This window comes from Triticum dicoccoides, chromosome 2B (assembly GCF_002162155.2).
Source record: "Triticum dicoccoides isolate Atlit2015 ecotype Zavitan chromosome 2B, WEW_v2.0, whole genome shotgun sequence".
NCBI classification, from domain to species: Eukaryota; Viridiplantae; Streptophyta; class Magnoliopsida; order Poales; family Poaceae; genus Triticum; species Triticum dicoccoides.
The window spans coordinates 592,294,896-592,366,984 of record NC_041383.1 but is presented as its reverse complement, the minus strand read 5'-3'; the positions used below and the strand labels follow the sequence as shown (position 1 = coordinate 592,366,984).

General features: G+C 44.3%; 2 long non-coding RNA genes across 6 annotated transcripts; both read left to right on the top strand.

Annotated features, from left to right (window-relative positions):
• Window positions 1-42,157: 42,157 nt before the first annotated feature.
• Window positions 42,158-47,943, top strand: LOC119365062. 5 transcript variants are annotated; one of them, XR_005175303.1, is made up of 12 exons: window positions 42,158-42,259; window positions 42,389-42,586; window positions 42,668-43,124; window positions 44,389-44,579; window positions 45,427-45,511; window positions 45,594-45,705; window positions 45,801-45,860; window positions 45,969-46,036; window positions 46,119-46,517; window positions 46,639-46,743; window positions 46,946-47,048; window positions 47,794-47,941. It is a non-coding gene; the product is annotated as an uncharacterized LOC119365062 (long non-coding RNA). The 5 variants fall into 5 exon arrangements; XR_005175301.1 differs by having other exon boundaries at window positions 44,389-45,015; window positions 46,119-46,743; window positions 47,794-47,943; XR_005175302.1 differs by having other exon boundaries at window positions 44,389-44,545; window positions 46,119-46,743; window positions 47,794-47,940.
• An 81-nt stretch (window positions 47,944-48,024) lies between these two features.
• On the top strand, window positions 48,025-50,728 carry LOC119365064. Its single transcript, XR_005175305.1, has 3 exons — window positions 48,025-48,570; window positions 48,724-48,821; window positions 50,668-50,728. It is a non-coding gene; the product is annotated as an uncharacterized LOC119365064 (long non-coding RNA).
• Window positions 50,729-72,089: the final 21,361 nt, after the last annotated feature.

The following is a 72,089-nucleotide window of genomic DNA, read 5'->3' as shown; positions in this document are numbered from 1 at the left end:
CTACATGTTCATGCAAAAAGCAATATGACAAAAGTAATGTGTGTCATATGAACGGAACGGTCGAAAGTTGCATGGCAATGTATCTCGGAATGGCTACGTAAATGCCATGATAGGTAGGTATGGTGGCTGTTTTGAGGAAGGTGTATGGTGGGTGTATGGTACCGGCGAAAGTTGCGCGGCACAAGAGAGGCTAGCAATAATGGAAGGGTGAAAGGGTGCGTATAATCCATGGACTCAACATTAATCAAAAGAACTCATGCAATTGTTGCAAAAATTTAGAAGTCATCAAAAACCAAAGCACTATGCGCATGCTCCTAGGGGGATAGATTGGTAGGAAAATACCATCGCTCGTCCCCGACCGCCACTCATAAGGAAGACAATCAATAAATAAAATTGTGATCCGACTTCATCACAAGGCGGTTCACCATACGTGCATGCTACAGGAATCACAAACTTCAACACAAGCATTCTTTAAATTCATTATCACCCAACTAGCATCACTTTAATATCACTACCTCCATATCTCAAAACAATTATCAATCATCAAACTTATCTTAGTATTCAACGCACTCAAAAGAAAGTTTCACATATCTTGAATATCAAGTATATTAATATTAAGCAAATTACCATGCTATTAACGACTCTCAAAATAATATAAGTGAAGCATGAGAGTACATCTATTTCTTCAAAATAAAACCACCATTGTGCTCTAAAAGATATAAGTGAAGCACTAGAGCAAATGACAAACTACTCCGAAAGATATAAGTGAAGATCAATAAGTAGTCGAATAATTATGCAACTATGTGAAGACTCTCCCATTTAATAATTTCAGATCTTGATACTTTATTCAAACAGCAAGCAAAGCTAAAGAAAACTACATTGCAATGATAGCACAACTCATGTGAATAAGCAAAAACTTAGGCTCAACCGATACTAACCGATAGTTGTTGAAGAAGAAAGGTGGGATGCCTACTGGGGCATCCCCAAGCTTAGATTCTTGAGACTTCTTGAAATATTATCTTGGGGTGCCTTGGGAATCCCCAATCTTGAACTTTTGTGTCTCCTTAATTCCTCTAATATCATGGTTTCTCTTCTTTTTATCAAAAGCTTCATTCACAACAAACTCAACAAGAACTCGTGAGATCGGTTAGTATAAACCAATGCAGAACCTTGTCATTTTCTACTGTAACAAATCACTAACATTATTATTCAACATTGAATACTAAATGTCTCTTCATATTTAATACTGCTATCCTCAAATAGAATCATTAAACAAGCAAACATACGCAAACAATGCAAACATAACAGCAATCTGCCAAAACAGTACAGTCTGTAAAGAATGCAAGAGTAACAATACTTCCCTGACTCCAAAAATTATTAACTAAAACTCCCACTGTAATAAATCTATCAGAGCTCAAAATTCAAAAAGATTCAACGTTATACCATTCTCTGACTTTTCTAGGGAATTTTTGCAACAGCGGTAAACTTTCTGTTTTCAAACAGCAACATGTATACAAGGAAAATAAGCATGGCAAAGGCTATCCTTGACTTTTTTATTGAAACTAAAGATGAAGAACATTATTCTAACTAAAAGCAAGCAAAAACTAACAAAAGAAAATGACTCTCCAAGCAAAACACATATCATGTGGCGAATAAAAATATAGCTCCAAGTAAAGTTACCGATGAACGAGGACGAAAGAGGGGATGCCTTTCGGGGCATCCCCAAGCTTAGTTGCTTGGTTGTCCTTGAATATTACCTTGGGGTGCCTTGGGCATCCCCAAGCTTAAGCTCTAGCCACTCCTTATTCCATAGTCCACCGAATCCTTACCCAAAACTTGAAAACTTCAACCACACAAAACTCAAAACAAAACTCGTAAGCTCCGTTAGTATAAGAAAATAAATCACCACTTAGGTACTGTAATGAACTCATTATAAATTCATATTGGTGTTAAACCTACTGTATTCCAACTTCTCTATGGTTCATACCACTTAATACTAGCCATAGATGCATCAAAATAAGCAAACAACATAATGAAAACAGAATCTGTCACAAACAGAACAATCTGTAGTAATCTGTATCAAACGTATACCTATGGAACCCCAAAAATTATGAAATAAATTTCTGGACCTGAGAAATTTGTCTATTAATCATCTTCAAAAAGAATCAACCTAAAATCACTCTTCAGTAAAAAATGGCAGCTAATCTCGTGAGCGCTAAAGTTTTTGTTTTTCACAGCAAGATCATATAAACTTCACCCAAGTCTTCCCAAAGGTTCTACTTGGCACTTTATTGAAAAAAAAGCTATAAAACATGATTACTACAGTAGCATAATCATGTGGACACACAAAAACAGTAACGATAAATGTTGGGTTGTCTCCCAACAAGCGCTTTTCTTTAATGCCTTTCTAGCTAGGCATGATGATGGCATTGATGCTCACATAAAAGATAAGAATTGAAACATAACGGGAGAATCATGAAGCATATGACTAGCACATTTAAGCCTAACTCACTTCCTATGCATAGGGATTTTGTGAGCAAACAACTTATGGGAACAATAATCAACTAGCATAGGAAGGTAAAACAAGCATAACTTCAAAATTTTAAGCACATAGAGAGGAGACTTGATATTATTGCAATTCCTACAAGCATATGTTCCTCCCTCATAATAATTTTCAGTAGCATCATGAATGAATTCAACAATATAACCAGCACCTAAAGCGAATTCAACAATATAACCAGCACCTAAAGCATTCTTTTCATGATATACTAGCATAGAAAATTTACTACTCTCCACATAAGCAAAATTCTTCTCATGAATAGTGGGAGTATCATAAGAGACTTGAACACTAAAAATTGTTTCCACATTAAAAGAGTAATGTTCAGAAAAAGGGTAATCATAATCATGACAAGTTTTATAAATATAATCATCACTACTTTTTATACCATAAGTTTCATCACAATAATCATCATAAGTAGCAACTTTGTTCTCATCATAATCGATTGAAACCTCTTCCAAGATAGTGGAATCATTACTAAGTAAAGTCATGACCTCTCCAAATCCACATTCATAAATATTATAAGATTCAACATCCTCCAAAATTGTGGGATCACTACTTCCTAAAGATGACACTCTTCCAAACCCACTTTCATCAATATAATCATCATAGGTAGAAGGCATGCTATCATCATAACAACTTTGCATATCGAAACTTGAGAGGCTAAAAATATCATCATTATTAAACATAGCATCCCCAAGCTTGGGAAAAACACTAATTGCAGCAAATATATTCTCAAATATGTCATCCTCATTAAACATAGCTTCCCCAAGCTTGGGCCTTTTCATATCATAAGCATAATCACTCTCATCATTAATAGTATGGATAGCACCAATAGTATAGCAATTGTCATATTCCAAGCAAGTACCAAAAAGATTTTCAAGATCATAAGAAGTATCATTATCTTCCCAATCATAATCATCACAACAAGCAATAGGCATAACGAGATCATCATCAAGTGCATCATCTTCCACAATTATTTTTGATTCATTTTCATGAGGCACAACAATAATAGGAGCAACTTTATTTGGGAGAGATACCTTTTTACCTCTCTTCCTTTTTCTTTTCTTCTTCTTCACCACATCATGTGTGGGTTCAATCCTCTTTTTGGAGCTCCTTATTAATGAGATTGGTTGAATAGAAGGCTCCTCCTCGTTACCTGATTCATCATAAGAAATAATAGGAGGATATTGGGAAGTCTCTTCCCTTTCATTAGTATTCTCTTCATCTTCTATTTCTTTTATTTTCTTTATGTAATTGGCAATATAAGGATTTTCAATGCAATTCACCGCACAATACATATAAATTTCCTCTAGAACAAAACCAAGAAGTTTATAACGGGCAGAATCTGGGAGATAGTTGGTTATACGTTTCATTTCTTCATAGCCCATAAGCAAACTAAGTTCATTATAATGTGCAAGGGAAATCAAGTCATCACAATTTTTGGACACGATTAGATCATGAAACAATTTGCATCGGATAGCTAAATGACCACTTTGATTGCAAAGTCCACAAGTACGACCAAGATAATTTAAATCTTCAACACAAACATCTAGCCTTTCTTGCAACAATTTAGTTTCTAAGTACTTATGCCTCTTGCAATATCTATCTTCCCTATTTGGTGTGTACTTGCAAACCCAATGCACTCCATAAAAATTGACATGTTTATAGGAGGCATTTTCATCATGACTAGTGCAATCATCATTAGTACTATGGATATTCAAGGAGTTCATACTAGCAACATTGCAATCATGCTCATCATTCAAAGATTTAGTGCCAAACATTTTAATGCATTCTTCTTTTAACACTTTGGCACAATTTTCCTTTCCATCATACTCATGAAAGATATTAAAAAGATGAAGCGTATGAGACAAACTCAATTCCATTTTTTTGTAGTTTTCTTTTATAAACTAAACTAGTGCTAAAACAAGAAACAAAAAGATTCAATTGCAAGATCTAAAGATATACCTTCAAGCGCTAACCTCCTCGGCAACGGCGCCAGAAACTGCTTGATGTCTACTACACAACCTTCTTCTTGTAGACATTGTTGGGCCTGCAAGTGCACAGGTTTGTAGGACAGTAGCAAATTTCCCTCAAGTGGATGACCTAAGGTTTATCAATCCGTAGGAGGTAGGATGAAGATGGTCTCTCTCAAAAAACCCTGCAACCAAATAAAAAAGAGTCTCTTGTGTCCCCAACACACCCAATACAATGGTAAATTGTATAGGTGCACTAGTTCGGCGAAGAGATGGTGATACAAGTGCCAAATAGATGGTAGATATAGGTTTTTGTAATCTGAAATAATAAAAACAGCAAGGTAGCGAGCGATAAAAGTGAGCGTAAACGGTATTGCAATGGTGGGAAACAAGGCCTAGGGTTCATACTTTCACTAGTGCAAGTTCTCTCAACAATAATAACATAGATAGATCATATAACAAGCCCTCAACATGCAACAAAGAGTCGCTCCAAAGCCACTAATAGCGGAGAACAAACATAGAGATTATGGTAGGGTACAAAACCACCTCAAAGTTATTCTTTCGGATCGATCTATAAAAGAGTTCGTACTAGAATAACACCTTAAGACACAAATCAACCAATACCCTAATGTCACCTAGATACTCCATTGTCACCTCAAGTATCTGTGGGCATGATTATATGATATGTGTCACACAATCTCAGATTCATCCAACCAACATAAAAGTACTTCAAAGAGTGCCCCAAAGTTTCTACCGGAGAGTCAAGAACGTGTGCCAACCCCTATGCATAGGTTCCCAATGTCACGAAACACGCAAGTTGATCACCAAGACATACATCAAGTGTTCTCATAAAAGACTCAATCTGGTAAGATAACTTCAAAGGGGAAACTCAATTCATCACAAGAGAGTAGAGGGGGAGAAACATCATAAGATCCAACTACAATAGCAAAGCTCGGGATACATCAAGATTGCGCCATAGAGGGAACACGAGAGAGAACACGAGAGAGAGAGAGATATCAAACACATAGCTACTGGTACATACCCTCAGCCCCGAGGGTGAACTACTCCCTCCTCGTCATGGATAGCGTCCGGATGATGAAGATGGCCACCGGTGAAGGATCCCCCCTCCGGCAGGGTGCTGGGAAGGGCTCCCGAGAGGTTTTTGGTGGCTACAGAGGCTTGCTGCGGCGGAACTTCCGATCTATCTTCTGTTCTGGAAGTTTTAGGGTATGTAGGTATATATGGGTGCAAGGGGTACGTCGATGGACCTCCGGGGAGCTCACGAGGCAGGGGGCGCCCTAGGGGGGTGGGCGCGCCCCCCACCCTCGTGGGCAGCCCGGGACTCCCCTGACGTGCACTCCAAGTCTATCAGGTTGCTTTCCTTCCAAAAATAACTTCTCCAGTTGATTTCATTCCGTTTTGACTCCGTCTGATATTCCTTTTCCTCGATACACTGAAATAGGCATAAAATAGCAAATCTGGGCTGGGCCTCCGATTAATAGGTTAGTCCCAAAAATAATATAAAAGTGGAAAATAAAGCCCAATATTGCCTAAAACAGTAGATAAAGTAGCATGGAGCAATCAAAAATTATAGATACGTTGGAGACGTATCAGTTCCTAATAAAGCACTCTTTCAGTTCCGCCCAAGTGTTAATAGAATTTGGGGGGCAGGTTTTTCAACCAAGTGCGAGCCGGCCCCTCCAACTTGATAGCAAAATACTTGGCGCATACTGCATCACTAACGTCCAACATATCCATGTCCAGCTTGTAGCTTTCAATCTAAGCCTCTAGAGGGACATCCACCATGTAGTTGGGGACCTTACGGGGACCCTTGAAATCCTTAGGCATGCGCTCAGTACATAAAGCCGGTACTAAACACAGCACTCCAATGCTTTTGGCACTTAACCCGACTCCTACCGAAGCTGAAGGAACCACAGGGGCAGCACATAAGCCCCCTGGTTTGCTGCCTCTGCCTCTCGACGGGCCCTCGCACCGTCCGCAATCGATTGAGCATCAGTCCTTGGATGAAGAGGTGGGCTATCATGGGGCGTGTGAAAGGATTGAGAAGACGTGTCTAGAGGGGGGTGATTAGACCCTCAACATGTAAAGGTAGCAGTTTTCATGATTTTCAAGTTGAGGTTGAAGATTAGCACAATTTTATACATTCCCAACACAATTCAAGCAAGCATGGCGAGTATAGGCAGCGTAAATAGTAAAGCATGATAGTTGCAAGAAAGTAAAGGGATGGGATTGGAATGTGCAAACACAATGAATACACAGAGATTTTTGGCGTGGTTCTGATAGGTGGTGCTATCGTACGTCCATGTTGATTGAGACTTCAACCCACGAAGGGTAACGGTTGCGCGACTCCACGGAGGGCTCCACCCATGAAGGGTCCATGAAGAAGTAACCTTGTCTATCCCACCATGGCCATCTCCCATGAAGAACTTGCCTCACTTGGGTAGATCTTCACAAAGTAGGCGATCTCCTTGCCCTTACAAACTCCTTGGTTCAACTCCACAATCTTGACAGAGGCTCCCAAGTGACACCTAACCAATCTAGGAGACACCACTCTCCAAAAGGTAATAGATGGTGTGTTGATGATGAACTCCTTGCTCTTGTGCTTCAAATGATAGTCTCCCCAACACTCCACTCTCTCTCACACAGATTTGGCTATGGTGTAAAGATGATTTGAGTGGAAAGCAACTTGGGGAAGGCTAGAGATCAATATTCTTGTGGTTGGATTGGAATGTCTCGGTCTCAACACATGAGTAGGTGGTTCTCTCTCAGAAAATGAGTAGTGGAAGTGTAGGCACGTTCTAATGGCTCTCTACAAATGGAGAAGGGGTGGAGGGGTATATATAGCCTCCACATAAATTCTAACCGTTACACACTTTTGACCCAACTCGGTCAGACCGAATAGAGAAACTCAGTGAGACCAATTTAGTTCAAAATGTGAACATTAGGAATCTTGGTGGGAGCAATGAGATCAACTCGGTGGGACAGATGTGCTAGGGCTAGGGCAAAACCTCGTCTCAGTGAGACCGATCGCATGAACTCGGTGGGACCAATGTCAGCAATTGATCAAACAGAGAGCTGGTCAGGCAGACTCAGTGTGACCGATTGCACATTTCAGTCAGACCAAAATAATTGCAATAGGCAACAAAGAGTTTGCAAGGCCATCTCGGTGAGACCGAGATCCATATCAGTGTGACCGGATTGATTAGGGTTTCTGGCAATGGCTATGTCAAATGAACTCGGTGGCGCCGATAGATCAAATCGGTGGGGCTGAGTTTGAATTTAGGTTTTGGACATAAGTGGAAATGAGAAAGTGGTTGAGGGTTTTGGAGCAATATCACTAAGAACTTGAGCTAGTGGACCATTAAGCAACACCTCATCCCCTCTTAATAGTATTGGATTTCCTATGGACTCAATGTGATCTTGGATCACTAAAATGACAATGAAGAGTCTTGAGCCTTTGCCAATCTTTGTCCTTAGTATTTGGAAGGGGTTCCACATCCTCTTGTCCTTGTCACTCCATTGTTGAACTCATCTGAAATATACTTGATAAAGATATTAGTCCAACAAGAGATATGTTGTCATTGATTACCAAAATCACCCAGGGAGCACTTGTGCTTTCAATCTCCCCCTTTTTGGTAATTGATAACAACATACATCAAAGCCTAAGATAAAGATATGAATAACAACAGGTAAAGCTTTGGAAGGACATGCAACATGCATAGGTTCCCCCTACATGTATGCATTGATGGAACGTAAGAACATGTGAATGCATAAGCATGTCAGATCAAGCAATGAGTTACATGTATCTTGGCTATATGCATCAGAGGAAATGATGTAGATAGAATAGGAATACCTACATGTTTATGAATCCTTCTTACAAACAATATGTGCAGTAGCAAGAGATCATCATGCACATGATTGGGATGCATATACTTACCTTGTGGTCTTGAGCTGGCTTAGGAAGAGATGGGCTTGAGAAAACAAGGTTAGATAACACAAGAACACTCTAAATAAAGCAAGTTCAGGAACCACAAGAGTACCAAGACTGGGATGGCATGTAACGGGTGAGTACTTAGTACTCCATCTGGATATAGACATGTCCCCAAAGATTAAGGATATGTAATGAATTCCAAAGATTTTCTTCCCTTAGATTTGATCTCTTTCTCCCCCTGAATCTGATATTGGAAAATAGGAGAAGATAGGGTAAGAGAAAATCAAGGCAAAGAAAGAAAAGAAAAAAATAGAGAAAGAACCATTTAAGCAAGAAATGGTTCAATCAAACAAGTCTTAACATGTCTTTCCCCTCTTGAAGACATGTGGCTTCTCTCCTCTATCGACAAGCAAGCATCTAGGAGGCTAAGATGTCTTTCTCTCCCATGTGATAAGCTTTGATGTGCTCTCTCTCTCCCCCTTTAATGTAAATTTACAAGAAGGGATCTTCTGGAGTATGAGTCAATTAGGTTTGGTCCTTGAGACACATTACAAAGCAGCATGTAGATTATGATACGGGTAGATGATACATCTCCAACATATCGATCTTTTCTCATGCTTTTCCTCTTGTTTTGGACTCTAATTTGCATGATTTGAATGAAACTAACCCTGGACTGATGCTGTTTTCAGCACAACTACCATGGTGTTGTTTTTGTGCAGAAATAAAAGTTCTTGGGATGGAACGAAACTTTGCAAGGATTTTTTATATCAATAATAAGAATTTTTGGAGCCAAGACCTGCAGGAGAGGGGCACCTAGGTGGGCACAACCCACCAGGGCGCCCCCCCCCCCCTCTCCTGGCGCGCCCAGGTGGGTTGTACCCACCTGGTGGCCCTGCAGACAACCCCCTGATACTATAAAATAACGTATTTTCAGAAGAAGAAAAATCAGGGAGAAAGAATTATCGCGATCCATGAGACGGAGCCACCACCAAGCCCTGTTCTTCCTCGGGAGGGTAGATCTGGAGTCCGTTTGGGGCTCCGGAGAGGGGGGTCTTCATTCTTCATCATCACCAACCCATCTCCATCGCCAATTGCATGATGCTCCCCACCGGGAGTGAGTAATTCCTTCGTAGGCTCGCTGGTCGGTGAGGAGTTGGATGAGATTCATCATGTAATCGAGTTAGTTTTTTTAGGGCATGATCCCTAGTATCCACTATGTTCTTAGATTGATGTTGCTATGACTTTGCTATGCTTAATGCTTGTTACTTTGGGCCCGGGTGCCATGAACTCAGATCTAAACCGTTTATGAATTCATCATTATATCCATGTTTAGATCCGATCTTGCAAGTTACAGTCGCCTACTACGGTTATGATCCGACAACCCTGGAGTGACAATAACTGGGCCCACTCTCGGTGATGAGCGTAGTTTGAGGAGTTCATGTATTCACTATGTGTTAATGCTTTGTTCCGGTTCTCTATTAAAAGGAGGCCTTAATATCCCTTAGTTTCCAATATGGACCCCGCTGCCACGAGAGGGTAGGAAAAAATATGTCATGCAAGTTCCTTTAATAAAGCACGTAGACTATTTACGGAATACATGCCTACATTATATCGATGAACTAGAGATAGTGCCGTATCGCCCTAGGTTATAACTATCACATGATGAATATCATCCAACAAGTCACCGATCCAATGCCTACGAATTTATCTCATATTGTTCTTGCTAAGTTACTACTATTGCTACTGCTATTGTTACTGCTACAACTTACTGCTATCACTGTTACAGTTACCGTTGCTGTTGTCACTACTATCAAAACTATCAAACTACTTAGCTACTGATCACTTTGCTGCAGATAATTAATCTCCAGGTGTGGTTGAATTGACAACTCGGCTGCTAATACCTTCAAATATTCTTTGGCTCCCCTTGTGTCGAATCTATAAATTTGGGTTAAATACTTACCCTCAAAAACTGTTGTGATCCCCTATAATTGTGGGTTATCAAGACCATTTTTGGCGCTATTGCCGGGGAGCATGGCTATATTCGTTGAGTCACTTGGGATTATTATCAATTTATTACTATGAAGAATCTAAAGGATGCTAAGACTAAGATATTTCCCTCAAAGACGAGGGGAGGTAAGGAACTTCCATCTAGTTCTGCTTTAGATTCACCTTCTGTTATGAGTAAAGTTGCAACACCACCACATGCTATTAATTCTGATATGTTGCAAGTTATTGATGATGCTACTTCTACTATGAATGAGGCTTATGATGATGCTAGTACCATGGTCGATAATGATGATGTGCCGCTTGGTGAATTTCTTGATGAACAAATTGCTAGAGTAATACAACATGATGTTGTTGAATCTGATGATGAGCTTGAAACTAAAACTCCTGAAACACTTGCTAGAGCTAGCCCTCCTAGATATGAATTGGCTAAGGTACCGAAAGGCTATGTTATGAGTGAAGAGGCAACTAGAGATATTCTTGCTTGTAAGGATGGAGATGATCTAGAGAAATTATTACACAAGTATAAAGAAAAATCTCTGAATGCTAGAATGAAATGTGATCCTAAGTTTGCTACTTCACCTATTGCTATTGCTGATAAGGATTATGAATTCTCTGTCGACCCAGAGTTAATTATATTGGTTGGATCTGGTCCTTTCCATGGTTATGAAACTGAAACTGTTGTGGCACATCTTACTAAGTTGAATGATATAGCCACCCTTTTTACTCATGATGAGAAAACTCGATACTACTTTATTCTCTAATTATTTCCTTTCTCATTAAAGGGTGATGCTAAAGCTTGGTACAATACTCTTGCTCCTTGTTGTGTGCGTAGTCCCCACGATATGATTTACGACTTCTCTAAAAAATATTTTCCTGCTCATAAGAAACAAGTTGCCTTACAGGAAATATTTAACTTTGTTCAAACTAAAGAAGAGAGTCTCCCACAAGTTTGGGGGAGGCTTCTCCAATTGCTTAATGCTTTTCCTGATCATCCCTTGAGAAAAATGAAATACTTGATATGTTCTATAATGGACTAACCGATGCTTCTAGGGACTTCCTAGATAGTTGTGCTAGTTGTGTTTTCACGGAACGAACTATTGCTCAAGCTGAAGAATTATTGAGTAGCATATTGAAAAATTATGATGATTGGACTATTCCTGAACCACAGCCTAAACCCACTCCGAAGAAGAGGGGTATATTATATCTCAGTCCTGAAGATATGCAAGACGCAAAGAAATCTATGAATGAAAAATGTATTAAGGCCGAGGATGTTAAAATTTTACCACCTATCAAAGAAATACATGGGATTGAAACACCACCACCACCCAAGGTGGTAGAGGTAAAATCTTTAATGAAATTCAATGATAGTGATGAAACTCACAATATGCATCCTAGCCAATGCCTTTATGAGTTTGAAAACTACATTAGAAAACAAGACCACTTCAATGCAAATGTTATGAAACAATTGAAACATAATTCTGATATGATTGCTTGCTTGAGTGACTTGTTATTTAGAATCTCAAATGATGTTAGAGGTGTTGGAAAACATGCTTCTATGGTTCAAACCTAGTTAGAACAAGCTGCTAAATCACAAAGAGAATTACTTGATGAAATGAACCATAATATACATGACTTTGCTGTTAGAGTTGCAACTAGAGGAGGTAAAATGACTCAGGAACCACATTATCCTAAGGGACACCCAAAAAGAATTGAACAAGATTTGCAAAGAAATAAAACTAGTGCACCTAGTCCATCTAAAAAGAAAAAGAAAAATGATAGGACTTTGCATGCTTCTAGTGAACCTGAAATAGACAAACCTCCTGATAATGAAAATGAAACTTCTATCTCTGATGCTGAAACTCAATCTGGTAATGAACATCCACCTAGAGATAATGAAAAAGACAATGATGAGGTTCATGAAGACACTCAACCAAATAATGATAAAGAACCAGATAATGATGTTGAGATAGAACCACCTGTTGATCTTGATAACCCACAACCTAAGAATAAAAGATATGATAAAAGAGACTTTGTTGCTAGAAGACATGGTAAAGAAAGAGAACCGTGGGTTCAAAAACCTATGCCTTTTCCACCCAAGTCAACTAAAAAGAAAGATGATGAAGAATTTGAATGCTTTGCTGAAATGCTAAGGCCAATCTTTTTGCGTACTCGCTTGACTGATATCCTTAAAATGCCTCCTTATGCAAAGTATATGAAAGACATCATCACAAATAAGAGAAAAATACCGGAAGCTGAAATATCCACCATGCTTGCTAACTATACTTTTAAAGATGGAGTACCTAAAAAAATGGAGATCCGGGAATACCAACTATACCTTGCTCGATCAAAAAGAATTATGTGAAAACATCTTTGTGTAATTTAGGAGCTGGAGTTAGTGTTATGCCTTTCTCTTTATATAAAAGACATGACTTGAATAAACTCACACCTACTGAAATATCTTTGCAAATGGCTGACAAATCAACTGACATACCTATCGATATCTGTGAGGATGTGCCCATTGTTGTTGCTAATGTTACTATTTTGACTGACTTTGTTATACTTGAGATGCCCGAGGACGACAACATGTCGATTATCCTTGGTAGACCCTTCTTGAATACTGCATGGGTTGTTATTGATTGCAATAAAAGCAAGGTCACTTTTCATATTAATGGTAATGAGCATATGGTGCACTTTCCTAAGAAACAATTCCAAGTGAATGGTATTAATGTTATTGAAAAATATCCGACAATCACTATTGGAAGTTTTAAAATACCTCTACCTACTGTCAAAAAGACATATGAAATGCTTATTGTTAGGGAAAACCCATTGAGGTAACTTAGTGATTTACGAAAGTTCTTCAGTTTCATGCTAATTGAAAGTGGTTGTTAATAAGACCTGATCAACCTTATTAATCAATCATTTTTGAATGGTATGAAGTTGATGAATTTAGTAAGCACTACCTTCTGCCCTTACCTTTTGTTTCCTGTTTTTACTAGTTGAATAAAATAAAATGTCATGTTTTGTTTGTTTTCTGAATTTCCCGTGCAATAAAAAAATGACCCAAAAATAAAAGTTCTCAGAATGCTCTGGAAACTTGATACGATTTTTTCTACATATTTATGAATTTTTGGTGCAAATAATACCACATGGAGGTGCACCAGGTGGGCACAACCCACCTAGGCGCGCCAGGACCCCAGGCGCGCCATGGTGGGATGTGGTCCCCATGTGGGGCCCCTCACTTATCTCTTTAGCCCACATCATCACTTACCTCCAGAAAAAAAAATCCCCACTACTCTCTCTCTCTCACGTGTTCTTGAGCTCAAACCCGCGGATTTCGATCTCTTAGCTCGAAGCTCCGTTTCCAAAACTGTTTCGGGGGATTGTTGCTTGGTATGTGACTCCACCATTTGTCCAACTAGTTTTTGTTTTAGTGGTTTATACTTTGAATAATTAATTACTCTTGGTACTGATGTAGATTAGCATTCATGTTGAATTCTTAGTGTTCTAAGTAGTTTCAATGCTTGCTATGGCCTCTATGTATCCCTAAGAGTAGTTGCTATCAATTTTGTGAAGTTTTGTTGACAAATTTTTGTCACCTCAAAAAATTTATTTTCAGAAAATTGTACGCGGACACGATGAACCCATTTGGAAGGAGCTCTTCGAGGAGATGATCCTCGGGGGCATCTTCTAATAGCAGTTCTGCTCGCCGGTCTTATGTTGAACCAAGTGAAAGTTCCACGCGTGATGCCGCCACCAAAACATGCTTATGGCCTTGCGATGAATATATGATGTGTGTGGGCATTAAGGAGGAATTTGAGCAATATGTTCACAATGCTGGCCTTGGTCCCTACCTTTCAAATAAGTGTGAACAACGCCAACTTCTCACTGAGTCATTTGTCAAAGGATTCACATTTTTCCCTCGTGAGTCTAGGGTGTCTTTTATGCTTTATGATAATCCATTTACCATCTCACTGGAGAATTTTGCTTACCATCGCAAACTACCATATTTAGGTTCGCTTGATGAACCACCGAGGGCTGAGTACGAGTCTTTCTTGACTAGCTTGTGTTACGGTGAAAATAGGGGAGTGACACAAGGAAGAATAAAGAGAATCCACTTTCCCGCAATTCAGTATTTTGCATTATTTAATGGGAAATGCATAGTAGGCAAGCAAGACTATAGCATACTTTATGCGCCAGACTTGAGCCTCATTCACACCGCTCTCACTAGTGAATGGAACTATAACCTAGGAGCGATTGTTGCACGTAGACTTCAGAATAATACTAACAATGGTTGGTTCTATGGGGCAATTTATTCCACACGTTTGGCACGAGAGCTGGGTGTTTCACCTTTTCCTTTGGACCCTATCCTACCTACGCGGTATTTAGATTTTGGAGCTATAAAAGCCATAAGATCCTCAAAGGAAAAATTCATGACTTCACTTATATTGTTTAACCAAACCTCTATTGTGCACACACATTTTTCTGCGCCTGCTCTTTTTGATTATAACAGCAAGGGGAGATATTTTGTTCTTGAGAGCGAGGCCTGAGCTCATAACGCAGCAGTGGTGGCAGCACGGCGTGCCGAGGCATCCGCACCGAGAGCCTCTATGAGCTTCCACGCATACTTCTACCCTCCAGGCTAATGACCGATTACCAACTTACGCCAAAAGCCTAAGCTTGGGGGAGTACATGTTTCCCAAGGACCTTACATTCATGTCCACATCATTCTATTTGTCGGTGTTCACACTTTTTCATTGTATCATCCATGCATAGATTTATTTTCCTACTTTCTTCTTGTGTGTTTGAAAAACTTTAGAAAAAAACCCAAAAAGAAGTTGGCAATTTACTTTTTATGCATGCTTAGTAATAGAATTAAAAAGAAAATCCAAAAAGATTTATTTGTTCGTCTTTTGCTTGTTGGGGGCTTTCCCGTGTAAATAGTTTTTCTCATTTTTGCTTTTCCCTTTTATTTGCCCGTTCTAGAAAATCAAAAACTCCAAAAATATTTCAGTGTGTTTCTCTGAATTTCTTTTCCTTTTAGTCGAGTTGTACCGAGGATAAGACCACGATGAAAATGTTGAGTGGGTCTCATATGAATAGTGTTTTGAACTAATAAGAGCACATTTTACCCTGTCTTCTCCTATTGAATAAACTGTTTGCAGATTCCAGCTTATTCCACGGCATTCTTGCACTATTATTATTTTCATATCGTTTGGTCGTACAAGCGAAAGGCAATAATGACGACATCCGATGAACTGGCCGTGGCAGGGAGAAACTGGTATGAACTCGACTTGTTCTGTTTCTGTAAATATGTTTAACCTAGTATCCATGATTCAGCCCATTATGATTAAGCATGTTTGCAATGATAATTAGAGATTATAGTTTCTCATGCCATGCATAAGTAGCTGGGAGTTGATAATGATTTATCTTGGATATCAACATAGCGTTAAAATGATTGTGATGTAGTATGATGATACGGTATCCTCCTCTGAATGTTTGAGTGGCTTGACTTGGCACATGTTCATGCATGTAGTTGAATCAAAACCAACATAGCCTCTATGATATTTATGTTCATGGTGTTCATATCCTACTCATGCTAGTGTCCAATGTTACATAGGCATAATGCATGGTTATGATCGTTGTTGCTCTCTAGCTGGCCGCTTCTAATCTATATTGCTAGCCTTCGCCTATACTAAGTGGGAACTCTGCTTGTACATCAAAAACATTGAACCCAAAGTTATTCCAGATGAGTCCACCATACCTACTAATACATCTCCAACGTATCTATAATTTATGAAGTATTCATGCCATGTTTACAATAGTTTTATATGATTTTGGTATGATTTCATTAGAACTAACCCGGACTGGCGTTGTTGTCAGCAGAACTACCATGGTGTTGTTTTTGTGCAGAAATAAAAGTTCTTGGGATGCGTTGAAAATCAACGGAGAATTTTTTGGAAAATATAAAAAATACTGGAACAAAGAGTTGCTAGAGGGGAGTCCCGTGGGCCCCACGAGGGTGGAGGGTGCTCCCCTGTGCCTCGTGGACGCTCCATGGGGCCCCCTGACTTGTTCTCGACGCCAACCTCCCTATAAATACCCAAACCTCTAGAAAATAACCTAGATCGGAAGTTCCGCCGCCGCAAGCCTCTGTAGCCACGAGAAATCAATCTAGGTCCTCTCTGGCACCCTGCCGGAGGGGGCCATCATCACCGGAGACCATGGGGAAGGATCTCGGAGGGGCCATCATCGCCATGAAGGCCAAGGACCAGAGGGGGAACCTCTTCCCATCCAGGGGGGAAGCCATGGAGGAGGAAGCACAAGGGGGAGAACCTCTCCTCCTCTCTCTCGATGGCGCCGGAGTGCCATTGGGAGGGGAATCATCGCCGCGATGATCGTCTTCATCAACATCACCATCACCATCACCATCCTCATCTCTTTTACGCGGTCCACTCTCCCGCATCCCGCTGTAATCCCTACTTGAACATGGTGCTTTATTCCACATATTATGATCCAATGATGTGTTGCCATCCTATGATGTTTTGAGTAGATATATTTTGTCTTTGGGTTGATTAATGATCTAGATTGGTATGAGTTGTATGTTTTATTTTGGTGTTGTCCTATTGTGCCCTTCGTGTCGCGCAAGTGTGAGGGATTCCTGTTGTAGGGTGTTGCAATATATCCACGGTTTACTTATTGTCTGTGTTGCTTGAGTGACAAAAGCATAAACACCGCTAAGTGGGTCGCGGTGTATGGGAATAAAGGGGACTTGATATGTTAATGTTATGGTTGGGTTTTACCTTAATGATCTTTAGTAGTTGCGGATGCTTGCTAGAGTTCCAATCATAAGTGCATATGATCCAAGAACAGAAAGTATGTTAGCTTATGCCTCTCCCTCATATGAAATTGCAATAGTGATTACCGGTTTTGTTAAAAACTGCCTAGGATAATTCCGCACACCGACCCATCATTATTCCACACTCGCTATTTATAATATTTAGTAATATATTCTAACTTTATGATAACAGCACCTACTTCTATATTTTAGCTCTCTGATATCATGCAAAGTTATCCTCTTCATACCCACAATGTAGTTTTATTTCTCGTTTCTAGTTGAAAGCAAACATTCGGCGTACGTAGAGTTGTATCAGTGGCAGATAGGACTTGAGAGAATATTGATCTTACCTTTAGCTCCTTGTGGGTTCGACACTCCATACTTATCACTTCCATCTTTGGGAATCGCTAGGATGATTCCCTGCACTTGGGGATTATCAAGCTCTTTTCTAGCGCCGTTGCCGGGGAGCAATAGCGTGGGGTCGATATTCTTGTGTGTGCTTGTTTGATTTCTTCACTAAGTAGTTTTTGTTTTCCCTTTTAATTTTTCTTAGTTGTGGGTGAAACATACAAAAAATCAAAAAAATGAAAATACAAAAAGATGCATTTGCCTCATTTGCCTAAAAAGTTTTTTCAAAAAGAGAAGTGATTGGAAAGTTATGCATTGAAGAAGTGAGGGTTGACCTTGAGCACTTGTGTTCATGCTCATGGAAACAATGTAGAATTTTTCATGGAAGTTTCTCTGTAAATAATTATCCCCTTGTATATATCCATTGTATTATAAAAATAATGTGCCAAGCTTTGGTTTTAGGATGATTAGATTGCTTGTTTACTATGTGCAGTACAAAAGCATAAACTTTGGCTGTAGCGCGTGAATTTACATTTTTTACTGGAAAGTCAAATGGGTCTGAAACATTTTGCACATTACTTCTGTAAAAATTGTTTAAATTTTCATATTTATTTCAGAATTGTTGGAGTTACAGAAGTATACTAAATTTCCAGATTACTACAGACTATCATGTTTTTGACAGATTCTGTTTTTCGCGTGTTGTTTCCTTATTTTGATGAATCTATGAGTAGTATCAGGGGGGGTATGAACCATAGAGAATTTGTAGTACAGTAGATATTACACCAATATAAATTAAGAATGATTTTGCAACAGTACCTAAAGGTAGTGATTTGCTTTATTATACTAACGGATCTCACCAAGTTTTTGTTAAGTTTTGTGTGGATGAAGTATTCGAAGAACGAGGAGTTACCGATGTCAGAAGAATAAAGAGTGGCAAGAGTTCAAGCTTGGGGATGCCCAAGGCACCACAAGTAAACATTCCAAGGATACTCAAGCATCCAAGCTTGGGGATGCCTCGGTTGGCATCCCATCTTTCTTCTTCAACAATTATCGGTATACCTCGGTTTTTGTTTTCTTCACATGATTTGTGTCCTTTGTGTTTTTTCTTTTTATTTAGGAACCATGCTAGTATGAGATAGCCCTTCAATGATATTATTGAATTCTCTTGTGCTTCACTTAAATCTTTTGAGTATGGTTTTATAGAATGCTTCGTGTGCTTCACTTATATATTTTGAGCTTGGATATTGGTTAGTATATATTAATTGTAGAATGCCCCATGAACTTCACTTATATCTTTTGGAGTATGAATAATACTATCATATAAAGTGGGTTTGGAAGAGTGTCAACTTTAGGAATTAGTGATTCCACTATTTTGGAGGGTGTTGAATCTTAGTGTGATATTTATGAGTCTGGATTTGGAAGAGTGTCAACTTTAGTTAGTAATGATTCCACTTTTTCGTAAGAGATTCCAACTGATTATCAGAACAAAGTTGCTATCTATGATGATTATTGTGATGAAATGTATGCTATAAAATAATAATGTTAACCATGAAACTTGTCATCATGATTTTAATTTTCAATTGGATTATGCCTCACATGACACTTATTTTGTTGAGTTTGCGCCCACTATTCCGAATGAGAAGAATTTTGCTTATGGGGAGAGTAGAAAAATTTCTATGCTTGTAGATCATGAAGAGAATGCTTTATGTGATGGTTATATTGTTTAACTCATTTATGATGCTACTGAAAATCATTATGAGGGGAGAATATATGCTTGTAAGAGTTGCAATAATATCAAGTTTCCTCTCTATGTGCTTAAAGTTTTGAAGTTATGCCTGTTTTGCCTTCCTATGCTAGTTGATTATTGTTCCTATAAATTGTGTGCTCACAAAACCCCTAGGCATAGGAAGGGGTTAGATTTAAATGTGCTAGTCATATTCTTCATGATGCTCTCTTTATGTTTCAATTCTTATCTTTTATGGGAGCATCATTGAAATCATCGTTCCTAGCTAAAAGGCATTAAAGAAAAGTGCTTGTTGGGAGACAACCCAATATTTAACCTTACGGTTTTTGTGAGTTCACATGATTAAGATACTGTATTAATCATGTTTTATAGCTTTTGTGTCAATAAAGTGTCAAGTAAGACCTTTGGGAAGACATGGGTGAAAGTTAATGTGATCTTGCTGTAAAAAACAGAAACTTTGCGCTCACGAGATTAGCGGTCATTTTTTACAGAAGAGCGATTCTGAGTTGATTCTTTTTTCATAAGATTAATAGACAAATTACTCACGTCCAACAATTTATCTCATAATTTTTGAAGTAGCATAAGTATGGTTTCTGTTCAGATCATTACAGATTGTTCTGTTTCTGACAGATTCTGTTTTCGTTGCATAGTTTGCTTATTTTAATGTTTCTATGGCTTATATTTCTCAATATAAATTGTAGAAATGGTATGGTACAGTATGCATTGTGTGAGAACAATTATGAACCTTTTCTTTGACAATACCAAAGTGAATGTTTTGCTCTTTATCATACTAACCTATCTCACAAAGTTCCATTAAGTTTTGTGTGATTGAAGTTTTCAAGCTTTGAGTGAGATATCGATATGAGGAGAATAAGGAGTGGAAACACCCTAATCTTGGGGATGCAAAAGGCACCCCAAGGTAATATTCAAGGAAGAATCAAGCGCCTAAGCTTGGGGATGCCCCGGAAGGCATCCCCTCTTTCGTCTTCAAAACTATCAGTATACCTTACTCGAAGCTATATTTTTATTCATCACATGATATGTGTTTTGCTTGGAGCGTATTTTAAATTTTACTTGCTGTTTGAATAAATCATTGGATATGAAATCTTGAATGAAAAAGAATCCTCCCATGGCTAGTTAATTATTTCACTACTCAGTGTTCTTCAGTTATATCTTTTTGGAGTAGTTTGTCATTTACTCACGTGCTTCACATATATCCTATGAGTAAATGGTTGAATGAATTGAATATCATAAATCTGAATTTATATATGTTTCATATGCTTATAACATGGGGAGTAATGATTTCAAACATAATAAGTATAGGTAGTAAACTTATTGAAAGTTAGCAAATGCAGAATTGGTCACTTGAACAATTCATGAAATAATATTGAAGGAAGAGAGATTTCACATATAAATATACTATCTTGGACATCTTTTGTAACTGTGAGCACTCATTAAAATATGACATTCTAAAAAGTTGATGTTGGACAAGGAAGACAACTTAATGGGTTATGTTTTCCTATATCTGAAACGTTATATTGTCTTGGATCACCCAACATGTTGAGCTTCCCTCTCCCTCTCATGCTAGCCAAATTCTTTGAACCAAGTAGAGATACTACTTGTGCTTCCAAACATCCCTTAAACTAGTTTTTCCATGAGAGTCCACCATACCTACCTATGGATTGAGTAAGATCCTTCAAGTAAGTTGTCGTTGATGCATGCAATCAAAATTGCTCCTTAAATATGCATGATCTATTAGTGCGAAGAAAATAAGCTTTATACGAACTTGTGATAGGGAAGAAATAAAAGCGACGGACTGCATAATAAAGGTCCTTATCACAAGCGGCAATATAAAGTGAAGTTCTTTTGCATTAAGATTTTGTGCATCCAACCATAAAAGCGCATGACAACCTCTACTTCCCTCTGCGAAGGGCATATCTTTTACTTTTATCTTTTACCCTTATACAAGAGTCTTGGTGATCATCACCTTTCCTTTTTACACTTTTTCCTTTGGCAATCACTTTTTGTTGGAGCGATCCGGATATATATATCCACTTGGATGTAGGTTTTCATAAAGTATTATTGTTGACATTACCCTTGAGGTAAAAGGTTGGGAGGCGAAACTATAAGCCCCTATCTTTCTCTGTGTCCGATTGAAGCTTTGAACCCATAAATATCACATGAGTGTTAGCAATTGTGAAAGATTAAATGATAGTTGAGTATGTGGAGTTTGCTGAATCCAAGCTCTTACATGGACCCTTCCTTAAAATAAGATGAATTGCAATTGTTTGATGACTAAGAGCATGGTTTGTTAGTTTTCAAGAAAGTTTATGGTCTATACTTTAACATGTGAATAGCGTGTTACTTGATCATGAGAAGTTTTATGAGTTGAGCTAATATTATGATATATAATGATGCTAGAACAAGTGATTGGAACTATCATCGATCAAACTTATGCACTTGCTAGCATTCACACTTCATAAATTATTTGTTTTATCATTTACCTACTCGAGACGAGCAGGAATTAAGCTTGGGGATGCTGATACGTCTCCAACGTATCTATAATTTATGAAGTATCTATGCCATGTTTACAATAGTTTTATATGATTTTGGTATGTTTTGATTAGAACTAACCCGGACTGACGTTGTTTTCAGCAGAACTACCGTGGTGTTGTTTTTGTGCAGAAATAAAAGTTCTTGGAATGTGCTGAAAATAAACGGAGAATTTTTCTGGAAAATATAAAAAATACTGGAACAAAGAGTTGCTAGAGGGGAGTCCCATGGGCCCCAGGAGGGTGGAGGGCCTGCCCACCCCCCTGGGGTGCGCCCTTGTGCCTCATGGACGCTCCGTGAGGCCCCTGACTTGTCCTCGACACCAACCTCTCCTATAAATACCGAAATCTCCAGAAAATAACCTAGATCAGAAGTTCCACCACCGCAAGCCTCTGTAGCCATGAGAAATCAATCTAGGCCCTCTCTAGCACCCTGCCGGAGGGGTCCATCATCACCAGAGACCATGGGGAAGGATCTCAGAGGGGCCATCATCGCCATGAAGGCCAAGGACTAGAGGGGGAACCTCTTCCCATCCAGGGGGGAGGCCATGGAGGAGGAAGAACAAGGGGGAGAACCTCTCCTCCTCTCTCTCGGTGGTGCCGGAGTGCCATCGGGAGGGGAATCATCGCCGCGGTGATCGTCTTCATCAACATCACCATCACCATTACCATCCTCATCTCTTTTATGCATTCCACTCTTCCGCATCCCACTGTAATCCCTACTTGAACATGGTGCTTTATGCCACATATTATGATCCAATGATGTGTTGCCATCCTACGATGTCTTGAGTAGATATATTTTGTCTTTGGGTTGATTAATGATCTAGATTGGTATGAGTTGTATGTTTCATTTTGGTGTTCTCCTATTGTGCCCTCAGTGTCGCGCAAGCGTGAGGGATTCCCGTTGTAGGGTGTTGCAATATGTCCATGGTTTACTTATTGTTTGCGTTGCTTGAGTAACAGAAGCATAAACATGGATAAGTGGGTCACGGCGTATGGGAATAAAGGGGAATTGATATGTTAATGCTATGGTTGGGTTTTACCTTAATGATCTTTAGTAGTTGCGGATGCTTGCTAGACTTCCAATCATAAGTGCATATGATCCAAGAAGAGAAAGTATGTTAGCTTATGCCTCTCCCTCATATGAAATTGCAATAGTGATCACCAGTTTTGTTAACAATTGCCTAGGATAATTCTGCACATCGACCCATCATTATTCCACACTTGCTATTTATAATATTTAGTAATATATTCTAACTTTATGATAACAACACCTACTTTTATATTTTAGCTCTCTGATATCATGCAAAGTTATCCTCTTCATACCCACAACATAGTTTTATTTCTCGTTTCTAGTTGGAAGCAAACGTTCGGCGTACGTAGAGTCGTATCAGTGGCAGATAGTACTTGAGAGAATATTGATCTTACCTTTAGCTCCTTGTGGGTTCGACACTCCGTACTTATCACTTCCATCTTTGGGAATTGCTATGATGATTCCCTGCACTTGGGGATCATCACCTACCTATATGCGGTATTACCCTGCCGTCCTAAGTAAATTTGCATCTGCCACCTCTAAAAACTTCTAAAAATTATCCTTTTTGTGTGCTTGGATCGTTCATGGAACGACAGGAGGTGGTCGATATCTTCCATGCTAAGCGGGTTATTCTCTGGTCGAGTGGTTATTCCTAGTCCCGAACTCAAAAATGCAAATTATTAAACAAAACTCCCCCGGGACTGATGTTGGTATTTACGGCACCCATTGTTTCAGACCAGACATGGAGTGTGATTGATGGTGGAGGGGGAGTAAACCTTTACTTTTATCGCTTGGGAACCGCCACTAGCGTGCTTAGCATGGAAGATATTGATAACTGATGGTCGCGAAGTGAATAAGAAGGGTGCATGTCTCAAAATATCATTTATATCTGTTTTAAAAATTGAGCTCTGGCACCTGTGCAAATCACTGCTTCCCTCTGCAAGGGACTATCTATTTACTTTTATGTTGTGTCACCACCTTCTAAAACAAGCGCCGGAAACTGAGTAGAGCACAGCTATCCTGATTTATGCATTATGTGTAGCTAATGTTAGGTGCATCATGACTGGACCTTTTCTACCATGAATTACAATGTTTAGTCGCTGCTTGAACTTTGGAGGTGCTCTGCATTTATGTTTTGCGGTCTCACAAAGGGCTAGCGAGATACCACTATTGTCATATTATATCATGGTTGTTTTGACAACGTGTTGTTGTTTGAGATACTTTATTATTGCTCGCTAGCTGATTATGTCATTGATATGAGTCATTATAATCTTTAAATGTTATTGTTGACATGGTTAGTTATAATGTTGGCTGAAAACCTGGGTGTTGTTTAAGCTTATTTATGCAAACAAGAGCAAAATAGTTCGTAAAAGTTTTTCTTTCTCACTTTCAGTTTATCAACTGAATTGCTTGAGGACAAGCAAAGGTTTAAGCTTGGGTGAGTTGATACGTCTCCAACGTATCGACTTTTTCTCACGCTTTTCCTCTTGTTTTGGACTCTAATTTGCATGATTTGAATGAAAATAACCCCGGACCGGCGCTGTTTTCAGCAAAACTACCATGGTGTTGTTTTTGTGCAGAAATAAAAGTTCTCAGAATGGAACAAAACTTTGTGAGGATTTTTTATATCAATAATAAGAATTTCTGGAGACAAGACCTACAGGAGAGGGGCACCTGGGTGGGCACAACCCACCAGGGCGCGCCCCCCTCTTCTGGCGCGCCCAGGTGGGTTGTACTCACCTGGTGGCCCCGCAGACAACCCCCCTGATAATATAAAATCATATATTTTTGGGGGAATCAGGGAGAAATAATTATCATGATCCACGAGACAGAGCCATCGCTAAGCCCTGTTCTTCCTCGGGAGGGCAGATCTAGAGTCCGTTTGGGGCTCCAGAGAGGGGGATCTTTGTTCTTCGTCATCACCAACCCATCTCCATCGCCAATTCCATGATGCTCCCCACCGGGAGTGACTAATTACTTCGTAGGCTTGCTGGTCGGTAAGGAGTTGGATGAGATTCATCATGTAATCGAGTTAGTTTTGTTAGGGCCTGATCCCTAGTATCCACTATGTTCTTAGATTGATGTTGCTATGACTTTGCTATGCTTAATGCTTGTCACTTTGGACCCGGGTGCCATGAACTCAGATCTGAACCGTTTATGAATTTATCATTATATCCATGTTTTAGATCCGCTCTTGCAAGTTATAGTCACCTACTATGGTTATGATCTGATAACCCCGGAGTGACAACAACCGGGCCCACTCTCGGTGATGACCATAGTTTGAGGAGTTCATGTATTCACCATCTGTTAATGCTTTGTTCTGGTTCTCTATTAAAAGGAGGCCTTAATATCCCTTAGTTTCCAATATGGACCCCACTGCCACGGGACGGTAGGACAAAAGATGTCATGCAAGTTCTTCTAATAAAGCACGCATGACTATTTATGGAATACATTCCTACATTATATCGATGAACTGGAGCTAGTGTTGTATCGCCCTAGGTTATAACGGTCACATGATGAATATCATCCAATAAGTCACAGATCCAATGCCTACGAATTTATCTCATATTGTTCCTGCCAAGTTACTACTGCTGCTACTACTATTGTTACTGCTACAAATTACTGCTATCACTGTTACTGTTACCGTTGCTGCTGACACTACTATCAAAACTACCAAACTACTTTGCTACTGATCACTTTGCTGCAGATAATTAATCTCTAGGTGTGGTTGAATTGACAATTCAGCTGCTAATACCTTCAAATATTCTTTGGCTCCCCTTGTGTCAAATCTATAAATTTGGGTTAAATACTTACCCTCAAAAACTGTTGCGATGCCCTATACTTGTGGGTTATCAGTAGAGGATAAGAATCATTGAGTGGAGATGGAAGATATGTGTAGGATGCAATGGCAAAAAGTTTTCAACAACAATGAAATCAGTAACGCCGATTTGTTTTCATCGGTGATACCAAGTTGGCGGAGTCACAGAAGATCCTGATCGGTGCAACCTAGTTAGTCCGTGTCGGTTGAACCAATGATCTACTCACAAGGATTCCTTGTGTTTCGGTTAGGCCGATAGGTTTGAATCAGAGAGACTGAGTTCAACACAAAGTAAACATTTTGTAAACTCATATCACTAGGAAAATAAAATCACTTAAGGATTTGCAAGGAATTGGAAAAGACATAAAAGAGAAGAGATCGAGATGAAGTTTTTTTGATAAAAGGAAACACAAAGACAGCAAAAACAAACAGAAAAAACAAATAGAAACACTAGAGAACTTCATCTAGAAGGGGTCGGTGACAAAGTATGTTAGAGTATATTGACTTAGGAGTCAAGTGGAGTCACTTGATCATAGGTCATACTCATCGTTTAAGCTCAAAATGGATTTACCTTTTTCGTTGAAGTACTTTGATGTATTATCATCTTGTTGAGTTGCTTTAACTCATGACTTGGTTCAAAGCTTCTCTAAGATGGAATAGCATACCTTGGGTTGTGTTGATCTTGGTCATGTAGTTGAACTTATGTTGGATGCTCAAGGTTGATGTAGTCCATCAAGAATTGAGAGCATCACTCGAAGTTTGAGTTCATCTTCCTACATGGGTTAGTCTTGCAAGGAAGAGCACTTGTGTATCCAAAAATGAAAAACATGTAACTTGATACCAAATGAAATTTGATATATAGAAATTGTCAAAGGATATGTTGAGTGAGGTCATCCTTCCTTGTATTCCACAACCATATAGTAGAAACTTGGTGATGTAGAGATTGCTTAAGTTGTGAGTGACTTGCAATCTCATTGATTTTAGCTCATCCTAGTACCTACAAGGGTTAGATAACACGCAAGGGTACAAGTATAGATCCAAGACATATGATCATCATCTTAAGAGAAATATCAAGGATTGGTCATAGAAAGGCTCATGCCTTGCATGCATCTAGATGGAGTTCCTACTCCAAGTTTGAGGCATCAATGATGTTCAGTTCACCTCTCAAACGACAAAACACTTTTTCATGAAGCGTTTTGGTGAAAATATCCACCAATTTCTTATCGGTACGAACATGCTTAAGATTGATATCACCTTTAGCAACATGATCTCAAATGAAATGATGACGAACTTCAATATGCTTAATACGAGAATGTTGCACAGGATTATGAGAAACCTTAGTAGCACTTTCCTTGTCACAAAGAAATGGAACATGTTTCACATGTATCCCATAATATTTAAGAGTTTGGGTCATCCAAAGTAATTGATCACAACATGATCCAGTGGCAATGTATTCCGCTTCAGCGGTGGATAAGGATACCGAGTTTTGTTTCTTGGAGGACCAAGATACAAGAGATCTACCAAGAAATTGACAAGTACCCGAAGTGGACTTTCTATAAACCTTGTCTCCGGCTTAGTCCGAGTCGGAGTAGCCAACAAGATCAAAAGAAGACCTCTTAGGATACCAAATGCCAAAGTTTGGTGTATGAATTAAGTATCTCACTATCCTTTTCACAGCCTTAAGATGACATTCTTTAGGGGGCGCTTGATATCGTGCACACATGCACACACTCAGCATAATATCGGGACGAGAGGCACATAGATATAACAATGAACCAATCATAGAGCGGTAAACCTTTTGGTCAAACGGTTTGCCATCCTTAGTCAAGTCAAGATGTCCACTAGTAGGCACGGGTGTTTTCATACCTTTGCTTTGTTGCATCTTGAACTTCTTGTAAGTCCTTGGTATACTTTTTTTGGGAAACAAAGGCACCCTCCTTAGTTTGCTTGATTTGCAAACCAAGTAAGAATTTGAGTTCACACATCAAACATCTCAAACTTCTCCTACATTAGCCTTCCAAACTTTTCACTAAAATGAGGGTTAGTTGAACCAAATATGATATCATCCACATAAATTTGGCACACAAATAATTTATCTTTAACCCTTTTATTAAAAAGTGTAGAATCAATTTTTCCAATTTCAAATCCTTTTTCAATAAGAAACTTAGTCAAGCATTTATACCATGCTCTAGGAGCTTGTTTAAGACCATAAAGAGCTTTGTGAAGTTTGTAAACATGATCAGTGTCGGGAAAACTGATCCACGAACACCTATGGGACCGGCGGACCGAGCCCCTTTCGGTTCGGCGGGGGGCGGAGATCGCACGAAGAGCGGATAGAGGCGAAGCACACGAGCAGTTTACCCAGCTTCGGAGCTCTCCGGAGAGATAACACTCCTACCGCTGCATGTTTTAGTGTATTGTGTTCTTGCTCGAGAGCGTTGAGTGCTACAGTGCACTCTAGCTGCTAACGAGACCGAGCGTGAGTGTTTTTCTGGCTTCGAACTGAGCTGAACCTTCTCTACGTTGCATGTGGGCCTCCTTTTATATGCTAAAGGGGTCACCGACAGGTGGCAACATAGACAGGGGTAAAATGGAAAAGGAGTTGCGGTTGGTACAACTACCTGTACAGTGTATCCTACCTAACCCTGACGGCAGGGGACAAAGGCATTAAATGCCCGTCTGTGTCGCCCAAACAGTGCAGAAAAGGACCGTCAGGGACGCCACCGTTCGCCACGATGGTAATCTTGTCAGCGTCGCTTGCCACCGCACACCGTTGGCTGCACAGCCTCTCGCCACGTGCGCCTGGAAAGGCCCCAGGGCGACACGTTGGTAGATGTGCTGGAGCGCGGGTACAGGATGGTTACTTGCCGCAGCAAGCGTCTTGCCGCGGTCGTTGTCTTGTCGCGCCCGGAAGCTTGTCGCTCACCGGGCCTTGCCGGGACGCGTGGCGCGTCGCGGCAAGTTCCTTGAGATGCCTTGGTTGGCCTTCCCGGCAAGCTCCTCTTGCCGGGGCCTTGTCTCCTTGGCTTGAATACTTTGTTCTTGAATGGCTCCAAAGGAGCCATGGAGGATCTTGGAGGTCGCCCGGCAAGCCTTGCCGCGGGGTGCTGCAACTGCCCGTGCACAAGTTCGGGATACTAGGGTACCCCTAGTCTAGTACACTGACAGGAGCCCCCGGGCCTGGGCCACACACGGTGCCGAGCGCTGTTGGGCCAGGCCCAAAACAGGGCACGGGCACGCGCGGCCTGGGTTACGCCGTATCTTACTCTGTATCCACCGCGCCCTCCCCCAATGGCACGCATCGAATGCGGCGTCGTGGGAGAGATCGTGGGTGGTTTCTTTATTCAGAAAGGCGGAATGTCCGCCCCCTCCCTCTTTATAAGCAGGGGAAACAGGGGCGGTTCGCCCATCTCACCGGTTGTTACTCCATTCCCGGAAACCTCCGCCGCTACCCCTTCTTCCCAAAGTCGAAAGAGAGCAGCGCTCCGCCCCCCATCGCCACCAGCACCACCGACACCGCCGATCTCCCCCGCCACCTCCGCCATGGCTCCGAAAGCCGACAAGGGGAAGGGCGTGAAGTCAGCCGAGGCGCAGCGGCTCGCGGCGCTGCGAAAGGAGCGGGCCATCTTCCCCCCTTAGCTCGACGCGAAGGAGCTGAGGGAGTACTACTACCTCTTCTGGTCGACGGAGACACGAGCGCATCCGCGCACGAGGGTACTCTCAGCCGCCGCTTCGAGACTGGCTCCGAACGGGTACCCATTGTTCGCGCTGTTCTTCTACTGCGGGCTCTGCCCGCCCTTCTCTGAATTCTTCTGTGATATCATGAACACCTACGGGTTCCGCCTCCTTGACTTCACCCCCAACGCCATTCTGACCATGGCAGTTTTCGCACATCTCTGCGAAAACTTTGTCGGAGTCCACCCAAACGTAGCTCTTTTCCGCCACTTCTTTATGCCCCGAGTCGAGAGAGGGGAGCCCCTTGCCGGCAGAATCGCTTGGATCTCGAGAGTCGGCAAGAAGGAAGCCTATCTAGAGGGAGAGCTCCGCAGCAAGTGGGAGGAGTGGAGAGCAGATTGGTGCTGGATCGTCGAGGAGAACCCGCAGCCATTCACCGTCCGGCACCAAACCCCAATAGTACGCGGCAACGATTAGAGCAATGTGGCCCCGGAAGATGACAGGCTGAAGATTGCCGTCACCCGGATCTTGCGCCTCAGGCTTGCCGGGCTCACCGTAGGCGCCGTTGGCGCATATTTTCTCCACCGCCGCATCGCCTCCCTTCAGGAGAGGAGGAGACCCGCTTGGGAGTTCCAGAACTCGGCGGATATCATGAGGCTGCGCCCGGGCCTCAACTTCAACTTCACTGTCTTGGAGCTGGACGTGATGCTTCTGGAGTTGTTCAAGCGCGATCCTCAACATCCCTTCATGTTGCCGAGGAGTGTCGTTCCATTGTGCAACAATTCCTCGCTCGACCGCATCCGTGCAATGATGCCGCTGTGCGATTCGCATGGAATTGTTCCAACTTGGCAAGAGCCTGCAGACGACGTCGTGCAGGAGTTCTTCGACAGCTTGGTAGAAGTGCCAGTCTGCCCCGATGAGCAGAAGAGCCTCACCCGAGACACCACCGATGCGGAGATGCAGCGCATCGCCACTAGGCTGGAAGAGGCGGCGGCAGCAGCTGCCGCGAGCGAGTTCGGGTTCACCGTGGAGGAGGCAGAGGCAGCAGAGGCGGCAAGCCTTGCCGAGCGAGAGGAGGTTGTCAGCGAGGAAGAACTTGTCGGGCCTGAATCCGAGTCGAGCGAGCCCGCCGAGGGCGCGAATGACCCATTGCAGATCGGCTCCTCCTCCTCCCCACCTTCAGCCAGCTCGCCGCAAGCTGAGCCCCCAGCTCCAGGAAGAAGGCGTCTCCGCAAGGCCGGGGACGTAACGGGGCGGCAGGCGGGTCAACAGCCGCCGCACCGCGCGACGCGCTCGACCGCGCCAAGCACTGTTGCCGCGGGAGCACCTCACGCCGCTGCGGCAACCGGCGCGGGGTCTTCCCGGTCCACCGCTGCTGCCCCCGCCAAGCGGACAAGGGAACCCACTCCTCCGCCTCGCCGCACCGGAGGCGAGCCAGACTTCGATCTCTCCACGCTCAGCTCCGACGAGGAAGAAGAAGAGTAAGATCCCTTGCTGTACTTGTAGTTCTTCAATTCTTGCTGTTTAGTCTTGTCTCTAATTTGCTTTACTCCGAACACATTCCTTTTCAGGACTCTGGCCCAGAGAGCAGCAAAGAGAGCCAAGGTCCCGGTGATTGTCATCGAGGATGAACCTACCATGGCAATAGGGGACACGCCTGAGACCACCTTGCCGGACCCGACAATTCTTCCCCAAAGCAGCCCCCAGCGCAACCCCCAACGTAAGTACATAGTTTACTTCCTGTTGTTAGGCACGCATGGTGGCTCTTTCTTTGTTGATATCTGATTGTTGGTTTGTGTAGGAGCAGAGCAGCCTCACCAGGAGGGCCCGGAAGCCGCTCCCGAAATGCCATCTGCTTCGACTACGCCGCCAAGGGAGGATTCCCCGGCAAGGGAGCGTTCTCCGGCAAGGGAGAATTCTCCGGCAAGGGACAGTTCTCCGGCAAAGGATAGCACCAGCGACCCCCAGGTGGCAGAGACCATGGCTGCGGATCCTAGTGCAGGTAACCCTCTTGCTTGAAAACTTCCCTTGGGTTCTTCTTCTTCTGATTTTCTGCTTGAATATTTGCTTGACTTTTCTCCCCTCTTCGGTCGTCAGATCCATCTGCCGCGGATCCAATGGAATCGAGGCTGCCGGCGAGGAGAACGCGTGCGGCAACAACAACGACGCCGCTGCCACCGAAGAAGAGGCCGGCGCTGATGATCCTGCCAGTGAAGAGGCCGCCAAAGCTGCCGCCGCAGAAGCTGGCGAGGGATCCGGCGATCGCACTGACGGCCCTGAGGCCGCAGGAGCGCCAGGCGCTACGCCGACCGCTGATCCCTCCGCCACTGTTGCAGCGCCAGGCTCCGAAGAGCCCCAACCCGGCGCCTATTTGAAGGCCGGCGCTGGCATCTTCATCAAGCTCCCCTGGGCGTCGAGCTCCAGGGTGCCGGTCGAAGGGGAAATTTTGGATGGAGAAGTGCTTGCCTCCGCTGGGCTGACGCTAGTCGACGCGCCAAGTAGCAGCAGCGACGAGCCTGAGGAGGAGCGGCTGCTGCGGAAGCTGCTGTCTCTTTACCGCGCCCGCCAAGCCAAGCTGGCATCCCAAGAGGCGCTTGTCGCGAAGGCGGGAGTGGATATTGAGAAGCGCGCGGAGGAACTCCGGGGTCTGAGGCAGGAAGCTCTCCGATCCCTAGCAGAGGAGCGGGAGCAACTCGCCGAGGAGCGGAAAGCCTTCCTCCTCGGGAAGGCCGAGGTTGAAGAGCAGCAGCGGCTTGCTGCCGAGAAGCTAGCTGCTCGGGAAGGTGAGTTGGCGCAGCGCAAGGTCAACCTTGACAGCCACGAGGAGGAGATTGCCGCGCGCGAGCAGGCGATTGGCGGGGCTCTCAAGGAAGCAAAGGATGCTACCGCAACTGCCGAGGCCACCAAGAAGGAGCTGGAGACGAAGATGGCGCAGCTGGAGGCTGATCTCAAGGCGAGTGGCGAGGAGCTTGCTGTGCTCAAGCGTGAGCGCGAGAAGGACGCCCACGCTCATGGCGAGCTGCAAGGTCGTCTTGCCGAGAGGAGTAAGGAGCTCAGCGCCGCCAAGGACTCCAACGCGGATCTCGAGTTGAAGCTGTCCACTTTGACCACGACGCTGGACGGCGCCAGGGAGCAAGAGGTGGCCTTGAAGGAGAAGATCTAGGTCGATGAGGTGCTGCTGGCGAATGCTGCTGCCGCCCACGACGCTTTCCGGGAGACTGTGGAGCACTGGACCGAGGGTCTCGTGGATCTTGCCGCAGCCATCGACGGGGAGCTGACGCAGCTAGGGATAGAGGATCTCGGGTACTCCTCCGACGAGCACCTCCAACCCAGCGCCAAGCTCAGCCTGTTCTTCAAAGGCGTGGCGACAGCCCTCCAGCGACTCCGGGAGAAGATCCCAAAGCAGCTGGCCGACGAGTCGCGTAGGATCTGCGCGGGGGCTCTTCAGAAGGTGCTTGTGAAGGTGGCCTTCCGCAACCCACGCCTCAACCTTACCAATGTCCTCAGGTCCTTGCCGCCGGATGCTGATCTGGAAGTGCTCAAGGCCCTTGTCGCACCCATTGTGGACAAGGTGAGCGAGATCAAGAGGGTTGAGGGTGATCGCGTAGATTAGGCCGCCCGTCTTTTCTTTTTCTTTGTCGCCGCTGGTCATGTCATGAGAACATTCTGTTAGAGCTGCGACAAGTTATCTTGTAATATAACTCTATTTTGGGTAGAGATTGCTATGTCATTTCCTTTACTTGATCCCTTCCTTTGTATGTTTTTGCCCTACGCTTTTAGGGAACTTGCCGGTGCAGGCACCTTCGCCGCGAGCGCTGAGTGCGGGACGTCAGCAGCCTGCTGGCGGTGCCGCTACCGGCAAGAAACCTTGTCGCAACTAGTCGCAGCTCACTTAAATTGTTGAGCGGACTCGAAACAAAGTAAGAGCGCAACTAGCTACGAGTTGGTTCCTCCGCGCACAGGTTTTCCATACAAAGCACGGTCGTTCGAGGAAGATAACTTAAAAAATTTAAAACTGATTGCTCAAACTTTGGCAACTTAGCTTTTCTATTGTTTGCTTCCCGGTAAGGCGAAACTTCCTCGAGCGACGCTTGGTCCATACCATTATCTTCTCCTTTCCCCCCGGCAAACTTGTGGGCGAGGGAACCTTTCTTTCTTTGAGAAAAAGAGAGAAGAGAAAATAAAGATATGGAGCCTTATGGCTCGTTATTGCTTACCGGGGCAGGTGCTGCACAACGTGTCAGATAACGCATGCAAATATAAGATAGAAAGCATGAAATTGACAAGATGTGCGGAGCACATGAGCTTTACTTATGCACGGGGTCTGCGCCCGGCTTTGTACAAAGGATTACATGCAACATCGGCAAGACTTGTACAAAAGGTGGTTGCCGGAACGGGTTCCGGCAACCGCGCCCTACGGGTAAAACTTACGAAGATGCTCAATGTTCCAGGAGTTGCTCACCAGAATGCCATCTTCGGTCTCAAGGCATACAGCGCCAGGCCTAGTGACTCGTTTCACCCGGTAAGGGCCTTCCCACTTCGGCGTCAACTTGTTGGAATTCTTGGCGGACTGAACGCGCCGAAGAACAAGGTCGCCTTCCTCGAAACTTCTGGCATTAACTTTGCGGCTATGGTAGCGGCGCAAAGCTTGCTGGTATCGAGCAGCTCGTACAGCAGCCTGAAGACGGTCCTCCTCAAGGAGCAGCGTGTCATCTTGTCGCAGCTGCTCTTGCTCAAGCTCATCATAAGCGAGCACTCGAGGTGACCCGTATACGAGTTCCGTGGGGAGAACTGCCTCCGCTCCATAGACTAGAGCGAAAGGTGTCTGGCCAGTGACTCGATTTGGCATCGTTCTGATCGACCAAAGAACCACCGGCAGCTCCTCGATCCAGTTCCTTCCGCACTTGTGCAGCCTGTCGAAAGTCCTGGTCTTGAGCCCGCGCAGCACTTCAGCATTCGCCCTCTCCACTTGACCGTTGCTTCTCGGATGAACAACAGAAGCGAAGCAGACCTTGGCGCCAAGATCTTGGACGTACTGCATGAAGGTGCGGCTTGTGAATTGCGCGCCGTTGTCGGTGATGATCCTGTTAGGGATCCTGAAACGGCAAACAATCGACCTGAAGAACTTGACTGCTAACTGTGCTGTCACCTTCCTCACTGCTTCCACTTCCGGCCACTTTGTGAACTTGTCGATTGCAATGTACAAGTACTCAAAGCCCCCGACAGCTCGGGAAAGGGGCCGAGGATGTCGAGCCCCCAAACCGAAAATGGCCAGGATAAAGGGATCGTCTGGAGAGCTTGAGCTGGCTGGTGTATCTGCTTGGAATGGAACTGGCACGCTTCACACTTGGTTACTTGTGCAGTTGCATCCTGGAGGTCTGTCGGCCAAAAGAAACCTTGCCGGAACGCTTTGCCGGCAAGTGCTCTCGCGCCAATGTGGTGGCCACATATGCCTCCATGTATCTCTGCCAACAACTTTTGTCCTTCTTCTCGGTGAATACACTTCAATTTCACACCGTTGAGTCTTCTTCTGTACAGTGTGTTGTCAACAAACTGGTACATACTTGACTGCCGGGCTACTCTTTCCGCTTCTTCTTGCTCTTCGGGAAGTTCTCCTGTCTGAAGGAAATGGACAATCTGTTGCGCCCATGCTGGAGCTTGCGGCTCGACAACAAGGACTAAAGGCACATCTGCTGCTGCGGGAACATCCGCTTCTACGACGAGAACCTGCGGTTCAGCCGGAGCTTGATGTTCCCTGGCAAGCTTGCCGGAGCAAAACTTGTCGGGAGCGTCTGCTTCAACGGAACAAACCCTAGGGCTTGTCGGAGTAGACTGCCCGTCAGCACTCTTGGTGTTGATCTTGGGGACCTTCTTGGCGGTGGCTTCGAGGAGCTCTGCCGGAAAGTAGTCACCAGAAATCAACTTCCTCTTCTTGCTTTGTCCATTGGATGGTGATACAGACGGTTGAGTCAGCTTGAGCACAAAGATCCCTGGTTCCACAGGTAACTTAAGTGCGGCGCACTTTGACAGGCCATCGGCAATGTCGTTCTGAGCTCTTGGAACATGTTCCATCTGTAGGCCGTCAAAGTGCTCTTCTAGCTTTCTCACTTCATCAACGTAAGCTTCCATCAATGGACTCTGATAATTCTTGTTCACTTGGCGGACGACAAGCTGTGAGTCACTCCTGACAATGAGTTTCTTGATCCCAAGGTCTGCTACGATCCTGAGACCGGCAAGCAAACCTTCATACTCTGCGGTATTGTTCGTTGCTTGCTCCTTGGGAAAGTGCATTTGGACTACGTACTTGAGGTGCTCTCCAGTAGGTGCGACAAGCAGCACGCCGGCACCGGCGCCTTGCAGCGAAAAGGCACCATCAAAGTACATCAGCCACTCTCTGCCTGCTTCCTTGACGGGGATGCTCGTTTCTGGAATTTCTTCATCTGGTGTTGGCGTCCACTCCGCTATGAACTCTGCTAATGCTCTGCTTTGGATAGTTGAAGTGCTCTCAAACTTGAGGCCGAAGCTTGACAGTTCCAGTGCCCACTCGACAATCCTGCATGTTGCTTCCGGATTTTGCAGTATCCTCTTCAGCGGAAAACGAGTGACGACTGTGATCTCATGTGCTTGGAAGTAATGGCGCAGCTTTCTCGAGGCCATGAGAAGGCCGAAAAGCAATTTCTGCACACCAGAGTACCTTGACCTAGCCCCCTGCAGAAGGGAACTGACAAAGTAAACTGGGCACTGCACCATTCTTTTCTGCATCTTTTCATGTGTCTGCGCAGATCCATCTTTGTCGGGACCAGAGCTTGCCGGTGAAGTCCCTTGCTTGCCGCTGGATGCACTTGCCGTGGTTGCTGGCTCATCATCCGCCTCCCTCTCCGCTACTAACGCAGCACTAACCACTTGATTGGTTGCCGCTATATATAGCAGCAACTTCTCTTGCGGCCTAGGTGCGACAAGTGTTGGAGTGGAGGACAGGTATCTCTTTAAGTCCTGCAGTGCAGCCTCTGCTTCCGGAGTCCATTGCATTGGACCTGCCTTTTTCAATATTTTGAAAAATGGCAGGGCGCGCTCAGCAGACCTAGAGATAAACCTGCTGAGAGCAGCCATGCAACCGGCAAGTCTCTGTACATCCTTGACGCGCTTTGGTGCTTCAATCTGCTCAATGGCCTTGATCTTGTCGGGATTGGCTTCAATTCTCCGCTGAGACACGAAGAACCCGAGAAGCTTGCCGGAGGGGACTCCAAACACACACTTCTCGGGGTTAAGCTTGAGGTTGATCTTGCGCAGATTTGCAAAGGTTTCGTCTAAATCTTGGATCAGAGTTGCCTTGTCCTTGCTCTTGACCACTATGTCATCCATGTAGGCCTCCACATTTCTGTGTATCTATGGCCCAAAAGCATCATGGACTACCCTTGCGAATGTTGAACCAGCATTCTTTAGACCGAAAGGCATCCGTACAAAACAGTATTTGCCACAGGGGGTAATGAATGCGGTCTTCTCCTCATCCTCTTCTGCCATGAAGATCTGATGATATCCTGAGTATGCATCAAGAAATGAAAGCAAGTCACATCCGGCCGTGGAGTCAACAATCTGGTCAATGCGCGGCAAGGGAAATGGGTCTTTGGGACAAGCTTTATTGACATCGGTAAAGTCGATACAAAGCCTCCATTTCCCGTTTGCCTTGCGCACGACTACAGGATTGGCCAACCACGTAGGATGGATCACTCCTCTGACAAGGCCTGCTGCTTCCAACTTCTTGATTTCTTCAACGATGAATTCTTGGCGCTCCACTGCCTGTTTCCTGACTTTCTGCTTGACGGGCCGCCCATGAGGACAGACGGCAAGGTGGTGCTCAATTACTTTCCTGGGAACACCGGGGATGTCAGACGGTTGCCATGCAAACACATCGACGTTCGCCCACAGGAAAGCAACAAGCGCGCTTTCCTATTTAGGGTCGAGAGTGGCACTGATGGTGAAAGTACCACCAGTGCCGTCCTCCTTGGCGGACACCTTCTTGGTCTCTGGCGGAGCTACCATTGTCTTCTTACACTTGCCGGTGGAACTCGATGGTGCATCCTCGACGGTAGCGCAGCACTCCGAAGAGGTGCGCTTGCCGGAGTGGGCACCAGAACTCTTGCCGGACTTGGTCTTCTTCTTCCCCCTGGGAGCTTCAACGGCAAGTGATCTGCAATCTGTTGCGGCTGCTGCTTCCCGGTAGATCTTGTCGGCGCAGATAAGAGCATCCTTCTTGTCGCTAGGGACAGAGATGACACTTATCGGGCCTGGAATCTTCAGCATGTTGTATGCATAGTGAGAGGCTGCCATGAATTTGGCGAGCGCTGGACGGCCGAGTATCCCATTGTAAGGAAACGGAAAGTCAGCAACGTCAAAAGTGACCCTCTCAGTCCTGAAGTTTAACTCGCTGCCAAAACCGGCAACGTGATCTTTCCCTTTGGCTTGCTCCTTCCCGGATTGATTCCTTGGAATGCACCGGTCTCTTCGAGCTCGCTATCAGGGATCTGGAGTTTCTGGAGTACCGCGGAGGAGATCAGGTTCAAGCCGGCCCCACCGTCAACTAGCATCTTAGTGACCTTGAGGTTGCGGATAGTTGGTGAAACCAACATCGGCAAGCACCCGACCGCAGTTATGCGATCAGGGTGGTCCTCAATATCAAAGATGATAGGCGTGCTGGACCATTTCAAAGGCCTGCGTGACTCGACGAGTGGTTCTGCCGCATTGACTTCCCGCACCCACTGCTTGAGCTGGCGGTGTGAAGTATGCAGAGAAGCACCGCCATCAACGCACAGGACCTCTGTGGCTTTCTGAAACTCCTGCTCATCGGTCTCGTCATCATCCATATCTTCATCATCGTCGTCATCTTCATCCTTGTCGCGGCCGCGGGGAGGTCTGTCTCCTTGCCGCTGCTTGGCCTTGCCGCGGCGTCCTCCTCGGCCGGGGCGTTTCTTGCCGGCTCCTCCAGCACCTTCCTGACCCTTCTCCTTGTCGCGCCGCTCGTATTCAGCCTTCTGCTGCTCGACAAGCTGCTCGGCCTTCTTGCAGCTCTGGAGGTCATGACCCTTGGTGCGGTGGATCTTGCAGTACTGCCTGTTGGTGCCGTCCTGCTTGTCGGCGACCGCCACAGCCTGGTTGTTGGTGCCTGCGGCAATCTCCTTGCCGGAGCTACCAGCTTTGACTTGCTTGCCGGATTGCTCAACGACTAGCACATCTTTGCCTTTCTTCTTCCTGTTGTTCTGCCGCCGGGTTTTCTTTGCCAGGGCAGCATCCTCACTATCAGATCCTCCTGCTCCTGTATTCTCTCCGGGGAGTTTCCTCCCTTCCTCAGCACGCGCACACTTGTCGGCCAGGGCATATAGCTCACTAACGTCCCTGATCTTGCACATCGCCATCTCCTCCCGCATCCTGCGATTTCGCACGTTCTGATGGAACGCGCTGATTACTGCGGCAGGGTGGACATCTGGGATGTTGTGTTGTACGCGGCTGAATCTCTGAATGTACTTGCGCAGGGGCTCTCCTTCCTTCTGGGCGAGCAGATGAAGATCGCTCTCTTGGCCGTGAGGCTTGTGGCCGCCTATAAAGGCACCGACAAACTGATGGCAAAGGTCAACCCAGGAGGATATGGAGTTGTCCGGCAAGTGCATGAGCCAGGATCTGACATTGGGCTTGAGTACCAGCGGGAAGTAGTTGGCAAGGATCTTGTCGTCTCGTCCCCCGGCAGCTTGCACCGCGATGGTGTAGATGCTGAGCAACTCCGACGGATGCGTCTTGTCGTCGTACTTCTCTGGTACGTCTGGCTTGAAATTCTTCGTGCTGGGCCACTGGACTTATCGCAGCTCACGAGTGAACGCAGGGCAACCTACCGCGTACGGCAAGTCGCCTGGTTCCCCTGGCGCATGCATGTCGACAGAGGGCCCAGCGCGCTGGTCTGATTGATGTCGCGCTTCTCTTCGGCGCTCGATGCGAGTGCGAGCGTCTTCTTGCTGTCGTTCGTGAAGAACTTGGCGCTGATCGCGACGAGCTCGTGGATCCGACGAGGCAATGGAGTCGCTGTCGAGGTGCATCCGGCGAGTCGGCGATCTTGGCCTTCGGGGTGGAGAGTGCATGGTGGTTGCACCCTCATCGGTTTTGTCGCCATCGGCTCATGCCTGGCGGTCCTGCCGTGGCAGCGATGTACTGGCTGCCGCGGAGTGTCGCCGTTGGCGAAGCCGATGAGACTCTGAATGGTGGCCCTCCATTCGTCGATCTTGTCTGTTGTTGGAGGGTAATCTAGGAGCAGTTGAGCTCGCGCCAAAGCTTCTGCTCGAGTGGTGGGCGGCAGTGGCGAACGGTGCGAGGAGCGGGATATGCTCGGACTTCTAACTAAGTTAGAAGGAGCAGTATCTCGTCCGGGCGACCGTGCCTCGCTCGTGCCTGCACGTTGGCGTGCATGCTGATCTTGAGCACCCCGAGATCCACCAGCTCGATCTTGGTCCAACAAACGTATGGTACTGTGAATACCATGACGCTGTCGGTCCTGCGCCTCCTGAGATGGGCGCGGTGCATGTACGGACGCCGAGGTCTGCGCAGCCTTGTCCTTGGACCTGGCAGCACCGTGAGCTCCCTCGTCGATGTCCGTTCCTCCGCCGGCGTCTACCCCGCCACCCGTTTGCTCCGGTGGTGGTGGGATCGACGTGGACGGAACAGTTGCCCCGAAGCCTTCTTCTTCGGTGGCATGTCGATGAAGAAGTTGAAGATCTAGCTCGTGTCAACGAGGGATCAGGTTCACACAATCTCGACGCCCCCTACCTGGCGCGCCAAAGATGTCGGGGAAACTGATCCACGAACACCTATGGGACCGGCGGACCGAGCCCCTTTCGGTTCGGCGGGGGGCGGAGATCGCACGAAGAGCGGATCGAGGCGAAGCACACGAGCAGTTTACCCAGCTTCGGAGCTCTCCGGAGAGATAACACTCCTACTGCTGCATGTTTTAGTGTATTGTGTTCTTGCTCGAGAGCGCTGAGTGCTACAGTGCACTCTAGCTGCTAACGAGACCGAGCGTGAGTGTTTTCTGGCTTCAAACTGAGCCGAACCTTCTCTACGTTGCACGTGGGCCTCCTTTTATATGCTAAAGGGGTCACCGACAGGTGGCAACATAGACAGGGGTAAAAATGGAAAAGGAGTTGCGGTTGGTACAACTACCTGTACAGTGTATCCTACCTAACCCTGACGGCAGGGGACAAAGGCATTAAATGCCCGTCTGTGTCGCCCAAACAGTGCAGAAAAGGACCGTCAGGGACGCCACCGTTCGCCATGATGGTAATCTTGTCAGCGTCGCTTGCCACCACACACCGTTGGCTGCACGGCCTCTCGCCACGTGCGCCTGGAAAGGCCCCGGGGCGACACATTGGTGGATGTGCCGGAGCGCGGGTACAGGATGGTTACTTGCCGCGGCAAGCGTCTTGCCGCGGTCGTTGTCTTGTCGCGCCCGGAAGCTTGTCGCTCACCGGGCCTTGCCGGGACGCGTGGCGCGTCGCGGCAAGTTCCTTGAGATGCCTTGGTTGGCCTTCCCGGCAAGCTCCTCTTGCCGGGGCCTTGTCTCCTTGGCTTGAATACTTTGTTCTTGAATGGCTCCAAAGGAGCCATGGAGGATCTTGGCGGTCGCCCGGCAAGCCTTGCCGCGGGGTGCTGCAACTGCCCGTGCACAAGTTCGGGATACTAGGGTACCCCTACTCTAGTACACCGACAATCAGATTTCTTAGGATTAACAAAGTCGGTAGGTTGTTGATACGTCTCCAATGTATCTATAATTTTTGATTGTTCCATGCTATTATATTACCTGTTTTGGATGTTTATGGGCTTTATTTTACACAATTATATCATTTCTGGGACTAACCTACTAACCGGAGGCCCAGCCTGTATTGTTGTTTTTTTTCCTATTTCAGTATTTCGAAGAAAAGGAATAACGGAGTCCAAACAGAATGAAACCTTCGGGAGCGTGATTTTTGAAATGAGCGTGATCCAGAGAACTTGGAGTGCAAGTCAAGAAGCAACCGAGGCGGCCACGAGGGTGGAGGGCGCGCCCCCTGTCTCGTGGGACCCTCGGGCGGCTACCGACGTACTTCTTCCTCCTATATAAGCCTACGTACCCCAAAAACATCCAGGGAGCCACCAAAGAAATATTTCCGCCACCATAACCTTCTATATTCGTGAGATCCCATCTTGGAGCCGTCACCGTTGTTCTGCCGGAGGGGGAATCCACCACGGAGGGCTTCTACATCAACACCATAGCCCTTCCGATGAGTTGTGAGTAGTTTACCACAGACCTTCGGGTCCATAGTTATTAGCTAGATGGCTTCTTCTCTCTTTTTGGATCTCAATACAATGTTCTCCCCCTCTCTTGTGGAGATCTATTCGATGTAAACTCTTTTTGCGGTGTGTTTGTTGAGATCCGATGAATTGTGGGTTTATGATCAAGTTTATCTCTACTCCTAATGTCTCAGTTGTAGGTCGCATTCCGGGTTTTATTTCCGTCCCACCATTTTCGTCCCACCATTTTCGTCCGATTTTTTTCGCTGGTTTTTTTCGTCCCCCTCCCACCACCCCCTCGCACCAAAAAAACCACGTTCCAATGATTTTTTCACCTCTCTCACCCCCTCGTTTCTCCTCACGCATAGCATAGGGTTCCTCTCGAGAGAGGTGCGCCGCCGCCGCCGGATTCCTCCTCCCCGGCGAAAAGTCCTTCCCCTACCTTCTTCCTTCATGGTGAGCAATCTCCAGCCCCCTACCTCCCGCATCTTCGCCGCCAGCCTCCTCCCACGCGCTCTAGGTAGCCTGCGTCCTACCATCTTTGCGGCGCCGCCTGCGACTTCACCATCATGTAAATCCCTGTAGATGCGGGGAGCTGGAAATGGAGGATTGCCTCCGCCAGGCTGAGGGGTCGACCTGGAAGCCGCCTTGAATGACCACAACGGATCTGGCCATCAGCGATTAGGCCGAGCCTCCTGCTCCGGCCACGGCCATCCCGACGTCGGATCTGGTGCTCATGCTATGTTCTTCTCCTCGTGCAACCCCTCCCCCATGTTTATTTTGGTTCGTCCTTGATCCCACCCATGCTGATTTTGTACCTCACGATGTACCACCTCTTCTTATGTTTCTGGATTCTTTTTGTAGCCTCCGTCCTACCCCGCTCTGCATCAACTAACTCGGCGCTGCATGATCCTGGGGCAGTGAGGTTGATCGGATGGTGTTCGTCATGTTAGGAAGATGAGTGTGTAACTCGTGGAGTGCAATCTGTTGCATGTTAGGAAGTGGCCGTGACCTTGATGGGTTGGGGCTCGCCTCCCACACTTCTCTTCCTCGTGTACAACAACCATGGCGGCCCCTAGGAATGCTTGATCTAAAAATCCCTTGAATTCGTTGCCCAAGTTGAATCCTATGACCTGACTATCTGTCATGGTGCAGGTGTCGAATTGTTGATGGAGGCTTTAGGTCGTCCTTCTCAAGAAGCTGAGGCTGGCCATTAAGGATCTGGGGTGAAGGTCATGTCATCTCTTCTCGTGGATCTAATGCCCACTGCTTCCACTGCTTATATTTTGAGCTCTTTGATCTGAGCAAAAACCATGGGAAGGTGAAGTTTACTTCCTTGGTTTGACTGAATTATGCATTCATCTTATGACACATTGAACTTTAGGAATTAAACTTTGGAAGTTCGGTAATGATATGTTATAATAATTATTTGAGTGATTCCATAGTTTACTTTTCTGTAGCATAGGGCTAAATGTTGTAATCCTCAGCAGCTCTCCTAAAATGATTCAGACCACTGAGGCTTACCACATATACTAAAAGGAACATGACTGGTTTTCTTGCATTTAATCCGACGCACACCCTTAATACTTCATGCAATTTCCTACAATAAGATCCAATTAGGCTCCTACTTCGTAGCGCACACCAATCTGTACTCTATTATGAGTTTGCCATTTAATTAGTTTACAGGAATGTTGCACCAGAAAACATTAATTTGTCTATGATGAACTACAGATTAACTAGGATTTGATCATTTTGAGTATGCACTATTCTGGCACATGAATACTGTTTTAGTTGAACGAACCACATGTTCTGTGTGACTGGTTTGTTGATGTTTTTTTGCAAGAAATCAAACCGAGTGGTGATGGAATAGAGTGTTAAAAGTTATGAAGTTTAGCATAACATGACTGCACTGGGATTTTGTTCTGTCTTTACCTGCGAATAAGCGCCTTCGGTAGTCGGTAGTCATGGCATTGGATTTTGATGTAATAGATAATAAAGCATTATAACAGTTAAAAGTCATGTGACACTTTAATAATATCCTTTGGGGGCTGTTTGATACCCGTCTACCATTCTCTCTCCTGTATTTGATAGACGGGAGGGATGCATGCACATGACTGCACTGGGATTTTGTTCTGTCTTTACCCGTGAATAAGCGCCTTCGGTAGTCGGTAGTCATGGCATTGGATTTTGATGTAATAGATAATAAAGCATTATAACAGTTAAAAGTCATGTGACACTTTGATAATATCCTTCGGTGGGTTGTTTGATACCAGTCTACCATTCTCTCTCCTGTATTTGATAGACGGGAGGGATGCATGCACATGACGGTTGAAGATTTTTCACCTTATATTATTAGTTTCGATAGCCTAACCTCAAGAATTTTGATTTACTGTAACGCCCACCATGATACAGTTCATTACAACATGAGGGGCCTTGCAATTGTTTAGTGATATATATTTAAAAGTTGCATGTTAAAATGTTTCCAAAGGAATATCTTGGACAGTAGCTTGTTCAACATACCTATGCTGACCTCAATGCTTTGTTGAAAATATCCTGATGTTTATTTTCCAATTTCTGCCGTCCAGAATTCACGGACAGGTACTGCTGAATCAATAGCAGCATGCCAGAAACTGAAGGCAGACAGACCTCCAAGCAGCATTCTGTGTCCTCCCAAAGGACATGCAGCAGCTGCTGCTTTCCAATCCTAAACGAGCCATACTTCTTCAAGTGAGGCAAGAAAAGGTCTCAAGACTTGGGGACATTGTCTCCCAGACAAGTTTGTAGCAGTTCACTTTTTCTTTGTACTATTAATATTGCAATTCTTTTATCCACAGAGTAAAAAATTCGTACGATTATTTATACATGGGTGCTGGCCTGCTGGATTTGACTCATTTTTATCCACAAAGTCTAAAATTTACACGCATTTTTTATATATACATGGCTGCTGGATTTGACTCAAATTACCTTTGTGTCTCACCCTGTATGATTCCACTAAAAAAAGTTTCATTGAAGAAACAGTAACATAACCAAATGATTTATTGTCTTGGTTCTTTTTTTATCTGCAGAAACTATATAGCTTAAGAAATCATATTTTACATTATGTAACAGTCCTGAGCATCCTCCATTAAAAATAAATAGGCAAGATTATTCAGATTGAGGATCTTAAGGAGTGATGTTAATGGTTGGTCTTATAGCTGGATGCCCATCAAATTGTAAGTACATAAGCATTAGGTTCTTCTATAATCTGTACGACAATGCAATTTGGATGTTACATGTAAACAATGTTACCCCTTACAGATAAAATTGTAGCAAACCAAGCTAGCATAATCTATGCCCCTTTAAGAGGATGGTGGATGCCGGTATAATATCTATGTAGTGCATTTTTGGATTATGTAGAAGCTTCCAATTATTTAGAATGAGTATGGAACACAAACCGATGTGCTTGGTTTGTGCTTTGTGTTTCTATCACGACCTGTTTTAGAAGGTGCCAAGATGAATGTTAATTCATTAGAGGAGAATCAATCAAGCGATTTTATTTGCGAAATAAGTTTTTAATAACCATATTTCCACTTCATGGTGATTTGATAACCGATTTATGGTTTCTTCCACTTTAATTGGGAAAGATGCTGGGGTGCGAACTGTCCCGACAACGACACTTCTGCCTGCTGACTGCGTGAAGGACTGCCTGGCTCAACCTCTATCTCAATGGTAAGTTTCTCTCTTTTTCTATCTTCTGGTCTCCTTGATTTTGGCTTTTGAGAAAGGATTGAAAGTAGTTTGTGCGATTCAGTTAACTCAATGCCCAACAATGTCGTCAATTGTGAGCAAGCAGTTACTTCAAATTCCATTGCCCAAATGCCGTATGTACGTACCCTGAGTACAAGAGACGATGGATGCAAAAGGTACTTCTGCGACAGTAAGATTAGATAGTCAAATTTTCTATACAAGCATCAATGTGCATTGGTATTGCAACTTCTGACATGGGATTTTTGTGTAGTCAGAAAATTAGGAACCTGAAGGGAAAATGGAAGGCGGCTTTGATCGACATTCAGCCCAGGTAACCTCAGCTTGCCCACTACTTACATTCATACTTCTTTTCATTTATCTCTTCTGCTCAATACAGGGGAACATCAAAGCTCATATGATTTTGCCCTTGTTTTTGCAGAGTACAAGGATGATCCCTACATCTATACTTTTGATATGCTGAAGCACATTGGCATTGAGCCAAGGCAGGTTAGTGCTGCACAAATTCTGTTAAATGTGGTTGGCACATCTATAACTCATTCCCCGTGCCTCTTGCGCGGCGGCGGCACAGATGTAGGGCAGTGGTGGCGGGTGCATATGTAGGGCAGCGGGAGCGAGTACAACCATCTTAGGGAGATCCTCTTCTCATATCATGCCCAGTTGTTACTCCTCCATTCACTCGCCTCTCACCATATGTTCTACAATAGCACGATGGCGGCGGCACAGATGTGTGCAGCGGTGATGTTCTGCTCAAGGAGAGTCTCTGGCGGCTCGGCGGGGATGCGCTGACCCTCTCTACGTCAGCATTTTCTGGCGGCATCTGCCCCATCCATCGATGGTGTGGCGCCTTTGATCCGGGAAAGGAGGTAGTGGCCTTCTTCAGTGGTGTGTTGGATGTGACGTGCTGGGGCCCGTAGCTGCTTGGCGACGGCATGCCCCGCTGGTGTCAGGCCCTCTCTCCTTCGAGCTGGTGCGATTTTGTTCTTGCTGCAGCATTCCATGAGGACCTCGATGTTTTCGGCTCCTCTCTCTATTTTAGTCTACAGACTACATCAATTAAGGTTCAACTGTCTTATGTCTCTACTTCGTAGATTGTATACATGCACAAGCTAAATATAGGTTGCAAGAGGTTGGATGAAGATGCAACACATTCATGTAAATGTTGCTCCTGCACTGTGTTTATGCACACTTTTTAGGTGATTGTTCATTATTTAGTCAACTTCCTTATGTTTGTAATTTGTGTGATTGTGCACATTTTTTAGGTGATTGTTTATACCTTTTAATTTGTGTAAAGTTCATGTTTGTAATGACTAATGAGGTGGCACTCTTGAAAAGTGAGAAATTATGCAGTATATCCACTTTCTTCTGTCTATTTTAAGTATTATTGTGGGTCTGCAGTATGAATCACTACACGCTGGAGAAGTTCCTGGAGGCGATCAGGAGCAGAGGCATCAAGATATGCCCTGGGTGCAATGCCTCGCAGGCTGTAGCACCTGCCCAGGTAAGTTCGTACTGTACCTAGACTGCAATTTGGTTTTATCTCTCCTCTCCTCCATTATTTTCATGTTCTCTAGAGGCTCCTATATTTGAAAAATTATTAGTAACCTAAAGTGCGCATCTACATGTACTAGGGTTAGGTAAACAACATTCTAGATGAGTTGTTTGAATCAGAAAGGTCGAAGTCCATCCGATAAGAAGTAGACATGAGATGGGTGAGTGCCTGAGTAGTCAGAGGCTCAATACGGCTTTAAGATACTGTGGCCATATAATAAGTACTTTTAAATAAATTCAATTTGATTAAATGTATTTCACATCCAGGCCCTTGTGTTCAACTTTGTATTTATTGTTTACTTGCATAACATTAATCAGAACGTAGGTTCTTGATTTGCTATATGGCATGTGTCTCGGAAACAGACAGGAAATTGCCGAATAGTTTATTACATGGAATTATATTGTGGTTGTAATCTTGAATCGAGACAAATATTTTCCGAAGTTGGGAGATTGAGGTGGATGCTGCAACGCGAGTTTCATATCATCGTGTAACACTGTCTCCTGAAACACCGCATTCTTCTCGTGTGTGGTTGCGTCGGGGCTGTCGCCATCCTCCCGTGCATCGCATGTGTAGGGGACATGTTTTGTTATACTCTGCGTCGAGGTTCTCCTCGTTGTTCTGAGGGTCGAGGCCACATTATTCAAACTTTCTGTTTTTCTTGGTTTTCATCTATGATTCAACCTACTTGTTTCAGTTATGCATATGTCGGCAAGACAAGTTTTGCCTGCTCTGCTTCATATCAGTCTCTTCTCATCGCGGCCAGAGCTTGGAAGCAATTCAACTAGGCACCATGACGCTAGATGGAAGTACAACTTCTTGTCGGAAGGTATGTGACTTTGGTTATTCGAATGTACTTTGTCCTATTAATCTGTTGGGCAGTTTATGATTGCTTGCTTATGTGATGTAGGTTCTTATATATGGTCTCTAGAAACACTTGCATGCAGACTCTCTGCCCTCGTTCGCCTGCCGCCACCCTTCGTCCCTTCGCCACCGCTGCTCCATGCCTTTGCCGCTGCCCTCGCCCATCAAAGCCGCCGCCCTCCATTGGACGATCCACTTCAGGAGACGCCGCCGACCCCGTTCAGGACCAGCCGCCGATCACGTCCAGGATCTGACGCTGTTCCCCTTCAGAAGCCGCACGCCACCGCAGATCCATCCCCTGAAAAATCGAGACTCTTGAGATGGGCGATCGAGAGGGGATCAAAAGGAGTAACTTTCACCTGCGGCCGCAAAGGGCCTTTACACCGCCGCCGAGAGCCGTGCGCGGGTGGTGCGCTGTGAGCGGCCGATGGCCGCCGCTTTAGTAGCCCGCCAAGGGCTGTCGTCGTGCATTGGCTGTGTGCCGACTCGAACCAAGGAGTCGGCCATGGTCGAGGGCCAAGGCGAGCGCGGCCGTGGGGACTGTCGAGCGAGCGAACGCGCGCGTGCCTGAGGGCGGCCGCTGCTTGCGCTGCAATGGCGAGAGCGAAAGGTGCTATTCATGATATTTGCGTGCTTGTGTTTAATTAGATCAATTCTTGGGCCACCGAAAAGATGCTATCCAGGGTGTTTGATTTGTCTCCCGTCAGACTTATTTTTTTTGATCTTGTGCTTGACACCAATTATTTATTCTTCTCAAAAAAAGGAGGAAGAGGAGACCCCTGGTGGCGCGGACATCCAACGACCCGAACATCGTTCTCCCGTGACGTCCTCCTCCAAGCCCGAATCCAGTGCCTCCTCAAGGTACGTTAGCCTGCAGCAGCAGCGTGAGCCTCTCACTGTATTTTTTTCCCTTTAGATCTTGCAGAACCAAACGTGACTTTGCACAAAATTTGCACATCCATTTGCTGACATTGAAATACGGCGCTTCTGATCTATTTCGTGATCCACATGAATATGCATAGCTTTGTTACATTATTTCAGTCATATATGTCACTCCGGTCCATACTAGCCTCAAATATCATTCAGATTAACTTGCTTCAGAAATGGAGATAATTATAGATTTATTCCTGATTCTATCATATTAACTTGCTTCATAAATGGAGAAGCGCCATGGTTGGCTGTTGCTTGAGGAAATGAGGAGATGCATATGTCTGCAATGTTGCTGGACCACGCCTCCCCCCCCCCTTGATGGCAATGGTGGATCAGCACGAACACGGGGGGAGAGGATCAGGGCGGAGAGTGGGGCGGTTGGTGGTGGATTTCTCCTTGGCTGTCTGTGGGGAAGTGCGGTGTGAAGGAGAGAGAGCGACATGGCCAAGGTGAGGTGGGTGTCATCCGGTTTTCAAGGCGAGGGCTCCAGCGAGAAATGTCCCGTACAGCGAGAAACCGAGCAGGAAGTGGAGGGTCCGGCAGGAAAAGTGAAGGGTGCTTCGTGGGATGGGGTTTTTGTGTTGGGACCGCGTTTGGGGATAACATGGGATAGTCTGGACAGTCACATTTCTCCCCCACACATGGTTTAGATTTGGATGAGCCTGAACTGTCGATGTTGAATTTTGGGGAGGCCGCTGGGTGCCCGTGTGATGTCCGAACACACCCGGACGTATGAGGGAGAAATGAGTTTCGACCTCGTAGACGACCTTAATCATTTGTATGCCCATAGCAACGCACGGGCGTTCTACTAATGAATATCTTAAGCGCATCATCTAGATATTGATAGTTTTATAATAGATGTTTAGTTGGAACATCACTCAGTTTGTTATATGGACATGTCGTTAATCTTTTATTTTTGTCAATTTACATTGCAAAAATTGGCTTCAATTATTCAATAATTGTGTTTGTGTTATATTGTTTGTCTATTTGAAATTTAATATGTAACTTTTGCAAACTATTTCAAGAGCCCGTGACAACGCACAGGCACTCTATAAGTCTATGAATAATATTTGAATCTTCTCTGAATTCTTTTATGTATGATTGAGTTATCTTTTCAAGTCTCTTGGAATTATCAGTTTGCTTTGGCCTACTAGATTGATCTTTCTTGCCATGGGAGAAGTCCTTAGCTTTGGGTTCAATATTGCGGTGTCCTTACCCACTAACAGAAAGGGTTGCAAGGCACGTATTGTATTGTTGCCATCGAGGATAAAAAGATGGGTTTTATATCATATTGCTTGAGTTTATCCCTCTACATCATGTCATCTTTCTTAATGCGTTACTCTGTTCTTCTGAACTTAATACTCTAGATGCATGCTGGATAGCGGTCGATGTGTGGAGTAATAGTAGTAGATGCAGGCATGAGTCGGTCTACTTGTCACGGACGTGATGCCTATATACATGATCATGCCTAGATAATCTCATAATTATTCGCTTTTCTATCAATTGCTCGACAGTAATTTGTTCACCCACTGTAATACTTATGCTATCTTGAGAGAAGCCTCTAGTGAAACCTATGGCCCCGGGTCTATCTTTTATCATATAAGCTTTCGATCTACTTTTATTTGCATCTTTATTTTCTGCATCTATATTATAAAATACCAAACATATATTTATCTTATCATATTATCTCTATCATATCTCACTTTTGCAAGTGGACGTGAAGGGATTGACAACCCCTTTATCGCGTTGGTTACGAGTTCTTTGTTTGTTTGTGTAGGTTCGTGGTACTTGTGAGGAGCCTCCTACTGGATTGATACCTTGGTTCTCAAAAAACTAAGGGAAATACTTACGCTAGTATGCTGCATCACCCTTTCCTCTTCAAGGAAAACCAACGCAAGCTCAAGACGTAGCAAGAAGGATTTCTAGCGCCGTTGCTGGGGAGGTCTTCGCTCAAGTCAAGACATACCAAGTACCCATCACAAACTCATCTCCCTTGCATTTACATTATTTGCCATTTGCCTCTTGTTATCCTCTCTCCCACTTCACCCTTGTCATTTTATTTGCCCTCTCTTTCCCAATCTTCTCCCTTTTCCGCTTGCCTTTTTATTCCTCTCTATTTCGCTTGCCTTTTTCTGTTTGCTTGTGTGTTGGATTACTTGTTGCTATGGCGCAAGATAATACCAAATTGTGTGATTTATCTAATACCAATAATAATGATTTCCTTAGTACTCCGATTGCTCCTCTTAATGATGTTGAGTATTGTGAAATCAATGCTGCTTTGCTGAATCTTGTTATGAAAGATCAATTCTCCGGCCTTCCTAGTGAAGATGTTGCTACCCACCTAAACAACTTTGTTGATTTGTGTGAGATGCAAAAGAAAAAGATCCAGAGAATGAAATTGTTAAATTGAAGTTATTTCCGTTTTCACTTAGAGATTGTGCTAACGTTTGGTTTTCATCTTTGCCTAAAAACAGTATTGATTCTTGGAACAAGTGCAAAGATGCTTTTATCTCTAAGTATTTTCCTCCCGCTAAGATCATCTCCCTTAGGAACGATATTATGAATTTTAAACAACTTGATCATGAGCATGTTTTCCAATCTTGGGAAAGAATGAAATTGATGATTCGCAATTGCCCTACTCATGGTTTGAATTTATGGATGATCATACAAAAATTTTATGCCGGATTAAACTTTGCTTCTAAAAATCTTTTAGATTCGGCCGCCGGAGGCACGTTTATGGAAATCACTTTAGGAGATGCTACAAAACTTCTTGATAATATTATGGCTAATTATTCTCAATGGCACATCGAACGATCTACTAGTAAAAAAATGCATGCTATAGAAGAAATTAATGTTTTGAGTGGAAAGATGGATGAGCTTATGAGATTGTTTGCTACTAAGAGTTCTTCTATTGATCCCAATGATATGCCTTCATCTACCTTGATTGAGAATAATAATGAATCTATGGATGTAAATTTTGTTGCTAGGAATAATTTTAGAAACAATGCTTATAGAGGAAACTTTAATCCTAGACCGTTCCCTAGCAATCTCTCTAATAATTATGGAAATTCCTACAATAATTCTTATGGTAATTTTTATAAGATGCCCTCTGATTTTGAAAATAGTGTGAAAGAATTTATGGTCTCTCAAAATAATTTTAATGCTTTGCTTGAAGAAAAATTGCTCAAAGTTGATGATTTGGCTAGGAACGTTGATAGAATTTCACTTGATGTTGATTCTCTTAAACTTAAATCTTCTTCTCCTAAGCATGATATCAATGAGTCTCTCAAAGCTATGAGAATTTCCATTGACGAATGCAAAGAAAAACCGCTAGATTGTGTGCTAAGAAAGATAGCTTTGTAAAGGCGTGTTCTTCTAGTTTCCATGAAAATAATGATGAAGATATTAAAGTTATTAATGTGTCCCCTATTAGATCTTTGTTTTGCAATATGAATCTTGATAATAATGGGACTGGAGAAGAGTCAACTTTATTTAGAAGGCGTCCTAAGAATTCGGAGTTTTTAGATCTTGATGCTAAATTTGGTAAAGTGGGATTGGAGGGGTCACGACTTTAAATAGTATTGAACCCACTATCTCGGATTTGAAGAAATTTGATTATGGTAATTGTTTTTTAGAAAGTTGTATTTCCTTGTTACAATCCATTGTTAATTCTCCTCATGCTTATAGTCAAAATAAAGCGTTTACCAAACATATTGTTGATGCCTTGATGCAATATTTTGATGAAAAACTTAATTTGAAAGTTTCTATACCTAGAAAACTTAATGATGAGTGGGAACCTACTATAAATATTAAAATCAAAGACTATGAGTGTTTTGCTTTGTGTGATTTGGGTGCTAGTGTTTCCACGATTCTGAAAACTTTATGTGACATTCTAGGTTTCTATGATCTTGATGATTGCTCTTTAAATTTGCACCTTGCGGATTCCACCATTAAAAATTCAATGGGAAGAATCAATGATGTTCTAATTGTTGCAAATAGAAATTTGATGCCCGTTGATTTTATCGTTCTTGATATAGATTGCAATCTTTCTTGCCCTATTATTCTTGGTAGACCTTTCCTTAGAATGATTGGTGCGATTATTGATATGAAGGGAATATTAGATTCCAATTTCCATTAAATAAAGGCATGGAGCACTTTCCAAGAAATAAAGTCAAATTACCTCATGAATCTATCATGCGAGCTACCTATGAATCAAATGCCAAAGATGGCACTACTTAGATCTATCTTCGCTTTTATGCCTAGCTAGGGGCGTTAAATGATAGCGCTAGTTGGGAGGCAACCCAATTTTATTTGTGTTTTTTTTTGTTCCTGTTTAGTAATAAATTTTGCATCTAATTTATGTTTAGATGTGTTTTCATGTTTTATTTAGTGTTTGTGCCAAGTAGAACCTATAGGATAACCTATGATGATAGTTGATTTGATTCTGCTGAAAAACAGAAATTTTGCGCTCACGAGAAAAAATTCAATAAATCGCAGGAATGATATTTCGCATTGATTCTTTCTGATTCTGTTCAATAAACAAATTTTTTAGGACTTCCTATTTTGGTAGGATTTTTAAGGTTCCATAAGTTTGCGTTAGTTACAGATTGCTACAGACTGTTCTGTTTTTGACAGTTCTGTTTTTCGTGTGTTGTTTGCTTATTTTGATGCATCTATGGCTAGTATGTAAGGATATGAACCATAGAGAACTTGGAATACAGTAGGTTTAACACCATTATAAATAAAGAATGAGTTCATTACTGTACCTTATGTGGTGGTTTTGTTTTCTTTCACTAATGGAGCTTATGAGATTTCCTATTGACTTTTTTGTTGTGAAGTTTTCAAGTTTTGGGTAGAGATTTGATGGACTATGGAATAAAGGGTGGCAAAAGCCTAAGCTTGGGGATGCCCAAGGCACCCCAAGATATTCAAGAATAGCCAAAAGCCTAAGCTTGGGTATGCCCCCGGAAGGCATCCCCTCTTTCGTCTTCGTTCATTGGTAACTTTACTTGGAGCTATATTTTTATTCGCCACATGATATGTGTTTTGCTTGGAGCGTCATGTATTATATTAGTCTTTGCTTTTTAGTTTACCACAATCATCCTTGCTGTACACACCTTTTGGGAGAAGCCTATTTGATTAGAATTTGTTAGAATTTGCTATGTGCTTCACTTATATCTTTTGGGCTTGATAGTTTTTGCTCTAGTGCTTCACTTATATCTTTTAGAGCATGGTGGTGGCTTGATTTTATAGAAATTTTTAGTCTCTCATGCTTTGCTTATATTATTTTGAGAGTCTTTTAGAGCAGCGTGGTATTTTCTATGGTTATAAATTGGTCCTAGAATGATGAGCATTCAAGTTGGGTATAATAAAAACTATCATAGAAGTGAATTGGATGCTATGATCAACTTGATACTTGATAATTGTTTTGAGATATGGAGGTAGTGATATTAAAGTCATGCTAGTTGGGTGATTATGAATTTAAAGAATGCTTGTGTTGAAGTTAGCAAGTCCCGTAGCATGCATGTATGGTTAAAGTTGTGTAACAAATTTGAAACATGAAGTGTACCTGGCTTGTGCATCCTTATGAGTGGCGGTCGGGGACGAGAGATGGTATTTTCCTACCAATCTATCCCCCTAGGAGCATGCGCGTAGTGCTTGGTTTTTGATGACTTCTAAATTTTTGCAATAAGTATATGAGTTCTTTTGACTAATGTTGAGTCCATGGATTATACGCACTTTTACCTTTCCATCATTGCTAGCCTCTTCGGTACCGTGCATTGCCCTTTCTCACCTTGAGAGTTGGTGCAAACTTCGCCGGTGCATCCAAACCCCGTGATATGATACGCTCTATCACACATAAACCTCCCTATATCTTCCTCAAAACAGCCACCATACCTACCTATTTATGGCATTTCCATAGCCATTCCGAGATATATTTCCATGCAACTTTCCACCGTTCCGTTCATCATCATCATGACATACATTACTTTTGTCATATTTCCATTACATGATCATGTAGTTGACATCGTATTTGTGGCAAAGCAACCATGCATAATTTTCATACATGTCACTCTTGATTCATTACACCATCCCGGTACACCGCTGGAGGCATTCATATAGAGTCATATCTTGTTCTAGTTTCGAGTTGTAATTCCTATGTTGTAATCAATAAAAGTGTGATGATCATCATTATTAGAGCATTGCCCAAAAAGAAAAAAAGGCCAAAAGAAAAGAAAAAAGGCCAAAGAAAACAAAAGAAAAAAAGAAAATGAAAAAAAGAAAAAAAGAAAAAAAGAAAAAGGGCAATGCTACTATCTCTTTTTTCACACTTGTGCTTCAAAGTAGCACCTTGTTCTTCATGTAGTGAGTCTCATATATTGTGCTTCAAAGTATCACTACGTTTTTCATAGAGAGTCTCATATGTTGTCACTTTCATATACTAGTGGGAATTTTTCATTATAGAACTTGGCTTGTATATTCCTACGATGGGCTTCCTCAAATGCCCTAGGTCTTCGTGAGCAAGCAAGTTGGATGCACACCCACTAGTTTTCTTTTGTTGAGCTTTTCATTCATTTATAGCTCTACTGCATCCGTTGCATGGCAATCCCTACTCCTCATGTTGACATCAATTGATGGGCATCTCCATAGCCCGTTGATTATCCTCGTCAATGTGAGACTTTCTCCTTTTTTTTCTCCACACAATCCCCAATCATTATTCTATTCCACCCATAGTGCTATATCCATGGCTCGCGCTCATGTATTGCGTGAAGGTTGAAAAAGTATGAGATTATTTAAGTACGAAACAATTGCTTGGCTTGTCATCGGGGGTATAGAAGTTGGGAACATCTTTGTGTGACGAAAATGAAGCATAGCCTAACCATATGATTTTGTAGGGATGAACTTTCTTTAGCCATGTTATTTTGAGAAGACATGATTGCTTTTATTAGTATGCTTGAAGTGTTACTATTTTTTTATGTCAATATGAACTTTTATTTTGAATCATTTGGATCTGAACATTCATGCCACATTAAAGAGAAATTACATTGAGAATTGTGCTAGGTAGCATTTCACATCAAAAATTCTGTTTTTATCATTTACCTACTCGAGGACGAGCAGGAATTAAGCTTGGGGATGCTTGATGCTTCTCCAATGTATCTATAATTTTTGATTGTTCCATGCTATTATATTACCTGTTTTGGATGTTTATGGGCTTTATTTTACACAATTATATCATTTTTGGGACTAACCTACCAACTGGAGGCCCAGACCGTATTGCTGTTTTTTGCCTATTTCAGTATTTTGAAGAAAAGGAATATCAAACGGAGTCCAAACGGAATGAAACCTTCGGGAGCGTGATTTTTGGAACGAACATGATCCAGAGGACTTGGAGTGCAAGTCAAGAAGCAGCCGAGGCGGCCACGAGGGTGGAGGGCGCGCCCACCCCTCCTGGGCGCGCCCCCTGTCTCGTGGGCCCCTCGGGCGGCCACCAACGTACTTCTTCCTCCTATATAAGCCTACGTACCCCGAAAACATCCAGGGATCCACCAAAGAAATATTTCCGCCACCGTAACCTTCTATATCCATGAGATCCCATCTTGGAGCCGTCGCCGGTGTTCTGCCGGAGGGGGAATCTACCACGGAGGGCTTCTACATCAACACCATAGCCCTTCCGATGAGTTGTGAGTAGTTTACCACAGACCTTCGGGTCCATAGTTATTAGCTATATGGCGTCTTCTCTCTTTTTGGATCTCAATACAATGTTCTCCCCCTCTCTTGTGGAGCTCCATTCAATGTAAACTCTTTTTGCGGTGTGTTTGTCGAGATCCGATGAATTGTGGGTTTATGATCAAGTTTATCTATGAATAATATTTGAATCTTCTCTGAATTCTTTTACGTATGATTGAGTTATCTTTGCAAGTCTCTTCGAATTATCAGTTTGGTTTGGCCTACTAGATTGATCTTTCTTGCCATGGGAGAAGTGCTTAGCTTTGGGTTCAATCTTGCAGTGTCCTTACCCAGTGACAGAAAGGGTTGCAAGGCACGTATTGTATTGTTGCCATCGAGGATAAAAAGATGGGGTTTATATCATATTGCTTGAGTTTATCCCTCTACACCATGTCATCTTTCTTAATGCGTTACTCTATTCTTATGAACTTAATACTCTAGATGCATGCTGGATAGCGGTCGATGTGTGGAGTAATAGTAGTAGATGCAGGCAGGAGTCGGTCTACTTGTCACGGACGTGATGCCTATATACATGATCATGCCTAGATAATCTCATAATTATTCGCTTTTCTATCAATTGCTCGACAGTAATTTGTTCACCCACCGTAATACTTATGCTATCTTGAGAGAAGCCTCTAGTGAAACCTATGGCCCCCGGGTCTATCCTTTATCATATAATCTTTCTATCTACTTTTATTTGCATCTTTATTTTCTGCATCTATATTATAAAATACCAAAAATATTTATCTTATCATATTATCTCTACCAGATCTCACTTTCGCAAGTGGCCGTGAAGGGATTGACAACCCCTTTATCACGTTGGTTGCGAGTTCTTTGTTTGTTTGTGTAGGTTCGTGGGACTTGTGAGGAGCCTCCTACTGGATTGATACCTTGGTTCTCAAAAATTAAGGGAAATACTTACGCTATTGTGTTGCATCACCCATTCCTCTTCAAGGAAAACCAACGCAGGCTCAAGACGTAGCAGTTATTTAACATAAACTTCCTCCTCAATTTCACCGTTTAGAAAAGAAATTTTTATGTCCATTTGATATAAAGTAATGTCATGATGATTGGCATAAGCAAGTAAGATGTGCATGGACTCAAGTCTAGCAACGGGGGCATATGTCTCACCAATAGTCCATACCTTTGACCTGAGTGTAGCCTTGAGCAACGAGACGAGCCTTGTTGTGCACAACTTGTCCATCTTCATCTTGCTTATTCTGAAACCCCCATTTGGTTCCAATGACATTGTGCTTCTCATCGGGATTTTCTACCAACGTCCATACTTGGTTCCTCTTGAAATTGTGTAGCTCTTCATGCATAGCGTTCACCCAATCCTGATCATCAAGAGCCTCTTCAACCTTCATAGGTTGAATACTAGAAATGAATGAGTGATGTTCACAAAAGTTTGCTAAACGAGTTTTAGAGCGAGTAATTCTCCCGGTTCGAATATCATCGAAGATTTGTTCGACGGGATGATCTCTTGAAACTCTTGATCGAACTCATGAGAGCTTTTGTTTGGGTCGGGGTGGAACATCCTCTTCATTGCCTTGTTCTTCTGTTTGTCTTTCTTCATTGTCATTGGCGTTGTTGTTCTCTAGTGGAGGTGGAGAGGGAGGTCCATGAGGTTCATCTTGTTGTACATCCTCATTTCCCTCATCTTGATGTGTTCCAATTGTGGATGCCTCCAAGTCAACTTGTGGTTCACATTGGTGTGAATTTGAGGCTTCCACTTGAACGGACGAGGTACTCTCCTTCACCTTCATTGGGAGAATCTTGCTAATAGACAAGTCTTGAATTGCTTCCAAGGGATCTTTATCTCCTACATCAATTGGCAATTGCTCTACTTCCGAGCCATTAGATTCATCAAACCTCACAACTATGTCTCTTCAACCTTTTGGGTGAAATTGTTGTAGATACGGTAAGTGTGCGAGTTTGAGCTATAACCGAGTAGAAAACCTTCATGAGATTTAGGGGCAAATTTCGAACAGCGATGCTTATCAAGAGTGTAACATTTTGAGCCAAATACTCGAAAGTAACCAACTTGGGGTTTGTTACCAGTGAGAAGCTCGTAAGCCGTGTTCCCAAGAAGCTTGTGAAGATATAGTTGAAGAAAATATGCCCTAGAGGCAATAATAAAGTTGTTATTTTATATTTCCCTATTCATGATAAATGTTTATTATTCATGCTAGAATTGTATTAACCGGAAACTTGATACATGTGTGAATGCATAGACAAAACACCGTGTCCCTAGTATGCCTCTACTTGACTAGCTCGTTGATCAAAGATGGTTAAGTTTCCTAACCATAGACATGTGTTGTCATTTGATGAACGGGATCACATCATTAGGATAATGATGTGATGGACAATACCCATCCATTAGCTTAGCATAATGATCGTTCAGTTTTATTGCTACTGCTTTCTTCATGTCAAATACATATTCCTCCGACTATGAGATTATGCAACTCCCGGATACCGGAGGAATGACTTGTGTGCTATCAAATGTCACAACATAACTAGGTCATTATAAAAATGCTCTACAGGTATCTCCTAAGGTGTTTGTTGGGTTGGCATAGATCGAGATTAGGATTTGTCACTCCGAGTATCTGAGAGGTATCTCTGGGCCCTCTCGGTAATGCACATCATAAGAAGCCTTTCAAGCAATGTGAATAATGAGTTAGTTGCAGGATGATGCATCATGGAACGAGTAAAGAGACTTGTCGGTAATGAGATTGAACTAGGTATGAAGATACCGACGATCGAATCTTGGGGAGGTAACATACCGATGACAAAGGGAATAACGTATGTTGTCATAAAGGTTCGGCCGATAAGATCTTCGTAGAATATATGGGAGCCAATATGAGCATCCAGGTTCCTCTATTGGTTAATGACCAGAGAGGTGTCTCTGTCATGTCTACATAGTTCTCAAACCCGTAGGGTTCGCACGCTTAACGTTCGATGACAATTTGTATTATATGAGTTATGTGATTTGGTGACCGAATGTTGTTCGGAGTCCCGGATGAGATCACGGACATGAAGAGGAGTCTCAAAATGGTCGAGAGGCAAAGATTTATATATTGGATGATAGTATTCGGACACCAGAAGTGTTCCAGAATGTATCGGGTACATATCGGAGTACCGGGGGGGTTACAGGAACCCTCCGGGGGAAGATATGGGCCATATGGGCCATAGGAGGGAGGCACACCAGCCCACAAGGGGTGGCGCCCCCTGTCGGTGTCAAAACTGGCGGATCTCGGGTAGGGGGTCCCGAACTGTGCGTCTAAGGCTAATGGTAACAGGAGGTGGGGGACACGATGTTTACCCAGGTTTGGGCCCTCTCTATGGAGGTAATACCCTACTTCCTGCTTGATTGATCTTGATGAATATGAATATTACAAGAGTTGATCTACCATGAGATCGTAATGGATAAACCCTACAAGTCTAGCCGATGAGGTTATGATGATTGTGACCCTAACTCTAGAAGTCTAAACCCTCCAGTTTATATAGACACTGGGAGGGGTTAGGGCTGTACAAAGTCGGTTACAGACAAAGGAATCTACATATAGAATTGCCAAGCTTGCCTTCCACGCAAGGGAGAGTCCCATCCGGACACAGGACGAAGTCTACTATCTTGTATCTTCATAGTCCAACAATCCGGCCAAAGTATATAGTCCGGCTGTCCGAGGACCCCTTAGTCTAGAACTCCGTCAGTAGCCCCTAAACCAGGCTTCAATGACAATGAGTCTCGCGCGCAGATTTTCTTCGGCATTGCAAGGAGGGTTCCTTCTCCGAATACTCCAACATAGTCTTTCGAACACAGGAAACGTGTCCGGCTCTGCAAAACAAGTACCACACACAACCGTAGAAAGTATAACATTTCACGAGTCTAATCCGTTGACAACTTTTTGTACCGTGACATCACGCCACTGTCCGGTCATTATTCAAACCGTTTTTTAGCCCGTCGCTTCGTATTTTGAGGTGCGGTTTCATTGGCACGTCTTGTCGAAGCAGAGGTCATGTCCCCTTATCATGGGATTCTCATCAATACGGGCATGGGTAACCCAACCATGTCATTTGCATGGCGCTTGGGGGAATAGGCGGATTTTAAGGCGGGGGGGTGCATGACTTTTGCTATCTTTATAAGGGGATATGGATTTGTCCTTGTTCACCCATGCCTTCTCCTTCCTCTGCCCATCCGCTCTCGAGCTCTAGCGCTCAAGCTCTCGCCTTCTCCGCCCGAAAAAGCACTCCAATCATGTCCGGATCCAGAGCTGGAGGCAAGTGGATTGCCTCCTCCGTCAAGAAGGAGGACATCAAGAAGCTCCGGGAGGCCGGGTACTTGGCCAAGGACATCGCTCATCGACTTCCGGCCAAGGGACAGATCGTCCCCACCCCGGAGCCCCAGGAAAGGGTGGTGTTTCTCACCCACTTCGTCCGTGGGCTGGGATTCCCCCTCCATCCGGTCATCCACGAACTGATGTACTACTATGGGCTAGACTTCCATGACTTGGCCCCCAACTTCATCCTCAACATCTTGGCATTTATTGTCATGTGCAAGGCCTTCCTCCGCATCCCACCTCACTTCGGCCTATGGCTGAAGACCTTCAATGTGAAGCCAAAGGTGGTAAGCGGCCAACAAGCGGAGTGCGGAGGCGCCATGGTGGGAAAAATGCCAAATGTCACCTGGCCCGAAGGCTCCTTTGTGGAGACTGTAAAGGGGTGGCAATTGGGGTTGTTCTACGTCAACGAGCCGCGCGGTACCAACTGGGTGGCGAATTCTGATCCGGAGTCCCCATGCGGCTCACCTCCTGGCAAGTGAAGGGCCTAGCCTGGAGCTCAGCGGAAGAGCTGACTGGGCTCCAGACGTGTGTCCAGAACATGATAAGCAAGAGAATCAAGCTTGTCAACGTGGTCCAGGTTATGCTCTTCCGCCGGATTCTTTCGTGCCAGAGCCGGACTTGCAATTTGTGTGAGTTCGACCCGGCCAAGCACCAGACGCTGCTAGAGCTCTTCGGCATGACGCACGAAGACATCTGGAAGGTGCTCTTCAAGGCCGGCGAGGTACCACCGCCGATGACCGAGGATCGTGGGCTTAGCTCAAAACGTCGGGCTAATCGGGTAAGTTATTTCATGTTTTCAAGGTATATCCTTTACTGGCATATATGAGGGAGGAATCTAAGCCTCCCTACCAATCTTTCAGGCCTGGGTAGAGATAGCGGAGCATATTAACTGTCTGGCTCCGCTGCCCGAAGATCCAGAAACGCCTCTTTTTACGAAGATGCTATTTCCGGCGCCTTATGAGGTGCCGGAGAAGATGACCAAGAAGACGGCCAAGGGGACCAGAGATGGTCTCCGGCTCAAGGGCGTGTCGGACGTGATGTCCGGAGACGTCGAGGCGCACTCCTCCACCAAAGATGATGAGGAAGAGGAGGAGGAAGAATAAATCCATTCCCTCCTGCTGGGGGAGAAAGAAGAGGAAGGCCTCCACACATGGGGAGGCCGAGGCGTCCAAGAAGGGAAAAACTTCCCGTCCGGACTACTCCGCAGCGGCCACTAACAGCGACGGGGAGTGGTAGCCCTGGGTCAAGCCCCTAGCCAGCTCATAAGTGTCCAGACACAGTAATATATCCGGCATTTTTACTTTATTGTTCTAATGTGCTAGATCGTGCACTTGCAGTCCGGCTCAATCCCACGTCATGCTATCCTCCTCTTTGGAGGGATCACTGGACCCGTCGGCAATGAACAGCGGGTCCCTTCCGACGGCCTCCTCCCCCAACGTTGCGGACAACACCGAGGTGTTGTCTCGAAGGATCACGGGCCAAGAAGAGGCCATCCCGGTGATGCCGGAGGATAAAACCCTGGTTGCCGAACACATGGGGGGAAACACCCCCTACGGACACCAACAATGGGGGCTGCATCCAATTCGGCCCCCAGCCGAATACAGCTCCGGAGACCCAGTTGGCTCCAGATTCAGGCAGGCCGCCTCTTCCAAACAGGGGGGGGGGGGTGAGCCGCCTCCACCGGTGACCTCTGTCCATCTAGAGGTAGATTGCTGGAAGCGCTACGATGTGCTTCCATTGTTGAAGAACACCGTACTCTTATGAGTACGGTGATCGAGAGGATCCAGCCCGCCAAAAGCGGACTGACCGAAGCCTGCACTAGCCTTCTAACATGCTTTGAGGTAAGTAACGTAATTGTAAAAAAGAATATCACAGTGTAGATAGTAGCCCCTGATGCTCTATTTGGTGTTCGGAAAGAAAAGCCGAACAGAGGATCAAATAATTTTCGCAGGAGTCTAACATAAGATGTCTATGTGAATAAGCAGGCGTCGTTGCTAGCTGCTGCCACTCATACTACGGAGGTCTCTGGACTGAAGTAGAACCTGGAGCGGGCTGAGGAAGAGCTCGGCCTCGTGAAGAAGCAGCTTGAAGAAAGCAAAGGTATGAAGTAACCTGCATGTATATTTAGGAAGGATGAATGGTTTGTGCTGATTAAAGTGTCATGAACTTTATTAGGGGCCACGGCCGAGGTGGCGGCCCTCAAGAAGGCGTTAGCCGAGGCCGAGGACAAAGCAGCCAAGGAACGCACCACGCGCGAGAAGCGGGAGGCCCGGGTCAGCGAGGTCCAGCAAGAGCTCCAGGACGCCGTCAAGAAGTACGAGTCCTTGGAGCGTGATTCGAAGACTCGAGAGTCCGAACTTGCCAAGGCTCGCCAAAGTGCACAAGATGCCCGAGCCAAAGCCCAGAGCCCCCTCCAGGAAATCCAGGCGGCCAAGAAGATCGCAGCGGGTAAGGCTTTTATTATGCAAAGCAAGTATGTGAAGGAAACGTTCTTTTTGCTTACCCGAATTTGGAGTTCTCCAAGAGCGTTTGTGGATTTGCCGCGCAGCATATCAGATGCTGCAGAGTTCTATCGAGCCGAAGAAGGGACTTCTATGGAGAAGTTGTTCTGGTCTCAATACCTTGGACCAGAACATCCGGTGCCCTTTAGCGACCAGCTGAAACAGTTGGTCGAGCTGCACAAGGCGGCCGAACTGGCCATGAAGGACCTAATAATCCGGCTATGGCATGCCGAGCCCATGCCTAGTAGCTACTTTGGACTTGTGAAGCGGCTTGGCAGTGCCTGCCCGTGACTTGATGTCATAAAGCGGTCGGTTTGCATTGAAGGTGCACAGATGGCCTTTGCCCGCGCTAAGATGCATTTGGCGAAGATGGATGCCACGAAGCTGACGACCGAGGGGCCGCCTGAGGGCAAGGAGCACCACCGACCCGAACTATACTATGACAGTGTCCTGGAGGGATCCCGCCTTGTGGCGGAGCAATGTGCCAAGGATATCATATTCCCATGAAAACATCCATGTTATCCTGTCCTGTAATATGAAACAAGGTCGTTATGTAATATAATGCTTATTTATTTAAAATTTTACCTCATGTGCGGCCGTTTATGAAATCTGAGAGTTGGCCAGTCGTCAGCTTCTGCCCCCACATAGCTAGTACAGGGGGTGTTCAGGATAAATCTAAACACTCTTTATCCAAGTTTTTGGTCCTTTAAGGAGGTGTTTAGAACAAGGAACAAGGCAATCAGACTATACGGCTTTATCACCCTCACTTAGCCATAGGAGATCGATAATTTTAAATTTTGGCACATCCCCTAGTATTCGGAAGGCCGAACTTGGGGCGTTATACACGCCTAATCAGACAATAATCAATTACTCACGTAGAGCGGAGAAAATTTCTAAGGATTTGGAACCTCTCGAACAGCTGACCAGCTCGCTGCATCATGATAGTCAGTTTTCGGCTTTCTCTACTAAGGTGCTCGTTCGGAAGAACCGGGACACAATCGCAGTAGTTCTCCCTTTACTACCCTAGCCGATATAGCGGAACGTAAGTTAGTAAGCACACGAGCCGGGCAACCCAACTATTGACCAAAGACATGATTCGGAGTCGACGCATATAATGCTATAAGTTCGGGGTGCCGAACTGTACTATAAAAGTGTTCGGACTTTCTTGCCATGTTATGGGGTACAATGAAGCCCCTGGCGAATTAAGGTGTACCAGAATGTACGGGTGCAACTGATAATAAATAAACAGACAATGAAAAAATTAAGTAATAAGCTAACGCTGCAAATTATTTTCCATTGTAATTTGATTTATACGCCAAGGCATATGTGTACAAGTAGTGCGATAAGCAAATAAGGCTATTTAACATGCCACGACCAAGAGCGAGCTGCATGCTGGTATTTAAAACAGGTATGACGATCATTAGCAGAGACCACCTGGGTATTCCCTTGTACGTCAAAGCCCCTTGCCTTCTTGGTGTATCCGTCCCGCGATGGGTCCGATGATCAGGTTATCAGAAAAGCCTCAAGAAGAGAAAAAACCTGAAAGAAAGAGAAAAAGTGAAGGTATGCGGATCCAGGGGCAGTTGAGCCGCATTGTGGACCGCGGTCTAGCTGTGCCTCCGTCCATGCCCATGGTATTTTAAGTGCGTAGTTGTGTACGCGTGGCATGAATTTCACCGCTTGTTTGGGACTAGGATGAAGGCCGAATTGCTAGTTGAGCTCTGGACGAGCCGGACGGTCCTGCTACAGAGTAGTTTGGACTCGCTTGACGGTGTTCGGGGGCTTTATTGCCGAATTGAGGTTCTGCCTAAGAAGGCTACTCTGTATTTCTGCTGCAAGGGCCACAGTGTGCTCCTCAGTAAGGAGGAAGCGCTCTGTATTTCCATTGACTGTTATAACACCGCGAGGTTCGGGCATCTTGAGCTTGAGGTAGGCATAATGAGGCACCGCATTGAATCGAGCGAATGCGATTCGTCCGAGCAGTGCATGATAAATGTTGGAAATATGCCCTAGAGGCAATAATAAAATGGTTATTATTGTATTTCCTTGTTCATGATAATTGTCTATTGTTCATGCTATAATTTTAATAACTGGAAATGTAATACATGTGTGAATACATAGACCACAACATGTCCCTAGTGAGCCTCTAGTTGACTAGCTCGTTGATCAATAGATGGTTATGGTTTCCTGACCATGGACATTGGATATCATTGATAATGGGATCACATCATTAGGAGAATGATGTGATGGACAATACCCAATCCTAAGCATAGCACAAGATCATGTAGTTCGTTTGCTATGAGCTTTTCTAATGTCAAGTATCATTTCCTTAGACCATGAGATTGTGCAACTCCCGCTTACCGTAGGAATGCTTTGGGTGTACCAAACGTCACAACGTAACTGGGTGGCTATAAAGGTGCACTACAGGTATCTCCCAAAGTGTCTGTTGGGTTGGCATGAATTGAGACTGGGATTTGTCACTCTGTATGCTAGAGAGGTATCTCTGGGCCCACTCGGTAATGCATCATCATAATGAGCTCAATGTGACTAAGTAGTTGGTCACGGGGTCATGCATTACGGAACGAGTAAACTGACTTGCCGGTAATGAGATTGAACGAGGTATTGGGATACCGATGATCGAATCTCGGGCAAGTAACATACCGATAGACAAAGGGAATTGTATACGGGATTGACTGAATCCTCGACATCGTGGTTCATCCGATGAGATCATCGTGGAACATGTGGGAGCCAATATGGGTATCCAGATCCCGCTATTGGTTATTGGCCGGAGAGGTGTCTCGGTCATGTCTGCATGGTTCCCGTACCCGTAGGGTCTACACACTTAAGGTTCGGTGACACTAGAGTTGTTATGGGAAATAGTATGTGGTTACCGAAGGTTGTTCGGAGTCCCGGATGAGATCTTGGACGTGACGAGGAACTCCGGAATGGTCCGGAGGTGAAGATCGATATATTGGACGAAGGGTATTGGAGTCTGAAATTGCTCTGGGAGTACTGGGTGACGCCAGCGTGACCGAAAGGTGTTTCGGAGGCCCCGGCAAGCGTTGGGGGGCTTTATGGGCCAAGGGGAGGGGCACACCAGCCCACTAAGGGGCTGTGCGCCCCTCCCAACCCCTCTCACGTAACCTGGAGAGGTGGGGGCGCCTCCCCTAGGGCAGCCGCCCCTCCCGGCTTGGGGGCATGTTTCCTAGGGGTGGGGGCGCCCAAACCCATCTAGGGTTTCCCCTGTGGCCGCCACCCACCCCCTAGGGAACACTAGGGCGCCTCCTCCACCCCCTTCCCCCTATATATAGTGATGGAGATAGAGGGCAGCCGCACCCTTCCCCTGGCGCAGTCCTCTCCCTCCTCCAACACCTCCTCCTCCTCCGTAGTGCTTGGTGAAGCCATGCTGGAGAACCACGAGCTCCACCACCACCACGCCGTTGTGCTGTCAGAGTTCTCCCTCAACTTCTCCTCTCCCCTTGCTGGATCAAGAAGGAGGAGACGTCCCCGGGCTGTACGTGTGTTCAACGTGGAGGCACCATCCTTCGGTGCTAGATCGGATCTTTCGCGATTTGAATCGCCGCGAGTACGACTCCATCATCCGCGTTCTTGTAATGCTTCCACTTAGAGATTTTCAAAGGTATGAAGATGCTCATCCTCTCCCTCTCTTGTTGCTAGAATCTCCATAGATTTATCTTGGTGATGCATAGAAAATTTTGAATTTCTTCTATGTTCCCCAACAGTGGTACCAGAGCTAGGTCTATTGTGTAGATTCTATGCACGAGTAGAACACAAGTAGTTGTGGGCGTTGGTTTGTTCAATATGCTTACCGTTACTAGTCTTATCTTGATTTGGCGGCATCGTGGGATAAAGCGGCCCGGACCGACCTTACACGTACGCTTACGTGAGACGGGTTCTATCGACTGACATGCACTTATTGCATAAAGGTGGCTAGCGGGTGCCAGCCTCTCCCACTTTAGTCGGGTCGGATTCGATGAAAAGGGTCCTTATGAAGGGTAAATAGCAATTGGCATATCACCGTTGTGGATTTTTTGTAGGTAAGAAACGTTCTTGCTAGAAACCCATAGCAGCCACGTAAAACATGCAACAACAATTAGAGGACGTCTAACTTGTTTTTGCAGGGTATGCTATGTGATGTGATATGGCCAAAAAGAATGTGATGAATGATATGTGATGTATGAGATTAATCATGTTCTTGTAATAGGAATCACGACTTGCATGTCGATGAGTATGACAACCAGCAGGAGCCATAGGAGTTGTCTTAATTTATTGTATGACATGTGTGTCATTGAATAACGCCATGTAATTACTTTACTTTATTGCTAAATCGTTAGCCATAGTGGTAGAAGTAATAGTTGGCAAGACAACTTAATGAAGACACGATTATGGAGATCATGATGATGGAGATCATGGTGTCATGCCGGTGATGAAGGTGATCATGCCGTGCCTCAAGATGGAGATCAAAGGTGCAAGATGATATTGGCCATATCATGTCACTTTATGATTTGCATGTGATGTTTGTCATGTTTACATCTTATTTGCTTAGAACGACGGTAGCATAAATAAGATGACCCCTCACTAAAATTTCAAGAAAGTGTTCCCCCTAACTATGCACCGTTGCGAAAGTTCGTTGTTTCGAAGCACCACGTGATTATCGGGTGTGATAGATTCTAACGTTCACATACAACGGGTGTAAGCCAGATTTACACATGCAAAACACTTAGGTTGACTTGACGAGCCTAGCATGTACAGACATGGCCTCGGAACACAAGAGACTGAAAGGTTGAGCATGAGTCATATAGTAGATATGATCAACATGAAGATGTTCACCAATGATGACTAGTCCGTCTCACGTGATGATCGGACACGGCCTAGTTGACTCGGATCATGTATCACTTAGATGACTAGAGGGATGTCTATCTGAGTGGGAGTTCATTAGATGAACTTAATTATCATGAACATAGTCAAAAGGTCTTTGCAAATTATGCCGTAACTTGCGCTTTAGTTCTACTGTTTTAGACATGTTCCTAGAGAAAATTTAGTTGAAAGTTGATAGTAGCAATTATGCAGACTAGGTCCGTAAACTGAGGATTGTCCTCATTGCTGCGCAGAAGGCTTATGTCCTTAATGCACCGCTCTGTGTGCTGAACCTCGAACATCGTTTGTGGATGTTGCGAACATCTGACATACATGTTTTGATGACTACGTGATAGTTCAGTAATGCTAAACGGTTTAGAATTGAGGCGTCGAAGACGTTTTTTTAAAACATCGTGGAACATATGAGATGTTCCAAGGGCTGAAATTGGGATTTCAGGCTCGTGCCCACGTCAAGAGGTATGAGACCTCCGACGAGTTTCTTAGCCTACAAACTAAGGGAGAAAAGCTCAATCATTGAGCATGTGCTCAGATTGTCTGAGTACTACAATCACTTGAATCGAGTGGGAGTTAATCTTCCAAATGAGAGAGTGATGGTTCTCCAAAGTCACTACCACCAGGCTACTAGAGCTTCGTGATGAACTATAACATATCGGGGATAGATATGATGATCCTTGAGATATTCGTGATGTTTGACACCGCTAAAGTAGAAATCAAGAAGGAGCATCAATTGTTGATGGTTAGTGAAACCACTAGTTTCAAGAAGGCCAAGGGCAAGAAGGGATACTTCATGAAACGTCAAAACAGTTGTTGCTCTAGTGAAGAAACCCAAGGTTGAACCCAAACCCGAGACTAAGTGCTTCTGTAATAAGGGGAACAGTCACTGGAGCAGAATTACCCTAGATACTTGGTAGATAAGAAGGCAGGCAAGGTCGACAAAAGTATATTGGATATACATTATATTAATGTGTACTTTACTAGTACTCCTAGTAGCACCATGGTAATAGATACCGGTTCGGTTGCTAAGTGTTAGTAACTCGAAATAAAAGGCTACGGAATAAACGGAGACTAGCTAAAGGCGAGGTGACGATATGTGTTGGAAGTATTTCCAAGGTTGATGTGATCAAACATCGCACGCTCCCTCTACTATCGGGATCGGTGTTAAACCTAAATAATTGTTATTTAGTGTTTGCGTTGAGCATAGACATGATTGGATTATGTCTATTGCAATACGGTTATTCATTTAAGGAGAATAATGGTTACTCTAATTTTTGAATAATACCTTCAATGGTCTTGCATCTAAAATGAATGGTTTATTGAATTTCGATCATAGTGATATACATGTTCATGCCAAAAGGTATAAGATAGTAATGATAGTACCACCTGCTTGTGGCACTGCCATTTGAGTCATATTGGTATAAAACGCATGAAGAAGCTCCATGTTGATGGATCTTTGGACTCACTCGTTTTTGAAAAGTTTGAGACATGCGAACCATGTCTATTGGTATGTGCGCATGAAGAAACTCCATGCAGATGGATCGTTTGGACTCACTTGATTCTAAATCACTTGAGACATGCAAATCGTACCACATGAGCAAGATGACTGAAAAGCCTCGTTTTCAGTGAGATGGAACAAGAAAGAAACTTGTTGGAAGTAATACATTTTGATGTGTGTTGTCCAATGAGTGCTGAGGCGCGCAGTAGATATCGTTATGTTCTTACTTCACAGATGATTTGAGTAGATGCTAAGTATATCTACTTGATGAAACACAAGTCTGAATTATTGAAAGGTTCAAGTAATTTCAGAGTGAAGTTGAAGATTGTCGTGAAAAGAGGATAAAATATCTATGATATGATCATAGAGATGAATATCTGAGTTACGAGTTTGGCACACAATTAAGACATTGTGGAAATTGTTTCACAACTAATACCGCCTGGAACACCATAGTGTGATGGTGTGTCCGAACATCATAACTGCACCCTATTGGATATGGTGCATACCATGATGTCTCTTATCGAATTACCACTGTTGTTTATGGGTTAGGCATTAGAGACAACCGCATTCACTTTAAATAGGGTACCACGCAATTCCGTTAAAGATGACACCGTATGAACTATGGTTTAGAGAAACCTAAGTTGTCGTTTCTTAAAAGTTTGGGGCTGCGACGCTTATGTGAAAAAGTTTCAGGCTGATAAGCTCGAACCCAAAGCGGATAAATGCATCTTCATAGGACACCCAAAGCAGTTGGGTATAACTCCTATTTCAGATCCGGAAGCAAAAGTGATTGTTTCTAGAAATAGGTCCTTTCTCGAGGAAAAGTTTCTCTCGAAAGAATTGAGTGGGAGGATGGTGGAGACTTGATGAGGTTAATGAACCATCACTTCAACTAGTGTGTAGAAGGGCACAGGAAGTTGTTCCTGTAGAGCCTACACCAGTTGAAGTGGAAGCTGATGATAGAGATCATGAAACTTCGGATCAAGTCACTACCAAACCTCGTAGGTCGACAAGGACACGTACTACTTCAAAGTGGTATGGTAATCCTGTCTTGGAGGTCATGTTGCTAGATAACAATGAACCTACGAGCTATGGAGAAGTGATGGTGGGCCCAGATTCCAACAAATGGCTCGAGGCCATAAAATCCGAGAGAGGATCCATGTATGAAAACAAAGTGTAGAAGAACTACTTGATGGTCGTAAGGCTATTGGGTACATATGGATTTCAAAAGGAAGACGGACAATGATGGTAAGTGTCACCATTAAGAAAGCTCGACTTGTCGCTAAGATATTTTTTCGACAAGTTCAAGGAGTTGAGTGCTGTCAGGACCCCGATCCTAAGTCACACCGATCTAGCATGTAACACATCATATCACTTTGCGGCCTCACGCACGGTATTCCCACGGGTGCCACCTTACCTGGCCCGGGACCGTTTGCGCCTTTTGGCTCACATATATGATAGTGTCGCTAGCATCCATATGATAAAGAACCCGGGCTGACATGGCTAGTCGTGAATCCAAAGTGGCACTAACTTACAGGGACAGGCATACATGACCCAGCAACGAACGTGTCGGTCATCAGCGAGTGAATCCAGGCTGTAGCACTGGGCTAGCAGGACTCCGGTGAACCGGGCTGTAGCGGGCTAACAGGACTCCGGTATTCATCGCGTGACATTTCCCCGAAGGGACAGACACAAGAACGAAGAAGGACACATGCCGGCCAGCCTAAGTGTTCCGGAGCAGTAGCAAGCTACCATGGCTCAGTGGAAACACCAGGAGACATTTCCCGGTAAGAGAGGCTACTAAGGATAAACAACTAGATAGTCAGATCCGACACATACCAAGCATTTCAGTAACATACACACAATATGCTCGATATGTGCGATACAACATGGCATCACAACATGACTCTACAACTCAAGTATTTAATCAATAGGCTCCGAGGAGCGAGATATTACAAACATGGGTCTCATGACCCAACAATCAGAGCATACAAGTCAAAGCACATGCGGAAGCTTAACATGTCTGAGTACAGACATCTAGAAATGAAAAAGGCTGAGAAGCCTGACTATCTACCAGATCCTGCCGAGGGCACAAGATCGTAGCTGAGGTAACAAGCTAAACGTCGAAGTCCACGTGGAACTACTAGCGAGACTGAAGTCTCTCTGCAAAACATAAAATAGGCAAACGTGAGTACAAATGTACCCAGCAAGACGTACATCAGAACTAACTACATATGCA